General features: G+C 29.7%; 2 protein-coding genes and 1 pseudogene across 2 annotated transcripts; 2 read left to right on the forward strand and 1 right to left on the reverse strand.

The window, feature by feature from the left end:
• The first annotated feature begins 2,501 nt into the window (after positions 1-2,501).
• On the forward strand, positions 2,502-6,174 carry LOC139899484 (protein PIN-LIKES 6-like). The gene is made up of 11 exons (XM_071882314.1): positions 2,502-2,634; positions 2,996-3,326; positions 3,785-3,864; positions 3,954-4,078; positions 4,174-4,295; positions 4,646-4,837; positions 4,930-5,004; positions 5,092-5,192; positions 5,290-5,342; positions 5,448-5,636; positions 5,742-6,174. Exons 2-11 carry the CDS (start codon positions 3,144-3,146, stop codon positions 5,861-5,863), a joined length of 1,242 nt encoding a protein of 413 aa, XP_071738415.1. The 5' UTR covers positions 2,502-2,634; positions 2,996-3,143; the 3' UTR covers positions 5,864-6,174.
• A 14,359-nt stretch (positions 6,175-20,533) lies between these two features.
• On the forward strand, positions 20,534-22,545 carry LOC139902716 (short-chain dehydrogenase/reductase 2b-like; annotated as a pseudogene).
• Positions 22,546-22,610: 65 nt separating this feature from the next.
• On the reverse strand, positions 22,611-24,975 carry LOC139899485 (uncharacterized). The gene is made up of 2 exons (XM_071882315.1): positions 24,747-24,975; positions 22,611-24,233 (listed from the first exon to the last, which is right to left on the reverse strand). Exon 2 carries the CDS (start codon positions 24,229-24,231, stop codon positions 22,957-22,959), a length of 1,275 nt encoding a protein of 424 aa, XP_071738416.1. The 5' UTR covers positions 24,232-24,233; positions 24,747-24,975; the 3' UTR covers positions 22,611-22,956.
• Positions 24,976-72,089: the final 47,114 nt, after the last annotated feature.

Consider the following 72,089-nt stretch of genomic DNA (forward strand, 5'->3'; position numbering starts at 1 on the left):
AATGGTACACAACCCTAGACGATAGGCTGATGCCTTACTTATTAAAGAATAATTCAAGGACCAATTTTGTAGTTTACTAAAAACAGACGAAAATACCAAATGAAATTGTCATGTCCATACCAAACTTGAATGCGATGTCAAGTGTATGTGTACTCCGTATTTAGAAAAAACTGAAGACTTATTAGAGATGGGCCACTTCATGTTCATGTTTTTGTGTTGTTAAAATGTTAATGGTGGGGGTCACAATTGTACCGTACAACTAGCTTGGCTTATCAATTTATGTTTATCTTATAATTGACGTTTATCAACATATAGTCGTTGTCTATCTATCATATCATACCAATCAATATTTATATTTATATTCATAACAAATTTGTTTTCGTACATTATTTAACTATACAACTTACTTGAAAAGGGCATTGAATTAGATTAAATGTTTGTACGATTTCTTATGACAAAAGGTTAATAAGTGACAATTTGTATTGACTTACAATTTTATGTATATTCATAAAGTGGGTTCATGAAAAAAATATAATTCCGTACATAGTGAAGGGACTATCAACTTCAAATAAAACAATAAGAATTAAATCAGCAATTTTATATAAACCACAAAGATTATTTGTAAATTGTAGTCAGTTTGGTGTATTGACCTTTGTATTTCTTTACCTTTTAAATCATTGTATTCTTGGTTAAACTGTTAATATTAAAATATTAAAATATTATAATAATTAAATTATTTTTATTTATAGTTATATTATATAATATACATATATATACATATATTATAATAATAATATAATAATTATTAATTATTAATTATTATTTATTATATAATAATAATAATAATCTTATATATAAAATGAAACTCACTATTGTTTTGTTATAACGATTACCATTAAAATAGAAATCTTCATCGAAGAATAAATGATCCTAAATCGATATGACAAACCAAAACATGAAATGCTGGAGAAAGAAAGCATTACTAAGCCAACCTAACACTAACTAAATTCGAGCTTAAATGGAGCCAATTGCGCCAACCAAAATGAACAATGTCGAGAGAATCTAAAACGCCTAAACATAACATAGAACAAAACCATACACCACATAAAAACCAAAACTATAACGATAAAACAGACAACAAAATGCAAGTTGACTTAAACGTCTTTAGAATGTCATCATTTGCTAAAAGGATGAATATTGACCATTTAAATAACTCAAAACTGTAATGTCAACCATTGATTTGAATAATGATATCATAGTTATCTATATTCTCAAATCAATAATTGATTTGCTTATTTGAATCTCATCCATTATGGATAACAAAGTCAATTATTCCTCTATTCTTATAAATAAGAATATAAATAAAATAAACTCAATTTTTTTATATATCTTTATTATTATATTGTATTACTCCTTCCGTCTCACTATAAATGTTAATAATTGACTTTCAAAGTCTTTTTTTTTTAACTTTGACTATAAACACTTTTATTTGTGTTATATATTATTTAATGAAAATTATATAAGTAAATCGTGTTTGAAACACCCAATCTATTCATATTAATTTTATTAAATATTATGTAACACAAATAAAGATATTTGCGATTTAAAAGTCGAACGTAAATACGTATAGGGGGATGGATTTAGTATTTAATTATAACTATCAATTAATTATCATGTTCTTCAACTAATTATTACGTAGTAATTAATTCCTTAATATCACGAATCTAAGCCAATAATAATATAACTAGTGAAATGATCCGTGGAATTACGGGTTTGTTTAAACGAAACAGTTTAATAATATGTTTTAGGTATTAAGTGAACGTACATGCTAAAGTCATTTAGTTTAATGACCCGTGAAACCACATAGTCCGACTAAGAAACTCGTCAGCTGAACATTTCATCAAACACCTAAAATGCATATTAAGCAATCTACATTCAATCATAACAGATAATATTGGTTGTCATTTTATTTTAAAAGTGTAAATTAAAATATAAATTTAGAATTGGTTTCCTTCTGCTTAGCTTTTATACATTCTTATACTCATTTCAAAATAATTAATTAAAATAATTCAAAATTATTTAATTTTAATAATTAAAATAATTATTAATAAGATCTAATAATAATAATTAATTAATAAAATTTAATTTTAATTCAAAATTATTTAGATCAATGACATCATCCACTATGCTTAGATTTTTTTCATTTGTTTTTTGATTTTCTTTTAAAAAAATTAGCCTAATAATAATGACATCATCATTATAGGATTTTAATAGAAATAGATAATAGATAATAATAATAATATTATTATTATAATAATAATTATTATTATTATATTATAATTATATTATAATAATAATAATAATATTATTATTATTATTATTATTATTATTATTATTATTATTTTAATTAAATTAAATAAATTCTTAAAATTAAAATTAAATTTAACCAAAATACTCCGTATAAAACAACTAAATATAAACAGTTATGATTACGGAAGCATCTACTTAATTCGATTCAAAATCAAACCCCGTAGTTTCTTAGGTTTATATATATTCTCTAAAGTGGCGACACTATTTATCATCAATAATTTCAACAAGCATCAATCAAAAGCATCCAATTCAATTGGAGTATTGGTAACGATTTCTTCCCCTTTTTTGTTCCATCTTTTTCGCGTCTTATTTCTTACCCATTGTGAATCTTGTAACTGGGTATTGTTTGATTTGCATGTATGATATATAAAGTTTGTATTTTTCCTGTTCTTGAGTATCAATTCTCATCTGGGTTGTTGCTAATTTTTCTTGATTTGTTAGCCTTCTTTACAATTTTCATACGGGTATAATTATTTTTTCTTTTTTGAAAATTTAAGAGATGGAGTAATATTTGGTTTATTAGAAAGTTCTTTAAAGCTTGGTAGATTTTGGAGTGAAATTTACCTTAAAGATTGTCTTTTTGTGTTTGTTTGAATTGAAATTTTTTCTTGAATTTGGACTGCAGAGTTAAGGTTCGAGGTGAATTCTGAAGGTTTGCTTCTAAATTACAACAACCTTTTGTGATTTAGCAAGCTGGAAAAAAAAAATTCAGACTTTTTCAGCTCCTGATCAATAGGGAATTCAGGGTTTGACCAATTTTGACTGAAATCACAATGCATAGATTCTTATCAGATGTTTTAATGGATACCCAAGGGGGTGGAGAGTCGCTTTTGGGTTCGATCAAGATTGCAGTTTTACCAATAGCCAAAGTTTTTACCATGTGCTTTTTGGGGTTTCTTATGGCTTCTAAGTATATCAACATTTTGCCTGCAAGTGGAAGGAAGCTTTTGAATGGGGTAACTTTAATTTACTTTTCTTAATTTGCTTTCATAGATTTTAGTTATCATACACGAATACAATTCTCTTGGTGCATGATCTTGAAATAAAATGATACAATAGTATTGCTTTATATAGAGTGGTTATAACTTTGGGTACAATTAAATGGAATTTCTTTTAAGACATGGTTAATTTATATGCCAATAACGAAATTTGGTCTGTTTTTTGAATTGGGTAACGTGGATTCACGATTTACTCTAAAGATGAAAACTTTTAGTCTTATTTTGAGTAAAACCAAGCTTGTTACTGAAAACAGAAATCAGCCAAAATTGGTTCCTTTTTTAGGTAATTTGTACCGAATACATTGAAATATGATACGGTTGTTTGGGTGAATTAATTTTGATCATACTTGTATCTTTCGTATACATATATATCTAATTTTGTGGCATAATCTGATTATTATATATGTTTAATGCAGTTGGTGTTTTCACTTCTGCTTCCATGTTTGATATTCTCTCAACTTGGACAGGCCATCACTTTTGAGAAAATGATCGAATGGTAAGATAGTGAACAAATATTTTTTAAAATCGAATTTAACTTATCCAATTTTGGTTATAAATGTTTAACACAATTTTACTGCATTACAGGTGGTTCATTCCGTTTAACGTCGTGTTGGCTACTATATCTGGTTCACTTATAGGGTTACTTGTTGCGTTAATTGTCCGTCCACCGTACCCGTACTTTAAGTTTACCATAATTCACATCGGCATAGGTAAGTTTAACTATCCGTCACTAGTTACTTTCATGTATTGGGCGATTTTCGGTTTTTTGTTCTTAACTGATTTTAATCATAAAAATTATTTGCAGGAAATATTGGGAATGTACCACTTGTCCTGATTTCAGCTTTATGCCGAGACAAATCAAACCCTTTTGGTGATTCGGTTAAATGTGCTCAAGATGGAAATGCGTACATCTCATTTGGGCAATGGGTAAGTTTTTTGTTTTTTAAAAATTTTGACTGCGTTAGTAAAAGGATAATCACATCTATTTTACTGTTCAGGTCAACAGTTTCCCATTGTATACTATTTTTATAATAATGTGTCTAACCTCCTAAATTATTTAACTAAAATAGTTAGGTTATTGAACTAATATGCTTTCTATAATCATTGTTTGGCACACTAATGATTCATTAAATTATATATATCAGGAATATATTAGGTCAACCCGACCCTACTTATTTTTCCAGATTTCTAACAACCATGAGATACTTTTGGTATTTTAAATATGTCTACGAAAGACATTAATTATACTAACACGTTAAAATGATTGATGTAATTAGGTAGGCGCAATTATTCTATACACGTATGTATTTCAAATGCTTGCACCTCCACCCGAAGGTTCGTTCGATATTGAAGATAGTAACAATCTTCCCGTAAAAACCCCTCAAAAAAGTAACAATCTTCCCGAAGAAGTCCCTTTAATAACTAACGAGCCTGAACCGATACACGAGGATTCTTCTAAAGACGGAAAGGTAAAAGTTAATAACTTTATATTTATTCTGTAAACGAATGTCAATTCACAAGGTTTTTAATAATATAAGTTGTTTTTTTAACTTCCTGACAGATAAAGCAAATTTGGAAGTTTATTTTTGATAAGTTGAAGTTAAAGCAAATACTCCAACCTCCTATTATTGCCTCGGTATGATATTTTCTTATTTTCATTCATAACAAAACATAATACTTTTATTATAATGTCCTTTATTGACAAATTATTGCTTTGTTTTAGATACTGGCTATTGTTATCGGATGCATACCATTTCTGAAAAGGTTGATCTTTACACCAGATGCACCTTTATACTTCTTTACTGATAGCTGCTTGATTCTTGGGTATGGATACTTCTATTCTTGTTTGAATATATTATACAATTTAAACCGACTATTTTGCTTATTTTTATTTATTTATTTATTTATTTTTTTGTATCAGGGATGCTATGATCCCTTGCATTTTGTTGGCGTTAGGTGGCAACTTGACAGATGGTAAGTTTTCTTATTGATATCTGATATAAGTTGGTCATGATAAGTTTTGGTAAATTTTATTTGTTTATTTATTTTAACTATTTTTATATGGAACAATAAATATAGGACCCGGGAGTTCAAAACTTGGATTGAAGACTACTGCTGCAATTATTTTCGGTCGACTAGTTTTGGTTCCACCAGCAGGATTAGCAATCGTAACATTAGCCGACAAACTTGGATTCCTACCACCCGGTGATAAAATGTTCAAATTCATCCTTCTTTTACAACATTCAATGCCCACATCTGTTTTATCAGGTACCCACCAAAAATCTTGATGATTTTTTCACACATTGACCAAAAAAAGTCAAACTTGATTCTTATGTTTATACTTTATACACAAATACATGTACATATATGCAGGTGCTGTTGCAAGTTTAAGAGGTTGTGGAAGGGAAGCTGCAGCCATCTTGTTTTGGGTTCATATCTTTGCAATCATCTCAATGGGGGGTTGGATTGTTTTGTATTTAAACATCCTTTTTTAGAGTCGGTTTTTAGAGCCAGGAACTTAACCATTGTTAAACAAGAACAATCGACTTTGGTGGTATTTTAAGAATCAAATGACGCACAACATAGATACATGAAGTTGGGATGATTCGTAATGTTTAGAGAGTCGTTCATATTAATACAATGAGTGAAAGGGAAATGAATGAAGAGTGTATGTAAAGCTTTTCGACATTCATGGTTTATCGTTTGGCCATGGATGTTATTAGAAATGAAATGTCTAATTAGAAAGCCACATACCTTTGTGACTTAACTAATATATTTTCACTTTGAAAATCTAAAATTGTTCTTCCCAATGTCTCATTTTAATTTTGTTTACATTCAATATGGTAAAATCTTATCTAATCAGATCCATTCATCCAAATCCATTTTATTATATTTGTGATTTCTTTCTCTGCAATTTAATCCTAGAAAACAACCGTTTTGTCTTGTTTTTCCACAGGTTGATTTGTAGGAGATTCCTGTTTTACTCAGATTTTTAATGTATTTGTCTTCAGAATCAACCAGCCCACATGTTAATCCGTTTGGCTCACGGAATCTAATGGGATTCCGGCAGAATTGGAATTGAATCTAGACACGATGCGTGTCTAAATTCAATTCCAATTCCGCCGGAATCCCATTGGAATCCGTGAGCCAAACGGGGTCCGCATCAAATATGTTTACACATTTTGTTACAAAAACTTTTGTTATGTAAATGTGCTCAATTCTGTTCCTAATTGTGGCCTCTGCAGAATTGATAATCTTTTATTTTGTGATTGAAGTTTTTATTATAACTATGTATATTTAACTACTAACTACTAAAATAAGAAAAATAAATAAGTATCTAGGTTGAGTGATGACAAATGGTCCTTTCAATGAGTTTGGTTGGATTGAAACCCTTCATAGTGAAACAACTGTACTGTCTGTTGTTAAATTTTGAATATGACTGGCTTCTTATCCGAGGACGAGTACTTTCTTGTCAACATTGCAAGCGCCTAAAACCCGACCAGATGTCAAGAACGTTCGACACTTGTAAATAATATATGCCTGTAGCACGAGTGGTGGAAGCAGAAATTTTTTTCACCAGGGACGAAATTTTTTTAAAAGCGTACCAACTTTTTTAGGGCAAAATATAGAGGTTTTCAGGCAAAAATATGATGATTTTTGGGCAAAATGTGGAAGGTTTTGGGCATAATATGAAAGTTTTAGAGCAAAATATGAAAACTGGAAGAAAAAAAAAGGATAGTGATACCTCCATTCATAAATTTGATAGATCCATTCATATAATGGGCCGGTTACTTGTATTGTACCTACATAGTAAGCATGATCATGAGCGGATTTATCAATTTCATTAGTGAAAATATCACTACCTAAACCACTAGAGCCAAAATCGAAAATTCTAAAATTTTTACACTAAAAATTGCAAATCGACTTGGAGCGGGTGCCCCTTGCCCTCAAATATTTTCGCCTGTGTATGTGACAACCCGGAAATTTCCAACCAAATTTAAACTTTAATCTTTATATGTTTCCGACACGATAAGCAATATTTGTTAAGTTAAATTTCAAGAATTTTAAACTATGTTCATACATTCATTCAACCTCGACCAAGTTCCAACGATTCACGAACCATTAAACGAATATGATTATATATGTATATGTGTATATATATTATAACTTGAAACGTAAACAAAATATTAGATTAAATACTTTATATGATTGTATCTGTTTCAAAATGTTTATCAATGGAATTAGAAGATAAGATCAAATGATTGAATTATCAGATATATTGAATTGTGATTACAAGTCTCTGTTGAAAGGCCCACGTTGATTTGAAGAAATTTTTCCATTTTAACAATATTCGGAAAATGGTAAAGTGATTTATAAATAAGAACAAATTGTCAATCATTGAGAACTAGACAAAGGATAGTGGAAGATTGAATCTCATAAAGACTCGATTGATCTATTTAGTTTCAAACATACAAAAACGTTTTCAGTTTAAAAAGAACTTTATTATTAAAACGTATATAACTTTTATAAATATCTAGAACCACTTTTGACAACTCATTACTTAACTTGTATGATAAAGATAACGATATTTATATTTTATTTTATTAAATATATATAACGATTTAAATTAATATTATATATATTTATACGCGTATTATGCGTACATAGTTTTATACTTTTACTATACTTAAACTTTACATTTACTTTATTTTTACTTTACTTTAACTTTAATAATTCACTTTAATAATTCATACTTTAATAATTCACTTTAATAATTCATACTTTAATAATTCACTTTAATAATTCATACTTTAATAATTCACTTTAATAATTCAAAAATTTATTATAAATAGAATTCAATAGGTTTCATTATTTCATAGAAACTTGAAAATATTTTTCTCTAAACTCTCTCAATCGATTTACATATATATATTTACTCCGTATTATTTCAAGATATTATTAGTATACATCAAATATTATGACGGAGTGTTGTCCGAGTGATTTCGAAATTGTTTTTCGAGTAGGATAGGATTAAGAAAATTATGAGTTATTGCTATGGAGGTGATTGAGTATGGTTCATGGGTATGCTAGTGAGGTCAATATAGTGTTTATCATTTCCGTTGCGTCTACGTACCTTTCCTGCAATATTGAATCTCAATATTGATACGTGAGTACTCATAATTTAACTTTTACATATTAATAGTGTATCCCTGACTAGTGCTCGAGTATTTAGGATTATGCATGCTTGTACTTTTGATATTTCCCTTAGACAGGTTAGGTTGAATCTTGAATTAGTTACACTTGCGGTTGAGATAAGGTATAAGATATGCATGTCCTTGGAAAGCTAGCGAAAAATTAAGAACTTTTCCTTTAGATATCGAATGGTTTCGATGAACAGATTAGAAGTTAAAATCAATTGAATTTTCGATATTTTTATTAAAAATGATTATTATTATCGTCGTTTTTATCGTCGTTCTAGTTTTATCTTATTATTATCATTATTATTAACTTTATCAATAAAAGGGATTTATCATTAAAAATTGTTATATTTTTTTTATTATTACTATCGTTATTATCGTTAAAGTTATAATTAGTATTATTATTATTATCCAATTATTATTATTATTATTATTATTATTATTATTATTATTATTATTATTATTATTATTATTATTATTATTATTATTATCATTATTAATATATATATCATTATTTAAAAATAGTTATTGTTATTGTTATTATTATTATTACTATATTATCATTAAGATAATTATTAGTATTATCGTTAATAATGTTATAGTAACTATCATTATTAATATTAGTGTAATTAAAACAAATATTTGTAACACCTAATTATTTTGATTACTATTATTATCATTATTATGAACACGATATAAAAGACGATTAAAAGCTATTAAACGAAACGATTAGGAAATAATGAGTAAGAGTATCATGATGAAATTAAAATATTATAAGATATTGATTTAGATAAAATTATAGTTCTTATTATTTTTATCATTATTATTATTATTAAAAGTATCGTTAGTATTAAAACTATCATTTTAACAAAAATTATCATTTTAATAGAAATGTCATTGTTACTGTAAAATATCATTATTATTATCATTTTTAAATAGAATTATTATTTTAAAGATAATATTAAAAATTATCGTAAATATTAAAGTTATCATAATTAGAATTATCGTTTTATCATAATGTCATCTTAGTAATTATAAATATTGATATTTTTATAATAATAATTATTATTACAAAATAATACAACTTTTACTTACTATCATTATAGATATTATTTTATCAAATAAATATGTGATACAAACATATTTTACTACGTGTAATAACTTACTTTAATAATACCTATCATATTATCTTTATGATATTAAATGAACCCTATAAATTTTATTACTTAATATATATAAAAGTATATTTTATTATATAAATTTAATATAAAATTTTATTTATTAATAAATAAATTATATTATTTACTCTAATAAATCTTTTAAAAATATTTAAAAATATAAAACGACGATATTTAAACTATATATTAATCATGTATAGATTTTTGGAAATTATTTTGAGTCAAATTTACTTTTGTTGACTTTTGCATATTAGTCTCGAGCATTAGGATTGTGGTACACTATGACTTGACCTAATTTGTTAGACAAATATTGACCAACACATAAATATATATAATTAATTTAGGTTCGTGAATTCGAGGCCAACCTTGCACTTGTTCAATGACGTTATATGTATTTTTACTACGAAATACAGTATGGTGAGTTTCATTTGCCTTTTTACCCTTTATATTTTTGGGACTGAGAATACATGCGCTTTTATAATTGTTTGACGAAATAAACACAAGTAATTGAAACTACATTCTATGGTTGAATTATCGAAATCGAACATGCCCCTTTTAATTAAAGTCTGGTAATCTAAGAATTAGGGAACAGACACCCTAATTGACGCGAATCCTAAAGATATATCTATTGGGCCTAACAAACCCCTTCCAAAGTACCGGATGCTTTAGTACTTCGAAATTTATATCATGTCCGAAGGAGGATCCCGGAATGATAGGGGATATTCTTATATGTATTTAGTTAATGTCGGTTACCAGGTGTTCACCATATGAATGATTATTTTTGTCTCTATGCATGGGACGTATATTTATGAGAACTGAAAATGAAATTCTTGTGGTCTATTAAAATGATGGAAATAAATGAATATGATAAACTAATGAACTCACCAACCTTTTGGTTGACACTTTAAAGCATGTTTATTCTCAGGTGTTAAAGGAATCTTCCGCTGTGCATTTGCTCATTTTAAAGATATTACTTGGAGTCATTCATGGCATATTTCAAAAGACGTTGCATTCAAGTCGTTGAGTTCAATAGAGATTATTATTAAGTAAATGACATATTAGGTCATTTATAGTTGAATCTTATGAAATGGTATGCATGTCTGTCAATTTTCGATGTAAAGAGAGTTTATCTTAAAAAAACGAATGCAATGTCTGAAAAATGTATCATATAGAGGTCAAATACCTCGCGATGTAATCAACTATTGAGAATCGTTTATAATGTATATGAACGGGTCCTTTCAGTTGGTATCAGAGCGGTGGTCTTAGCGAACCAGGTCTGCAATAGTGTGTCTAACTGATAAGTCGTTAGGATGCATTAGTGAGTCTGGACTTCGACCGTGTCTGCATGTCAATAGTTTTGCTTATCATTTTATGTCGGAAATCATCTACTTATCATCCGTAGAAAATTACCTACTTATCATTCTTAAGTCTAGATACATCTTGCTGCATTGATTGCATGAATAGTGTACAGACAAAATTCATATCTTAGCATATCTGCTAAATCATATCTTTTCGTATCTATTACTGTAAACTTTGCCTGATATATTCCGCAAATTCCTCCGTAATCTACGAAATCTTTTACTCTATATATATGGATATGCTATGTAATTAGAATACCATCCGATAGCCGGAAAATCATTTTTATATCGAAAAATCCTTTATCCAATTGTACGAAATGGAATTCGTCGTTAGTTCAAGTCACTCGGATTCCGAAATGGAATCTCACTCAAGCTCCGAAAGCAGTGTGACCGGAATGGATCAACCAATCAGTCATCACCTATTCTGGATGAATTGGAGATGGGTTCGTAACCTCCTCAATTATTGGAGACAAGAAGAAGGCGATCCTTTCCATCCACCACATTGCCCTCTTGACGAAGAACCTGAAGCACTTACCGGCGAACCTGTCCGAAACACCATTTTCTCTCTCATTTCCAGAGTATCTCGTCACGATTATATATTACATCAAATTTTAAATTTTATTTATCCGCTCGTCCAAACCGACAATCACCCTGGTGTAATAGAAGAAGTCAACGAGCTTCGCGCTCGGGTAGTGGCTTTGGAGAATATGGTGCAAAGGTTACAAACACCAGCAGCAGCACCAGCAGCATAACCAGTACCACCATCAACAAACGCCAACAGTACCATCACCACCACAACAGCAACATCCACATCTCACACCTTAACATCACAATCGGTACCTCGAGCATCAACGTCATACGCACCATAGATACCAAGGAGTACCAACAACAATAACTGACAAAGTATTAATTCATAACTTCATTGGAGAAACATTCCATTATGTAATCTCTAAAGTCTTAGAGATTATCTAATCTAGCCCTAACCATAAATCAGTTAAGCGAACCAAAATGATAGAAGGAAGAGTAGAAACCCTGACAAAAATGGTGTGTGATTAACAAGCTAAACTTGCTTTACCAACAGCATCAACAGTACCGTCAGCGTTACCAGCATCGTCAGTACAGTCAACATCCGAATCAACAACACCGATAACATCACAAACTCCGTCAGTTCAAGAATCACTGTGGACATCATTACGAATCAATAACGTGTATATTATATCAACAAGTTATGAAGAATTAACTCATTCCCTCTGAAGAAATTATATGTGTATATATATATATATATATATATGTATATATATATATATATATATATATATATATATATATATATATATATATATGTATATATATATATATATATATATATATATATATATATTGAAATAAATCTTTCCGTACTAAGCTATTATGTGTGAATCTTAACTACTCGGTTGATTCATATTATTAATATGCAATTATGTATATCCTTCGTCAGCAACTTAACCATCGTTAACTACAATCTCTGTTTCAATTCAATGAATTCCATTTCATAATAAATCAAGTGTATTATTCAAATATATGTTTGATTTTACACCTTCATGATCGATGTACTCGAAACTTTTCAAACAAGATCATTCGTACCTTGCGAAGTTCACAAGAATTCCACGAACACTAACACCATTCACCGAAGAAATATCAATAAAAATGAATAATGAAGTAATGATTCATTATTTCATTTACGTTGAAGAAATAATCCGCGAATATTACGTAATTTCTAAAGTTTTAGGAATTATTCAATTCTAGTTTCAACCGTAAATCGAATGAGTTTAATATATTAACTCATTAAATCTATGTTACATCTGAAGAAAATATACACATATATATTTTCATAAAGACTGTAATAAAATTCTTTTGTATAAAATATTAATGGTGAAATTTTTTTTAACGGGTAGGTAATACCCGAGAATATATATATATATATATATATATATATATATATATATATATATATATATATATATATATATATATATATATATATATATATATTCACAATTAATATGTTACATTCTTCGAATCTGATTAAGCAAATTATCAACTATACTTCCTACTTTCACAATAATATGCATTCTTTCATAGCAATCAAAACAACAATACTCATTCAAACCCAATTACATATTCTGATTTTGAAACCTCAGAATTCAATACGAAATATAACCAGTACCATCACTTTTAGATTCTTACATCTTTCAAAGGTATACTTTGACTTCAAAACTGTGTTAGAACATCAAATGTATATTAACAATTACAATCTGTGTTCAAACCCTTCGAAAATTTCTGAAGGCACTTCGAATAATGAGCAATCGAGATGATGATGATTCAACCACATATTACCCACAGTTATGTACTTAAAAAGCTCTCTCAAACCCAAAGTCATGATTCAACACAGATCTGTGTCAGATCCTTTGGCAATTATTAGCAAAAATAACTTTGCAATTCCTTTTCAAAGTAGCAAATTCTATCACAGCTCCAGCAAGACAACTTCGATTTTTCATTCGGAGTAGCCTTATCATAATATTGATATATATGATTACCCTTTTGTTACCGGAGAACCTTTCATGTTTCACCACATTAGCAATAAACTTAATCACAACTTCACTGATCTTTGACCTTCCGAAGAATCAGTATAATTACTGAAACCCCATCATTTACTCATTCGCATCTTGTAACGAGAATTGCCATACGAATCATCGGGAATTAGCAATCAGTATTTTGAAATCTCGCAGCATGTCTACGCCAACAGTTATATGTGTATATATAACGTCTATCTTCTGGACTTGATTTGAATGTGAAGTTTCTGAAAAACACTCCGAACTACGAATTCGTTCTCCGAAAATAGAAAAGTGCGGATGAAGCAGCAAAAACTATAAATGACTTTAACAGTAAAAGTTTGATGATAATGAATAAGTGTGCTGGCAAAGCGCAGAAAAAGAGAAGTCTTGGAACTGAAAACCGGATTGAGCAAAGTATGAAGGAGGCTGTGGACAAATCACAAAGACTGAACCTGACTTCAAAGAATTCAAATGATTCAGTATCTGCTGAAGTCATTAACGAATACCTTGCTCCTGACTCTAAACCCATGCGGACAATATTATTCATCGTCCTCTGATATTAGAAATTCTAAGATATCATCGTATCTTTCATCATAAATATCCTCCATATTTCTGAAGTTAATTTCTTAATTATTCTTATTTGAAATCATTTACCTCTTCACGCTATCTGTATTACATCATAAAAGAAACTATTTTAGTTTTCTAAATTCTGAAATATTCGAGTTTAAAATAGAAATATTTTTGAAGCAGTGTTGGGAGCTGAAGCATGAGTTAGTATAATATAATGACACTTGATCAACGTGATTATATTACAGTAAGCCATGCTGAGTTTCTAAATGGAATGTGATGATTCATAGATCATAACATCATCATGTGCCATGTTATACGACTCTTGTATTCTATTTAACCTCTAAAATATCAAGAAAATATTTCTTGATGATTCGACTTTTTTCAATGTATTCTGGTAATTTGACAAGTCAAGATCGTGCCTTTATAATTTCCTTCCTAGAACATTAACAATGTTCATTCCGAAATTCATATCTGCGAATTCTGGACCATTACAAGCGGTGCTTAATCGCAAGAAGAAGAAATGAAAGGACAAAATTTCGAAATAGAAATTAGGGTATAAATCGCAGCAAATAAAAGAGAGCATTAACTGGAGATGACAATGATTATGGGAGACAGAAGTAGAGACATCGAAATATAAGAGAAGATATAAAATCCAACAACCACCCAGAAATTATAAACCGTATATATCGATGCATATAACAATATAAAGACACGGGAGAACTAGAAACACTATAAACCCAAGAGTATAGTAGAAGTAAATAGATTCTTCCGGCAGTAGATGAAAAAGAAGAATGACCGATATGAAAGTTAGAAGTATATCGAGAATCAGAACTGGATGGAGCATATTGATGAATACTTTAAAATATGAGTTGAGGGGGAAAGAATAGAAGGTGATGAAACATGACTAGGAACTTAGAAATCAACAGATTTAACTCACACAATGGCGGAACAAGTAAATCAAACCCTCTAGTGAATAGGTTAAGTTTTTTTGATTAATTTAGTTAAACCACAACTAAATCAAGTGTGATTAAATTAACACCTAGAGCTATTATTCACCACCTGGGTGATTTGGACTGAGAGAGAATCGGAGGAGCTCACTAGATCTGAGTATGTGTAACAAATGAGAGGCTTAACCTAAAATGAAGAACATAAGACTTTATATACCCCTGCTGTTGACTCACCCATACGATTCATTCATCACACGTACGAGTTGGCTTCATCAGCCGTACGGGTGATCACTTACTCGTGTCTTCTCATTTAGGTTGTAATTGTGACATAGCTCAGCATCAACCGTGCGTATGAGCCTGTCAGCCGTACTAGTGAGGCTTCACTTGTATGTCTGACTAAGTCTAACATAGTCAAACATCTAAATCTCGTTCCTGCAGTTCATGTAACCACATACAAACACGGATATGATAATAAAGAGCAATCATGGTGGCCTGTAAACTGTTGTACCTGCAATGGACGTGGGTAGATGTCTAGGGACTTGCATAAAATGCATCAACAGAAGGTGTGAGTTGTAAGGAAACGAAGGAGGTGAATTTATAAGAAAATCTCCGACAGAACAATTAAAATGGACGATCGCATTTAAAGCGGATCCTAATTCCCTTGATTACCGGAGAGTCAAATCTTATTAAGAAGATTTTCTTCAAATCCCTTGAAATCTGGGAATTAATCATATCTACGTCAAATGATAAGATGAATCTACACTTACTCATTTCACTATTCTATGTTAGCTTCATTCGTACTCTTCATATAAATGGATTGTTTATCCAAATTATTCGCTGATGATAAAACTCTAATTTTTAGCCCGTATGCATCATGAAAACATACTTATTATCATTCACGACCTTTCCACTCAAATTTCGGGACGAAATTTCTTTAACGGGTAGGTACTGTGACAACCCGGAAATTTCCAACCAAATTTAAACTTTAATCTTTATATGTTTCCGACACGATAAGCAATATTTGTTAAGTTAAATTTCAAGAATTTTAAACTATGTTCATACATTCATTCAACCTCGACCAAGTTCCAACGATTCACGAACCATTAAACGAATATGATTATATATGTATATGTGTATATATATTATAACTTGAAACGTAAACAAAATATTAGATTAAATACTTTATATGATTGTATCTGTTTCAAAATGTTTATCAATGGAATTAGAAGATAAGATCAAATGATTGAATTATCAGATATATTGAATTATGATTACAAGTCTCCGTTGAAAGACCCACGTTGATTTGAAGAAATTTTTCCATTTTAACAATATTCGGAAAATGGTAAAGTGATTTATAAATAAGAACAAATTATCAATCATTGAGAACTAGACAAAGGATAGTGGAAGATTGAATCTCATAAAGACTCGATTGATCTATTTAGTTTCAAACGTACAAAAACGTTTTCAGTTTAAAAAGAACTTTATTATTAAAACGTATATAACTTTTATAAATATCTAGAACCACTTTTGACAACTCATTATTTAACTAGTATGATAAAGATAACGATATTTATATTTTATTTTATTAAATATATATAACGATTTAAATTAATATTATATATATTTATACGCGTATTATGCGTACATAGTTTTATACTTTTACTATACTTAAACTTTATATTTACTTTATTTTTACTTTACTTTAACTTTAATAATTCACTTTAATAATTCATACTTTAATAATTCACTTTAATAATTCATACTTTAATAATTCACTTTAATAATTCATACTTTAATAATTCACTTTAATAATTCATACTTTAATAATTCACTTTAATAATTCATACTTTAATAATTCACTTTAATAATTTAAAAATTTATTATAAATAGAATTCAATAGGTTTAATTATTTCATAGAAACTTGAAAATATTTTTCTCTAAACTCTCTCAATCGATTTACATATATATATTTACTCCGTATTATTTCAAGATATTATTAGTATACATAAAATATTACGACGGAGTGCTGTCCGAGTGATTTCGAAATTGTTTTTCGAGTAGGATAGGATTAAGAAAATTATGGGTTATAGCTATGGAGGTGATTGAGTATGGTTCATGGGTATGCTAGTGCGGTCAATATAGTATTTATCATTTCCGTTGCGTCTACGTACCTTTCCTGCAATATTGAATCTCAATATTGATACGTGAGTACTCATAATTTAAGTTTTACATATTAATAGTGTATCCCTGACTAGTGCTCGAGTATTTAGGATTATGCATGCTTGTACTTTTGATATTGCCCTTAGACAGGTTAGGTTGAATCTTGAATTAGTTACACTTGCGGTTGAGATAAGGTATAAGAAGAGCATGTCCTTGGAAAGCTAGCGAAAAATTAAGAACTTTTCCTTTATATATCGAATGGTTTCGATGAACAGATTAGAAGTTATAATCAATTGAATTTTTGATATTTTTATTAAAAATGATTATTATTATCGTCGTTTTTATCGTCGTTCTAGTTTTATCTTATTATTATCATTATTATTAACTTTATCAATAAAAGGGATTTATCATTAAAAATTGTTATATTTTTTTTTTATTATTACTATCGTTATTATCGTTAAAGTTATAATTAGTATTATTATTATTATCCAATTATTATTATTATTATTATTATTATTATTATTATTATTATTATTATTATTATTATTATTATTATTATTATTATTATCATTATTAATATATATATATCATTATTTAAAAATGGTTATTGTTATTGTTAGTATTATTAATTATTATTACTATATTATCATTAAGATAATTATTAGTATTATCGTTAATAATGTTATAGTAACTATCATTATTAATATTAGTGTAATTAAAACAAATATTTGTAACACCTAATTATTTTGATTACTATTATTATCATTATTATGAACACGATATAAAAGATGATTAAAAGCTATTAAACGAAACGATTAGGAAATAATGAGTAAGAGTATCATGATGAAATTAAAATATTATAAGATATTGATTTAGATAAAATTATAGTTCTTATTATTTTTATCATTACTATTATTATTAAAAGTATCGTTAGTATTAAAACTATCATTTTAACAAAAATTATCATTTTAATAGAAATGTCATTGTTACTGTAAAATATCATTATTATTATCATTTTTAAATAGAATTATTATTTTAAAGATAATATTAAAAATTATCGTAAATATTAAAGTTATCATAATTAGAATTATCGTTTTATCATAATGTCATCTTAGTAATTATAAATATTGATATTTTATAATAATAATTATTATTACAAAATAATACAACTTTTACTTACTATCATTATAGATATTATTTTATCAAATAAATATGTGATACAAACATATTTTACTACGTGTAATAACTTACTTTAATAATACCTATCATATTATCTTTATGATATTAAATGAACCCTATAAATTTTATTACTTAATATATATATAAGTATATTTTATTATATAAATTTAATATAAAATTTTATTTATTAATAAATAAATTATATTATTTACTCTAATAAATCTTTTAAAAATATTTAAAAATATAAAACGACGATATTTAAACTATATATTAATCATGTATAGATTTTTGGAAATTATTTTGAGTCAAATTTACTTTTGTTGACTTTTGCATATTAGTCTCGAGCATTAGGATTGTGGTACACTATGACTTGACCTAATTTGTTAGACAAATATTGACCAACACATAAATATATATAATTAATTTAGGTTCGTGAATTCGAGGCCAACCTTGCACTTGTTCAATGACGTTATATGTATTTTTACTACGAAATACAGTATGGTGAGTTTCATTTGCCTTTTTACCCTTTATATTTTTGGGACTGAGAATACATGCGCTTTTATAATTGTTTGACGAAATAGACACAAGTAATTGAAACTACATTCTATGGTTGAATTATCGAAATCGAATATGCCCCGTTTAATTAAAGTCTGGTAATCTAAGAATTAGGGAACAGACACCCTAATTGACACGAATCCTAAAGATAGATCTATTGGGCCTAACAAACCCCATCCAAAGTACCGGATGCTTTAGTACTTCAAAATTTATATCATGTCCGAAGGAGGATCCCGGAATGATAGGGGATATTCTTATATGTATTTAGTTAATGTCGGTTACCAGGTGTTCACCATATGAATGATTATTTTTGTCTCTATGCATGGGACATATATTTATGAGAACTGGAAATGAAATTCTTGTGATCTATTAAAATGATGGAAATAAATGATTATGATAAACTAATGAACTCACCAACCTTTTGGTTGACACTTTAAAGCATGTTTATTCTCAGGTGTTAAAGAAATCTTCCGCTGTGCATTTGCTCATTTTAAAGATATTACTTGGAGTCATTCATGGCATATTTCAAAAGACGTTGCATTCAAGTCGTTGAGTTCAATAGAGATTATTATTAAGTAAATGACAGATTAGGTCATTTATAGTTGAATCTTATGAAATGGTATGCATGTCTGTCAATTTTTGATGTAAAGAGAGTTTATCTTTTAAAAACGAATGCAATGTCTGAAAAATGTATCATATAGAGGTCAAATACCTCGCGATGTAATCAACTATTGAGAATCGTTTATAATGTATATGAACGGGTCCTTTCAGTGTAGCACCTTGTTATAACATCATGTCATCAACAACTGGATCATGGGTGTTAAAGATTCTGTTACTAGTTTCAATATTGTATGTTATGTTATTGTGTATTTGTGTTGCAACTCTTCACAAGATTACAAGAACACAATTTTCTCATATTAAAGTTAATATTGACATGATTTAATTTGGGGTATGGGGTGGGATCTAATTTGGGGTACTGCCAACCCAGGTTCGATTCTCACTCCAAGCAGAAAGTTTTCAACTTTTGATGGTACTGTCAACGTCAATACGATTTGAGAAGGTCTCTTGGTATTTTTCTCAACCTTCGATAGTACTGCCAACATCGTCATGAACTGGGTTTCCTCCTAACGCATGCGTGGTTGACAAATGAGAGCATTTGATGTCGATATTGTCGTTAAAAAAAATATCCACATGATTTAAGATCACATGCAGCCAAAATTTTGGTTTTTTGTTTCAGAGTTTATATTTATTGTATATAGTACTATAAAAAATATCAGCTATTCTCTTTGGTACTAAAAAAAACTTAACTAAAGCAGGAATCTAGAGATATTCTGACAAATTCCAGATAAAAACAATAGTAATATTTTTATAATAATAATGATATTAAAATAAAGCATCATTTAGTTTAACTATTAGTAGGAACAAATCCAAATACATGGTGGCCATTCAAACTAAAAGAGCTTATTATCTTTCTTTATTCTTTGCTCTAATCAAGTTTTATTGTTTCTTTTTATGGTCAAGAATACACCTAAACTACCAGCTGAAATTCTGTTATATGTTTGTTTTTTGTAAGTAACTTAGATATAGAAACATATAAGTTATATTAGTAATATTCTTGATCATTAAAATAGTGCTTAACATTGTGTGTTTTAAACCCAGTTCATATATAGATGGAGAAGACTAATATTGTGTCAAGTGAGAAAAGGTATATTAAATGGTTATTGCTTATAAATATTAATTTCGACATAATCTACGAGCTTGATATTGTTTGTTTCAATACTAGAGTTGCAGTTGTCACAGGAGGAAACAAAGGTATTGGGTTCGAGATATGTCGTCAGTTGGCAACAAACGACATCAGAGTCATATTAACTGCTAGAAATGGAAGTCAAGGTGTGGAAGCTGTAAACAAACTTAACGGTTTTGGTCTCGCTGAGGTTGTTTTTCATGAGCTTGAAGTTAAAGATCCGATGAGTGTTGATCAATTAGCTAAATACGTTGAATCCCAGTTCAAAAAACTCATATCTTGGTGAGCAAGAATATTTATGGCCACATATTTTTCTGAAGTTACAAAAAGTAATATAATGTTGAAATTTTCTAATGACAACCCTAAGGGTTGTCTTTAAGAGAAAATTGATGCATAAAGTTCTTGTATATTTGTTGATTTGGTGGTGGTTATTTCCAGAAAATGGGTGATTATATTGATTGTACAAACAAAATTAGCATGTCTAAATATCTTAATGACAACCCTTAGGGTTGTCATTAGAAAATTTCTATAATGTTACATCTTTTTATACTGGTATGTATATGCATGTATTTAGTTATCTATCTCTAAAATTGGGAAATTTGATTAGGTAAATAATGCTGGAGTAAATGGAACAATCATGCATGTTGATGAATTTAAAGCCTTCAAAGAAAAAGGATATGTAAGTAATGCTGATTTCTTTAATTAAGCAAATTACATGATTCTTCAAAATTTTGCAGTAATTGAAACAAAAAGTGGTGAAAAGATACCAAATTTCTATATTTGAACAACTTAGTTGGCAATTTTTATAGAGTATGTGATCTAATTTGATGTAATAAACATGGTATTGTGTATCATTTTATGAGCAGCAAGTGTGTGATGAAAATGCACATCTTTTGAGCGCAATATTTGAAGACCCTTACGATTTGGGAAAAATTGTATAGAAACAAATTACTACGGAACCAAACGGGTCACAAATGCGTTTCTTCCTCTTCTCCAACTCTCGAAATCGCCAAGAATAGTCAACCTTACATCATTTTATGGACAGTTACATGTAAGTAACATATTCACTTCTACTCAAAACCTAATGATATCATTTCTCTAAAAGCAAACATACACAAACATTATTTTACTTTTTGTTTTTGTGTTTTTTAGTGGATTCGCAATGAAAAAGTGAAAGATGTGCTTCAAGATATTGAAAACCTTACCGAAGAGAGAATCGACGAGATCATCAAAAAGTTTTTGAACGATTTTGAAGCGAATAAGTTGTCAGAGAACGGTTGGCCTTGTATAATTACTTGCTTATAAAGTTTCAAAAGTTGCGATTAATGCTTACACGAGAGTTTTGGCACGAAAGTTTCCAAAAACTCTAGTCAACTGTGTCTATCCGGGTTATGTGAATACGGATATAACGTCTCATATGGGAAATATGACCCCTGAAGAAGGTGCTAGAGCTCCTGTAATGGTTGCTTTGTTGCCTGACGATGGTCCTTCTGGAGTTTACTTTAACGAGATGCAAGCAGCAACGTTTTGATTAATGTTACTACTACGAGTAAAGGATTGATCATACGAAAAACAGTAACAGATTACGAATGATGACGAACTGATGTTATCATTGAATGAATGTATTTGCTGTTACAAGAAACTTTTTTTTAGCTGTCTAAACCATATTAAGCATATATACACAATTTAGGCTCCATATTTATTAGCTTCATATAAAGCATTTTATTATCACATGATTATTTTGAACAAATAATATAAAAGTTTACATTTGTTTTGCGACAGAGAGAAGTAAGTTACAAAAAGTGTCCATTGAAACAAATGGGTCAAATCATCCATTTGAGATCAACCCATTTACAAACAAATGGGTCAAATTATACCATTGAAACATAATAAGCATGTTACAAGAAGTGTCCCAAAAGCAACAATACCAATCATTAAGATTGAAGATCCATTCAAGAAGCAAATTATGTACAGATGCTACTCTCAATCCTCTCAACCATTCATTCATCTTAGACAGTTACATCAAAACAACCATGAAATCAAAAACAACTAAAACCAAGAAACCAACTCCACTCTCTCATTATTAGTCCCCCAACTTTTGTTAATTAAAAAAGACCCCACCATTTCCTGCTTCTATTCCCCCTTTGACTAGTCCCACATGAAACTGAACCACTAACCACTCTGCGGTTGCCCAACCACAACGCAAGACCAATCCCTACTAGGCTCACTAGCGGTGCAGCCACAAACAACCACCTTCCTCTTCCACCGTTATCATTCACAATTTCTAGACTTTCAAGTTCTACAAATGAACCATCTTCCACTTGCGGTTCGATCTCTCGAACCACATCTCCTTCCCTAATAGTTTGCTTCTGGTTCTCATACTCCACGTCATCGGTTGGAAGCTCAAACCGACACAGTGGACAAGAGTTTCGAGTACTTATCCATGGTTTAATGCACGATGGGTGGTAAAGATGAAGGCAAGGAAGTCGGTTCACCATTGTCCCAACAGTCAACGAGTCCTTACAAATGGCACACGCTAACCCATTATGGTCCATATCATTAACCACCACACATTCAAGATTATTCACAAACGTAATAGACGTAGGTGGTGCACCGCGCCTGGAGTTATCCGTCTCGGCTAACCGTTCCAAAAATTCTTCAAAGCTTCTTTCATCAAGATAATCACCCGAATGGTCATTGTCTGTGTTACCAAACGGGTTTGATCCATGAACTCGTCTTCCTTCACTGATTCTTACACGAATTGCACCTTCGATTTCGGGTAATTGACCATATTGACCATATCGTTGAAGTTGAACTCTTGCAATCAATGATCCAAGTGTATTATCATGATCTTCAAGCTCTTCATATTCATCTTCCTCATCTGAACTCCACTGATTCAGACCAGCTTGCATAGGGTCAATATCAGTATCCGAATCAACACCATAAAAACTATGAACATCCACAGAAGCATCCGAATCATCTCCATAAGCTTCATTCGAAATGACATCACTTTCTGCATAAACAGAATCAAAACCATCACTTTCTGTATCAGAAACAACCCCCCGCCGCCGCCATCTTCTTGAACCACTGATAGCCCTGCGAGAACTTGTATCAGAAACAACAGAGGGGTTGGGCCCACCAAGATTATTCATGGTGGAAAACTGTTGTGAAAAGATGTCTTCGATTGATTCAAAACTGTTGCTGTATCTTGTTCGTCTTATTCTAGGAGCAATACGTGGAACATTTGATGACGGGGTGCCGTTTTCTTCTAAATACAAGAACTTACAATCCCCGCATATACTTATTGATTCAAGATCAGCAGGTTCATTCTCAGATGAAAGTGTTCTATGGCATAATGCACATATCCCTGGTGGATCCATGTCTGCAAATTACAAGAATGGCATCTGTTAGCAACATAATCCTTCTCACTCTTTTATCTAGTCTGTTACTAAGGGTGTGCTTGTCCTATAAGCTGATTGAAAACTAAAATTTGAAAGAGCTAACAAGTTCAATTATTACTGGCTTGAGCTAACCAACTTAAGCATATGAGTCGAGCGTTTAAGGCTTTTCAAAGTTATATAAGTCACCAAGCTGTCAAAATATGCAATTAAGCTATTAAGCTAAGAGTATCAATCTGTAAAGTACTACTGAAAGCTGATCACTTTTAACAGCAATGTTCTATCACTAGGTACTAGTATAATGTCAAAACAGATTTAAATTAAAGGACAACATTAACCTAATAAATCAAAGATACAAACTTTTATAACCTAACCCTAATCCTATTTCCTATGGTCAGATAGGGATCCAAATAATAACATTCGTCAACAAACCATCAGCAAATAAATTCATACGGAAATGAAACATCGAAGAACCCTAATATTTATAAGAAGTATACCTCGGAGTAAAATTAAAAGAAAGGCAAATGATTTATGATCGCATTTGATTACGAAATGGAAAAAGCACAATAATTTGGGATTTCCGCTGATCAAAAGTAGAAAGGGAAATGATTATGGAATCTATTTTGGAATTAATAAAGGAAACTGGATAAATTTAACATTGGATACGGTAATTGAATTGAAATTTGTGTAATCCACAGATGATGGGTGTTTATGTTGTTGTGATTGTGCCCTAGATTTAGTGATGGAATGAATATACGTGTGTTCTGTGTTCTTGAAACCCCAGTAGAGAAAAATAAAGACAAAATTACATGGTTGGTCCTGATGTTTGCTCAAAAGTGCACAATAGCTACTTATATTTATCTTTTAACGTGATTGATCACCTTTGTTTGCACTAACTACGCGATTGGTCCCTGAATCTAACAGTCATTATATAAATCCGTTAAAACTATCATGTGCAATGCACATGAAGGTATATTGGTCATTTTCCTTCTATTTCAATTTAACCCTTCTACCTACAAAGGGTGCAATCTTCAAATAAAAAACCCTGGTACAAAGTAGAGATCATTTAAAATCTAGTTCTCTTTTTTTCAAAACCATCGCATTCCCCTCTCACTAGCAACCGTCGCCACCAAAATCTTCTACTACTGTCGGAAAACCGTTCCTCCACCCACACCTCCTCCGACGAAGTCGATGCCGCTTACACCTTAAATTCGTCCTCGAAGTTATTTTATTCTTCACAAACTGTAAGGTTTGACCTTCTTCGGAGTGATGACGGCGAATCTGATCGGTCTAACAACGGAGCTGATCGGTCTGATGATGGAGCTGATGGTGTCGATCGGTGTTTGGATTTTGTTATTAAGCAATTGAATCTCAACAGATCACGATCACATGTTTTATTTGGTCTTTTAAACGATTTAACCTTTTACACACTAAAATCGTTCCAGTTTCATGGAAATCTAAAGCACCAATTTCGATATAGTTAACTGACTGCGGATTCTTTAGTGGTTGCAACATTCAGAGGGTAGAAGACGGAGGAAGGCATCGGAAATTTCGGTCCAAAGAAGGTGGAAGATGGCAAGACCATCAAAGGCGGTGGGTTTTGACTATATATAACTGCCATATAATTGTGATATTCGGATACAGAGTATATAATTATAATATAATAATAATTGTGGGTTTGACGGTAGCTCCTTTTTGTGATGGAAGATGATGTTCTTATGGGTAGGTATATCCGAATAGTGTGTATAACTTATATACGAATGAGTTAATTATTTTGTTTTGTTTAATGTTTAAGCTTCCAACTTCTAATTGTAATTATACTTTTGTTTAGAATTTTTAAAGGTAAGAATGTAGGGTTTGTGAATTTTGTTAAGGATGAAATTGAAGGTGGTGAAGGGAAATTATGAACTGACAAAAATACCTTCACATGCACATGATATCACTTAACGGAACATTACTAATGACAGTTAGGTTGAGGGATCAAACGTGTAACTAGTGCAAATGTGGGTGACCAAACACGTCAAAAAAGATATAAAGGGTTATCATGCAGTTTTAGGCAAACGTCAGGTACAAACACTATAATTTTGTCAAAAATAAAGTGGTAGATATGATGCACCTTTTTCTTAATACTTTTTCTCCGAAAAACGTAATTATATATAAATTGCGGGATCATTTCATCTAAATAATACGTAGTAATGAAATGCCCGATCAAAGCAAAAGAGATGGTTGAAAGTTATAAATTAAATCATTGACAAATACATCTATAATGTTACGTAAAGAGACTATATCAACACAGAGTAGTCATTAGCTAAGCGCCTTGGATCAAAATCTCCATTTAGTTAAATGTGAAGTTGATGATCGACAAAGCTTTTGAGTTTGAAGCCCTTAAAAAACCTTGAACTTTATCAATCTTATCACAAATTTCCAACATGTAAATTCCCCATTGATTATAGCCTTATCGCGTGAGATCAAAAGACCTAAACATTTAACCCTAGAGTGAGGTGGTTAATAAAAGTAATTAATTACATTGACGCATTGATACTTTTTCCAAAGAGCAAATTCGAAGTGAATTGAGGTTAGAGGAATGTCACAGTCATAAGCAATTCACAAAAAAAATATCCATAGAGTGAGGTGGTTAATAAAAGTAATTAATTACAATCTATGTTAGTTTCTCTTTCTACATTCTCTTTTCTTTTAGTGTTGGTTCAATGTCTTCTGTGAATATCTTTTTTGTAAAAACTGTGTGGCTCAATTATTACTCATTGAGATAAAGATGATGGAATAGTCCACGAAACCTTCCGCCATCTAAACAAGAATCCCAAATAAGATGTGAACGAGGACAATGCAATAATAGGTGGTCCACCGATTCAATTGGAGCTGAGCACTACATGCAACAAGTATCTTCTTCATTTAAGTGAAGTTTGGCGATGCAATAGAAATTCTTTCATCAGAATGACCCTTGAATAATATAGTCAATGGAAAATAACAATCTTCAATGTTGGTTTTGTAGTTATAACCATGGAATTGAGTTAAGTACGTTAAAGCGTTATAATCTTAATGTTAAATAATATTTGAGTTTGTTTGTTTTATTTTTTTATAAAAAATTGATAGTTTAAGGATGTTGGTGAAAGATGTAGTTGAGACATGGTTCAAAGACTACGAGTGCAAATTTTCAAGTAATTAGATTTATTACTACACAAATAAAATAAAGTTTGAGGGTTTATCTACTTAATGAAATGTAAATAAAAAAATTTAGTTACATGATAACTTTGTAAGACCATTCACACTGCAGCGTGATAGTCTCAAAATCTCCACCATCACGTCCCTATCACACTACTATGGGGCGTGATGGGATGAAAAAATGATTGGCGTGATGGGAGCATCACATGACAGGAAAATTGCGTGAACAAAGGATCAGCCAATCAGAATTTAGATAAATGCATTTACATTATAATTAAATCAATAAAAATAATAAAATAACTCTATCACACAATCATCACCTCATACCACTACAAACTCTATCACTTCATCACGTCATCACCTTTGCCAAATCATCACTATACCCCACAAACAGTGGCGGGTCCAATGTATTAGAGGGGGGCGTCCGCTCCCGGTGGATTTCGAAATTTTAGTGCAAATTTTTTCCGTTTTCGATTTTGCTCCCGGTGGAAATTTTTTTGCCCTAAACACTTCATATTTTGCCCTAAAACCTCCATATTTTGTCCCAAAACCTTCGTATTTTGCTTAAAAACCTCTAAATTTTGCTCAAAAAATTCGATATTTTGCCTCAAAACCTCTATATTTTGTCAAAAAAAAAAATCCTTACGCTTTAAAAAAAAACTCGCCGCTGGTGAAAATTTTTCCTGAATCCGCCACTGCCCACAAAAACACCCATCACAACCCATAACGCCGGTGGTCTAAATACATATATGAGATAATGAGAATATATTCCGACAATCTTTAGAGATCGTGGCATCCAACTAATATCATGCCAGCTTTGCTTAGCAATCTGAATAACCAGGAACAAATAAAATTAATTAGTATAATAATTTTCTCATTCCTTTCTGTTGAGATCAAGTGTAGTACAGTATATATGTTCTTATCTACTTAAATATCACATAGAAAATAGAAATAGGATTATTTTTTCTTTAAAATAGCAATGGATATATAATTTTAAAAACCGAAACTGATATAACATAATGGCACCGTATGAGGGATTAGACCAACGCATGCCAGTTGTGACGACCCGAAAATTTCCGATCAAATTTAAACTTAATCTTTATATGTTTCCGACACGATAAGCAAAGTCTGTAATGTGAGTCTCAAAAATTTTGAACTGTTTACATGGAATCAATTACCCTTTGATTATTCCCGACGATTCACGAACATAGATGTATATATAAATATGTAATTATATATACATGAAATCTATACATAAGTACTATTGTAATATAAATATATATAATTAATAAATATTAAAGATTCAATAAACTATATAATCGGTAAATATTATATAATAAATAGTAATATATTAAACTTAACTTACAAGTTGAATATAATTATTATATTAATACTATTATCAATATCAGTATTATTATTAAGCAATATTATCAACAATATTAAATAGATTGTTATTATTATAATTAGTGTCCATATTGTAATGTATAAATATTAAATATTAATTGTATGATTACATAATTAATGAAGTATAGTATCAAATGTAATTACAAGTTAAAAACATAAATGTTATATTAATAATGTTATTATCACCTTCATTATAACTATTAAAAGTAACATTTATATTTGTACTATTATTTTTGATATAAAAATATATATAAATATATAGAATTTGATACATTTGATTTGGTAATATATTTACTAATATTATTGTTATCATCATTAATAACATTACTATTAGTAAAAAATTATGATCTTAGTTATTATTATGATTATTATTATATAAAATTATTATTATCATTATAGTATTTATCATTAGGTATTATTTGGATATTATTATCAGCAATATAATTATTACTTCTATTATTAATATTAGTAGTATTTATTATTATTATTAGTATTTATTAATATTATTATAACATTATCAATATTATTATTATTAATAATTATTAATTATTAACTTTAATTGAAAATAAAATTGGCAAAGTCAAATTAATTAGGAGAGTTGTTGAATATCGAATCTTTCATGCCTTACAAGTCAAAAATCGAATTTCACATACAGCCAATTCATATCATTATCATTAGTACATATTAGGTAATAAACAGATTCGATATCTTCTATCCTTTATTTAATTTTCTGATTTACTTTGTCTGATTAGGAAATTGAGCCCACGCTTTATATTTAAATGATCAATTCAATTGGTATGTAAATCATTTAACCTGCTACGATCCTTATCAATCACAAACAACCATCAAATACCATCACCATTCTCATACACCAACGGTCACCTTTATGATTCGTTTTTTTTCCCTTTTCAACTCCGGTTACAACCATCACCAACCTTCACCATATCAAACCCATTTAGAACACCACCCAAGACAGTTTTCTTATGATATCACTATTTCTGTTTCAAACCCACAACAATCTGCAACCACTGCTCGATATCTTTTCGTTTTAATCACCATACCCGCCACCCATTCATCTCTCCTTTTTCTTTCTTAAATATGATCGGGAACCACCTTCTCCTTCAAACACCAACTACCTACATCACCCAACACCACCCTCGGATTTTCACCCATCAACACCATCAGGTTACTTGTTTTCTTATTTTGGTTCGACAAGCCTCAACACACCTGTAACCTTCTATTTCCTGTTTGATCATAACCAAACCAATAACCACCCTAAACTGCAGCCTGGTGCAACTGTGAACCGCCACCTCAAAACCACCTTCTCTCTTTTCTCTCTCTTTTTCCTTTTCCTTCGAGATCCAAAACCACACCCATGCGTCGCCTTTCTATTTTCCCTACTACAACCATATTTTTTTTCCCTGTGTTGCTCCTTACTACAGCTCACGTTCCTGGTTGCGAAACTGTGAACAAATGGGAACGAAGGTGAAATAAAGAAGAAATAAGATTAAAGATTAGTTTGAATAAATTTATGCAAACAAGGTATCGGTCACATGCCTTTTTCCCTTGGTTGGTCGACAAAGTTAAAACACAACAAACCCACTTGCAATACTTTAGGTTATATTAATCCACCGAAAATCCATGAATCTGTGTTGAGTCGTGTTAAATTGGACTGCAATTCCACTTCTTGTTTCCTGTTGGGCCGATTTAGTTTACCTCTTGATTAGGTTATAGGCTTGTTTATTTGCTATATGGACTTCTATATATTGGGCCATATTAAATCTGCGTTTTATAAAGCACGATAGTGAGAGGTGATGATGTTGTACGTATCATGATAATGATTATGATGAGAACTGTGACGATAATATGATGATTAAATTAGGAAAATTGAAAACAGACAGTATAACGGGTTAAGTATATTCGGGGGTTGAATAATTTCAGAGAAATAGGAATTAGATGGATGGTTGAGGGTGTTGTCACGAAGCGAAAGGTCGAGGGTTCGAGTCCCGGCGGTGACATTTTTTTTTGCCTATTTACTTGAGGTAGTATTTTATTATTATTATTATTATTATTATTATTATTATTATTATTATTATTATTATTATTACTACTAATATATGTGTTATTATTATTATTTTTATGAGTAATATCATTATTATTATTAACGTCACGAGACTAATTATTAATAATATCATTTTTATTATTACTAGTATTATTGTTATTAAACTTATTATCATTATTCTCATTAGTAGTAAAATGTATACTTTATGATTATTATTAATATAGGTATTACTATTAAGATTACCATTCGTAAAAAGATTTTTATAACTATTAATATTAATAGGCATTAAGTATTAACATCAAAATTATTATCATCATTATTATTAAATTATTCATTATATTAAAAATTACTGATATGATCAATATTAATATAATAATTATTATTATTACTATGATTATTTTTACCAAAATTATTACTATTTTGCTAAAACTATCATTATTATTATTATCATCATTATCTATATCAATATTAATAAAAATAATTACGTTTATGAAAATAAAAGTTTTAAGAATATTATTAAGGTTGTAAGTATGTTTTTAATCAAATGAACAAAGTTTATATAAATACTCATTTATATAACATGTTAGGTATTTTTTATTAAAATACTAATCAAATATATATCAATATAACTATATAAATATTAAACATTTTGAATATATACACAAACTAGATAAGTATAATATATAATTTAAGATATAATATATGTATATGTTTGATTACGATTATGTGTATTAATAAATATACAAATGATATAGGTTCGTGAATCCGAGGCCAACCCTGCATTGTTCAGTTGTTCAATGTTGTCATATGTATTTTTACTACAAAATACATTAGGTGAGTTTCATTTGCTACCTTTTTACTCATTACATTTTTGGGCTGAGAATACATGCAAATGCTTTATTAACTGTTTTACAATATTTATACGTGTGAGTTTCATTTGCCCTTTTTACTCTTTACGTTTTTGGGCTGAGAATACATGCAAATGCTTTATTAACTATTTTACAATATTTACATGCGTGAGTTTCATTACTCCCTTTTTAAATGTTTTCGCAATATATATTTTTGGGACTGAGAATACATGCGCTGTTTTTATAACTGTTTTACGAAATAGACACAAGTAATTGAAACTACATTATATGGTTGAATGATCGAAATCGAATATGCCCCTTTTAGTCTGGTAATCTAAGAATTAGGGAACAGACACCCTAATTGATGCGAATCCTAAAGATAGATCTATCGGGCCCAACAAGCCCCATCCAAAGTACCGGATGCTTTAGTACTTCAAAATTTATATCATGTCCGAAGGAGGATCCCGGAATGATGGGGATATTCTTATATGTATATTGTGAATGTCGATTACCAGGTGTTCAATCCATATGAATGATATTTTTGTCTCTATGCATGGGACGTATGTTATGAGAAATGGAAATATGAAATCTTGTGGTCTATTAAAATGATGAAATGATTATTTATGTTAAACTAATGAACTCACCAACCTTTTGGTTGACACTTTAAAGCATGTTTATTCTCAGGTACGAAAGAAATCTTCCGCTGTGTATTTGCTCATTCTAGAAATATTACTTGGAGTCATTTATGGCATCTTTCAACAGACGTTGCATTCGAGTCATTGAGTTCATCAAGATTATTATTAAGTCAATTAGAGTGGATATATTATAAAATGGTTTGCATGTTGTCAACCTTCGATGTAATGAAAGATTGTCTTTTAAAAACGAATGCAATGTTTGTAAAATGTATCATATAGAGGTCAAGTATCTCGCGATGTAATCAACTGTTGTGAATCGTTTATAATCGATATGGACTTCGTCCGGATGGATTAGGACGGGTCTTCACAGTTGGTATCAGAGCGGTGGTCTTAGCGAACCAGGTCTTGCATTAGTGAGTCTAACTGATAGTCGTTAGGATGCATCAGTAAGTCTGGACTTCGACCGTGTCTGCATGTCAAAAGTTTTGCTTATCATTTTTGTCAAAAATCATCTGTTTATCATCCTTAGGAAGTTACCTGCTTATCATTCTTAGTCAAGACACATTTTACTGCATTGACTGCAGGAATAGTGTATAGACAAAATTCATATCTTAGCATATCTACTAATCCATATCTTAGCGTATCTGTCACTGTAGACTTTATCTGACACGTTTCCTTAATTTTCTCCGTAATTCACGGGATCTTTGGGAGTATGTATAGATATTCTATATATAATTAGAATATCATTCGATATTCGAAAATCACTTCATATCAAAACCCTTTAACTGATCATGAGCGATGGATCCTACACCTAGCTTGGATTCCATTAGTTCCGGAAGTGATTTTGAGATGTATATTGAAGCAGACTCCGAAGCCAATGAATCAGAAGTGCCTCAACCATTTAGTTATTTTTCCTTCTGGAGGAGATGGGGGTGGGTCCAAGACTTACTCACTCGATGGAGAAATGAAGAAGGCGAGCCCTACCGTGAACCAAACTTACCTCCTAACATTGGAGAAAATGATGTACTCACTGGTGAACCTATGCGCAACACAGTATTCACCCTTCTTGCTAAAATATTCCACCTCGAAGGTCGCATTACTGCAATCTCAGAAAATATTCAACCTCTACTTCCAAATACCAATCGAAGGGGAATATTAGAAGAAGTTAGGGAACTTCGAATTGATAATCAAGATCTATCGAATCAGATGAGTGGATGGATAGAAATGATAGATGGTAGGATAGAAACCCTGACAAGAATGGTGCGTGATCTACAAACTATACTTACTACACCAACATCATCACCAACCTCAGCACCAACAACACTTGTAGCACCGATAGCAACAGTACCACCATCAGCAGCACCAGCAGCATAACCAGTACCAACAACAACAACATCATCACACGTCTCAACCTCGCAATCTATACCTCAAGCATAATCATCGTTCTACGAATCGTTATACATAAACTATCTTCGTCCTTCGTGATGATTATGTAATCTCTAATGTTTTAGAGATTATGTACTCTAGTTCTAGCCGTAAATCTGATGAGTTTAATATCACATTGACTCATTAAATCCATGATTACGTCTGAAGAAAATATATATGTATATATGTTTTCATAAAGATTGTAATTAAAAATTATTTTGTACAAACTGTTAATGGTGAAAATATTTTAACGGGTAGGTAATACCCGAGGAATATTTAGATTTCACATTGAAAAGTTACACTGTACATTCTTCGAATCTGATTCCAACAGTCAATTTACTATCCTACTTACATCCACGGATATACGTATCCGATCACCGCAGAATAACCATTTTCATTTAATTTCATATTTGGATTTTGACCTATCAGAATCCAACAAGTGGCATAATGAAGAAAACATTTGACAAAATAAAATTTGTTAGAAACAGACTAATTAACTATGAGAAATTTTGATAAGAATCCACGCTGACAAAATTCTAGCTAACTGTTAATTTCGTATTACCTTTTATTTATCGCAATTTATTTATCGCATTTAATTTATCGCAATTTTAATTCTCGCAATTTTATTTATCGTCATTTAATTTCTGTTATTTTTTTTACTCACTTTAAATATCGGGACACGTATACAAGGTTTTGACATATCATATCGACGCATCTATATATATATATATATATTTTTTTTTAGAATCACCATAGACACTCTATATGCAGTAATGATCGAGTTCTCTATACAGGGTTGAGGTTGATTCTACAATAATATATATAGTTTGAGTTGTGATCGAGTCTGAGACACGTACACGGGTCACGATACATATTAATTAATTCGAATGTTATATATTAAACTATATATGAATTATTGAATTGCTAATTGTGGATTTTGAACTATGGATTACCAACTTTAGACAATTAAAATGAATTAAAATATTGATTATAACATATGAAATTAAATAATTCTTCAAGTTTGCCACTTGATTTCATCTTAAATCTCATTTGTATCGTGACAAATACAATCTGCGTTCAAACTTTTCATGATTCTTGGAAACACCTCATTGGAGAGGATGAACCAACCTCACTCTATCTATGGAAGAAGAGATTGATGCATATAGTTATGCACCTGAAAACACTCGGAACCTATGTAAACGTTTAACGCGTAGCTGTGCTAATTCCTTTAGCGTTGTTATTACCGAAAATAACTTTACAATCCCTCTCCAAAATTAGCCAAATTTGTCACAGCTCCAACAAATCAACTTCGACTCTCATTTGGATCAGCTTTACGTTGCCTTTTCATTATTGTTACCGGAGAATCATTTACCTTCCACCACATTAACAGTAAATTTACCAACAACTGTGTTGATCTTTGATTTTCAGAAAAATCTTTATATTCGTTGAAACCCTATCATATACTCATCCGCATCTTGTAACGAGAACTGCCATACCAATTACCGGGAATCAATAATCAGTACTTTGAAAACTCACAGTATGTCTACATCAACAGTTATATGTATAACATTCATCTCTTAGAATTATGATCTTTCATTCTGAAATTCTGAAAAACACCCTGTGAGGACCCGTCCTTATCCACCTGGACAAAGTCATCAATATTTGGTCCCATAGCGTTGATCGACTCCAAGTAATGTCCTTAACATGAGCTAATGCACAGCGGAAGACTTAATTCGTACCTGAGAATAACATGCTTTAAAACGTCAACATAAAGTTGGTGAGATATATAGGTTTGATGCTAGCAGCGTTATAACTATGGACCACAAGATTTCATATACATACATAATACACTCGCAAGTGTATGGAAAAGTCGTTGAGCACTTGGTAACCATACTTAACATTTAAATCACAGCAGCATATTCTTAAATAAACCCTACACCGTACCAAGTGTAGTAACGAAACGAAGTACTGTGCAACCGTTTAAAACTGGTCGTCCAGCCCGGTTGGGGTTGTCAGGCCCGATAGATCTATCAACAGGATTCGCGTTTACGCTCCTCACGTAAATATTAGCTACCAAGTATAAAGAAATATGCCATGGTACAACTCAACGTAGAATTTATTTTTGATCACTTGTGTCCATTACGTAAATCATTTATAAAAAAACAGCGCATGTATTCTCAGCCCAAAAATATTTAGAGTTTAAAAGGGACTATATACTCACCTAATGTATTTTGTAGTAAAAATACATATAACATCATTGAACACGTATAAAGTTGGCATCGGATTCACGAACCTATATCATTTGTTTCCTTATTAATACACATAATCGTAATTGAACAATATATATATATATATATATATATATATATATATATATATATATATATATATATATATATATATATATATATTATAAAGTTATTAGTTATATCATTTTTATATCAAAATATATATATATATTTAATATATTTATAAATTTTGTTATGTTATATGCATATTAAATATAAATGTATAGTTTGTTTGTTAAAATATAGTAACTATAATAATACCCAAATGATATTTGTAATGGTAAAATAATAATAATGATAATACTAGTAGTTTTTGATAAAATGAATAATTTATGGAAATAATAATTTTTGATATTAGTACTTAACAATCAATAATAATTATAACATTTTTATTACTAAAAATTTTAATAATAATAATAATCCTAAATATTAATACTTTGTTAGTAATAATGATTTTAATAACAATTCAATTAGTATAAACATAATAATAATAATAATAATAATAATAATAATAATAATAATAATAATTATACCTTTGTATCATTAAAAAGAATTAAACTGCCAGAGACGGGACTCGAACCCGCGACCTCCCGGAAACCCACTAAGTTCCTAACCATTCAGGCTGTTGCCTGTTATCCGTTTTTATACTATATTTGAAAATATATAACACGTATATTATTCCTCCTTTCTCCTTCATCCTTAATACATCGACCAGAAAAGTCCCAGACTCAAAAATAAATTAATCAACGATTTGGTTTTTATAATAAATCAGTACTCTTATTGAAATAAGTGAATTGATTAAAACAGATAAACGAAATAAAAAAAAAATATAAACGAATGGCAGTAGCTGTATCTTTGAAGAACCCTACATGAACTCAAGATCCAAATTCGAATTTAAGGATGTTTTAAACAAAACTCATAACACGAAATCGGTTTTAAATGATTCATATAAACTTTCTGGATCGTCAATTCATTCCAAAACATCAAGAATTTATCAAATTTTAGGATGAACAACTTCTTTGACTTTTTGAGACAAATCTTTGATTTCAAAAATTGGTAATCGTTTGAAAGGTTTGAAAGTTATGATTTTGCAAATAGTTTGAATATGTAAATCCTAACCTATCTTCATTTATCAATTTTGAGAACTCAATCAAATTCGTGGGTTTAGAAATTTTAACCAAGAACAGGGACGAAGTGCTTTGTTCTTCAAATAGGAATTCAGTTTTTGTTGTATCTGCTCGAATTTCAGTTAGTGGGGTATTATATAGAGGTTAACAGAGGTCCATAAACTCAATCAAACTTTATTATCGTTGTTTGCTAGCAAAAATGATTTGACAAAATTATTCCCTCAGTACGCATAAAAGAATAAAAAAAATAAAAAATGATTAAGACTCCTAACCAAATTTGGATGTTAATGTAATCTACTGGAATCAATCGTACCAATTAACAGACAAATTAAACAGTTTGGAGAATGACAGGGATTTGAACTCGTTCATATCTGTGTCTAAATGTTTAAATACAATAACCGTATTTATGAGTATACATCTATATATTTATAACTCTATATTTTGTATTTATCTATATAATAGTAATTGTATTTTATTATATATCTGATCTTATATATCTGTATATATATATATGTAAATATGTATATATATCATATTAACTTTTGTAATATTACTTAACAACATAACTTCATTATTAATTTTAAGAATATCATTTATTTTTAATAAAAATACTAATATTGATAATAATAATAATAATAATAATAATAATAATAATAATAATAATAATAATAATAATAATAATAATAATAATAATAATAATAAGAGTAATAATAAGTCTCAATAATATTAATTTTAGTGAATTTGATAATAATTGTATTACTAATGATATTTATAATAATAATAATAATAATTTTATTAATATTGATAATAATAATTATATATATATCAATCTCATGTATATGTTTAACATAATATTATTAATAATATTTAACAATAATAGTGATAAGCATAATAATAAGAATTACATTTTTAAAGATAATAATAACCAACATTTTATTTAAATCATAATTAATTTCTACTACTTACATTTATAATTATATATATAGATTTATACATATATTTAGTTATTTACAAGTAATTGTTCGTGAATCGTCAGGCTTGGTCAAAGGGTAACTAGTTATCCGAATACAGATTTCAAACTTTCTAGACTCAACATTAAGTTTTTTTTTTTATCGTGTCGGAAACATATAGAGTTTAAGGTTTAAATTTGGTCGGAAATTTCCGGGTCGTTACAGTACCCACCCGTTAAAGAAATTTCGTCCCCGAAATTTGATAGAGGTCGTCATAGATAACAATAGGAATGTTTTCATGACGAACATGAGGTAATAATGGAGTTTTATCAGTATTGAGAGATATAGATAAAACGATTCGATCATGTGAAGCGTACAAGTGAAGCTATCACAAAAGAGTGAAATGAGTAAATAAATATTTTCGTTTCAACCGATGACGTAATTACTATTGATTTCCGGAATTTAAGGGATTTAAAGAAAATCTTACGTAATAATATTTGGATTCTTCGGCGATCAGGATCTTCTTTGATTTAATATGGCAATCTGTTTCGATTTCTCTGTCAGATATTTCACTATAAATCTACCCCTTCGTTTCCTTATTTTCCACAACTCACATCTTCTACTCTTTCTCCCTCTACTCATTCCTTAATATGCTCCATCCGATCCTGATTCTTGATATACTCTTAATCTTCACATCTGTCATCCTTCTCTTTCATCTACCACCAGAAGAATCTATTTACTTCTATTATACTCTTGGGTTAATTGTGTTTCTAATTCTCCCGTGTCTTTATATTGCTATATGCATTGATATACACGGTTTGTAATTTCTGAGTGGTTGTTGGGTTTTATATCTTCCCTTATACTTCGATGTTCCTGCTTCTGTCTTCTATAATCATTGTCATCCACAGTTAATGTTCTTCCCTATTTGCTGCGATTTTTTACTACAATTTTTATTTCGGAGCTTCATTCTTTTTCTTTTCCTCCTTTTTAACTAAGCATCTCTTGTAATGGTCCGGAATTCACACCTATGCATTTTGGAATGAACATTGTTAATGCTCTAAGATAGAAATGGTAATGGAACAAATTTTGATTTGTCAAATTACCAGAATATCCTGGAAAAGACCGAATCATTAAGAAATATTTTCTTGATATCTTTAGGAATTGAATATAATGTAAGAGTCGTGTAACATGATACATGATGATGGTACTGTGAATCATCACATTTCATTAGAAATTCAACATGACTTACTGTAATATAATAACGTTGACAAAGTGTCATTATATTATACTAATTCATGTATCAGTTCCCAACACTACTTCAAAACATTCGTATTTTAAACTCGGAGGTTTCAGATTTTAGAAACTAACACAGTTTCTTTTATATTGTAATGCAGATATTACGGAGAGATAAATGATCCCAGATAAGAATAGTTTTGAAAATATCTCCAGAAATATGGAGAATTTGTATAACAGAAGATTTGAAGATATCTTATAATATCTAAGATAAGATGATGATGAAGAATATCAGCTGGAAAGGTTTAGAATAAGGAGTAGCGTTCTTACTAACGGTTTCAGCAGGCACTGAATCATTTGAATTCTTTGAAAGCAGGTTCAGTCCTTGTATTTGTTCTTTGTTTCCTTCACGGTTAACTCAATCCATTTTTCAGTACCAAATTTTCTATCGAGCGTTCCTAACACTCCCTTCTTTATCATCAAACTTTTGGCCATTTAGGACATCTACAATTTTACTGTTTCCTCTGCATTTAATGCAGCCATATCTGAATCGTCGGTTATCAATCCAAGGTGTTTTCGGGCGAATTGTGTTTTTAGATGATTAAACGCTTATGATAGTATGGTGGAATATAAAAGGTTTTCCGATAACGACGGCGCAAGGACAAGGTGTATATATCGAGGTTATAATAAGACTGGTCTTACTGAGAAGTCGAAGTTAATTTGCTGGAGCTGTGACAAAATTGGCTAATTTGGAAAGGGATTGTAAAGTTATTTTGGGTAATAATAACACTAAAGGAATTAACACTGCTACGTTGACTCAGTTTCCGAGAGTTTTTAGGTGCATAACTATATGCAAAAATCTTTTCTTCCGTAGATGAAGTGCGATTAGTTCAATTTCTCGATTGAGGGATTTTCAAAAATCATGAAAGATTTAAACGCAAATTGTAACTGTCGAGGTATAAATGAGATTTAAGATGAAATCAAGTGGCAAACTTGAAGAATTGTTTAGTTTCATATGTTATAATCAATATTTTAATTCATTTTAATTGTCCAAAGTTTGCAGTCCAATAGTCCAGTTGTCCACTAGTCCAATATATTCATATATAATTTAATATATAATATTCGAATTAATTAATACGTATCGTGACCCGTGTACCGGTCTCAGTATTGATCACAACTCAAACCATATATATATTTTGAAATCAACCTCAACCCTGTATAGCCAACTCCAACATTCACATATAGAGTGTCTATGGTTGTTCCGAAATATGTATATAGATGGGTCGATATGATAGATCGAAACCTTGTATACGTGTCCCGTTATTTAAAGTGCGTAAAATAAATAACAGAACTTAAATGACAATAAATTAAATTGCGTTAAAATGTAATACGGAATTAGCAGTTAGCTGGGAACAGTTAACTAGGAACAGTTAGCGTGGATTCCTAACAGAATTTCTCATAATTAATTTGTTTGTTTCTAACACTTTTTATTTTGTCCAATGTTTTCTTCATTATGCCACTTGTTGGATTCTGATAGATAAAAATCCAAATATGAAATTTGAATAAAAATGGTTATTCGGTGGTGAACAGATACGAATATCGGTGGTTGTAAGTAGAATAGCAAATGACCGTTGAATCAGATTCGAAGAATATACACTGTAACTTATTAATGTGAGATCTAAATATTCCTCGGGTACTACCTACCCGTTAAAATATTTTCATCATTAACAGTTTGTACGAAAGAATTTTTAATTACAATCTTTATGAAAATATACTTGTATATATATTTTCTTCAGATGTAATCATGGATCTAATGAGTCAATAAGATATTAAATTTTTTTGATTTATCGTTAATACTTGATTACATGATCTCTAAAACATTAAATATTACATAATTACCATGTCGAACGAAGATAAATGAGATAGAACGATAAGTAAAGCGAAGATCATACTCGAAGTACAGATAGTGATATTGAGGTGTGTGATGTTAATATCCGAGGTACAAATTGTGATGTTGAGGTTTACGACGCGGTTGTGGTTGAGGGTGATATGGGTACTGTCGGTGTTGATGATGGTGGTACGGATTATGCTGCTGGTGCTGCTGCTGGTGTTTGTAACCTTCGCACCATATTCTCCAAAGCCGTCACGCGAGCGCGAAGTTCGTTAACCTCTGCTAGTACACCGGGATGATTGGTGGTTGGAGTGAGCGAATGAACAAGATCTGAAATATGGGATAGTATATAATCGTGACGAGATACTCTAGAAATGAGAGAGAAAATGGTTTCTCGAACAGGTTCGCCGGTAAGTGCTTCAGGTTCATCGCCAAGAGGGCAATTTGGTGGATGGAAGGGATCACCCTCTTCATGTCTCCAGTGACTTAGTATATTACGAACCCACCCCCAATTCATCCAGAATAGATGATGGGAGATTGGTTGATCCATTCCGGTGACGCTGCCTTCGGAGCTTGAATGAAAATCCATATCGGTATAGCTGTCATAATCTGAGGAATTCGAACTAGATGCGGAATCCATCTTGTATAATCGGAAAAAAATGAATTTTTGGTATGAAATAGATTATAGAAGTTAGATTTGGTACTCTTCAATACATACTTTACATATGTATATATAATACCAAAATCCCGTAAATTACGGAGAATCTTTGAAAACATGTCAACTAAAGTCCAAAGTAACAGATATGCTAAGATATGAATTTTGTCTATACACTATCGATGCACTAAATGCAGTAAGACGTGTCTAGACTTATGAATGATAAGCAGGCAATTCCCTAAGGATGATAAGCAAATAATTTACGACTAGAAATGATAAGCAAAACTTTTGACATGCAGGCACGGTCGAAGTCCAGACTCATTAATGTATCCTAACAGCTACTAGTTAGACATACTAATACAAGACCTGGTTCACTAAGACCACCGCTCTGATACCACCTGTGAGGACCCGTCCTTATCCACCTGGACAAAGTCATCAATATTTGGTCCCATAGCGTTGATCGACTCCAAGTAATGTCCTTAACATGAGCTAATGCACAGCGGAAGACTTAATTCGTACCTGAGAATAACATGCTTTAAAACGTCAACATAAAGTTGGTGAGATATATAGGTTTGATGCTAGCAGCGTTATAACTATGGACCACAAGATTTCATATACATACATAATACACTCGCAAGTGTATGGAAAAGTCGTTGAGCACTTGGTAACCATACTTAACATTTAAATCACAGCAGCATATTCTTAAATAAACCCTACACCGTACCAAGTGTAGTAACGAAACGAAGTACTGTGCAACCGTTTAAAACTGGTCGTCCAGCCCGGTTGGGGTTGTCAGGCCCGATAGATCTATCAACAGGATTCGCGTTTACGCTCCTCACGTAAATATTAGCTACCAAGTATAAAGAAATATGCCATGGTACAACTCAACGTAGAATTTATTTTTGATCACTTGTGTCCATTACGTAAATCATTTATAAAAAAACAGCGCATGTATTCTCAGCCAAAAATATTTAGAGTTTAAAAGGGACTATATACTCACCTAATGTATTTTGTAGTAAAAATACATATAACATCATTGAACACGTATAAAGTTGGCATCGGATTCACGAACCTATATCATTTGTTTCCTTATTAATACACATAATCGTAATTGAACTATATATATATATATATATATATATATATATATATATATATATATATAAAGTTATTAGTTATATCATTTTTATATCAAAATATATATATATTTAATATATTTATAAATTTTGTTATGTTATATGCATATTAAATATAAATGTATCGTTTGTTTGTTAAAATATAGTAACTATAATAATACCCAAATGATATTTGTAATGGTAAAATAATAATAATGATAATACTAGTAGTTTTTGATAAAATGAATAATTTATGGAAATAATAATTTTTGATATTAGTACTTAACAATCAATAATAATTATAACATTTTTATTACTAACAATTTTAATAATAATAATAATCCTAAATATTAATACTTTGTTAGTAATAATGATTTTAATAACAATTCAATTAGTATAAACATAATAATAATAATAATAATTATACCTTTGTATCATTAAAAAGAATTAAACTGCCAGAGACGGGACTCGAACCCGCGACCTCCCGGAAACCCACTAAGTCCCTAACCATTCAGGCTGTTGCCTGTTATCCATTTTTATACTATATTTGAAAATATATAACACGTATATTATTCCTCCTTTCTCCTTCATCCTTAATACATCGACCAGAAAAGTCCCAGACTCAAAAATAAATTAATCAACGATTTGGTTTTTATAATAAATCAGTACTCTTATTGAAATAAGTGAATTGATTAAAACAGATAAACGAAATAAAAAAAAAATATAAACGAATGGCAGTAGCTGTATCTTCGAAGAACCCTACATGAACTCAAGATCCAAATTCGAATTTAAGGATGTTTTAAACAAAACTCATAACACGAAATCGGTTTTAAATGATTCATATAAACTTTCTGGATCGTCAATTCATTCCAAAACATCAAGAATTTATCAAATTTTAGGATGAACAACTTCTTTGACTTTTTGAGACAAATCTTTGATTTCAAAAATTGGTAATCGTTTGAAAGGTTTGAAAGTTATGATTTTGCAAATAGTTTGAATATGTAAATCCTAACCTATCTTCATTTATCAATTTTGAGAACTCAATCAAATTCGTGGGTTTAGAAATTTTAACCAAGAACAGGGACGAAGTGCTTTGTTCTTCAAATAGGAATTCAGTTTTTGTTGTATCTGCTCGAATTTCAGTTAGTGGGGTATTATATAGAGGTTAACAGAGGTCCATAAACTCAATCAAACTTTATTATCGTTGTTTGCTAGCAAAAATGATTTGACAAAATTATTCCCTCAGTACGCATAAAAGAATAAAAAAAATAAAAAATGATTAAGACTCCTAACCAAATTTGGATGTTAATGTAATCTACTGGAATCAATCGTACCAATTAACAGACAAATTAAACAGTTTGGAGAATGACAGGGATTTGAACTCGTTCATATCTGTGTCTAAATGTTTAAATACAATAACCGTATTTATGAGTATACATCTATATATTTATAACTCTATATTTTGTATTTATCTATATAATAGTAATTGTATTTTATTATATATCTGATCTTATATATCTGTATATATATATATGTAAATATGTATATATATCATATTAACTTTTGTAATATTACTTAACAACATAACTTCATTATTAATTTTAAGAATATCATTTATTTTTAATAAAAATACTAATATTGATAATAATAATAATAATAATAATAATAATAATAATAATAATAATAATAAGAGTAATAATAAGTCTCAATAATATTAATTTTAGCGAATTTGATAATAATTGTATTACTAATGATATTTATAATAATAATAATAATAATTTTATTAATATTGATAATAATAATTATATATATATCAATCTCATGTATATGTTTAACATAATATTATTAATAATATTTAACAATAATAGTGATAAGCATAATAATAAGAATTACATTTTTAAAGATAATAATAACCAACATTTTATTTAAATCATAATTAATTTCTACTACTTACATTTATAATTATATATATAGATTTATACATATATTTAGTTATTTACAAGTAATTGTTCGTGAATCGTCAGGCTTGGTCAAAGGGTAACTAGTTATCCGAATACAGATTTCAAACTTTCTAGACTCAACATTAAGTTTTTTTTTTTTTTATCGTGTCGGAAACATATAGAGTTTAAGGTTTAAATTTGGTCGGAAATTTCCGGGTCGTTACACACCCAGTCTACGAATCAATACTCCGAGCATTGGAAAAGTTGAAGGAAGCAACAAAAACTGTAAACGACCTTAACCGTTGAAGGTATGATAATAAAGAATGGATGGTTAAAAAAAAACTCTCAATAGAAAATTTAGTACCGAAAAATGGATTATGCGAAACTATGAAGGAAGTCGTGGACAAATCACAAAGACTAAACTTGCCTTCAAAGAATCCAAATGATTCAAGGCCTGCTGAAGTCTTTAGCGAATATCTTGCTCCTTACTCTAAACCCTTGTGGACAATATTCTTCATCATCCTCTGATCTTAGATATTCCAAGATATCATCGTATCTTTTATTATAAATATCCTTCATATTTCTGAAGATATTTTTATAACTATTCTTATCTGAAATCATTAATCTCTTCGTGCTATCAGTGTTACATCATATAGAAACTGTTAGTTTCTATATTCTGTAAACTTTCGAGCTTGAAATATGAATGTCATTGAAGTAATGTTGGAAATTGATGCATGAGTTAGTATAATATAATGACACTTGATCAACGTGATTATATTACAGTAATTCATGCTGAGTTTCTAATGAAACGTGATGATTCACAGTACCATCATCATGTGCCATGTTACACGACTCTGACATTCTACCCAATCTCCAAACATATTAAGAACATAACTTCTTGATAGTTCTATTTTTCAGGGTATTCTGGTAATTTAACAAATCAAAATCGTGCCATTACGATTTTCTTCTTAGAACAATTACTAGGTTCATTCTGAAACCCATACCTACGAAATTCTGGACCATTACATACGATGCTAAATCGAAAGAAGAGGAAATGAAAGAATGAAGTTTCAAAGTGTAAATAAGGGTATAAACCGCAGCAAATGGGAGAGAGCATTAATTGTGAATGACAATGATTATGGGAAACAGAAGCATGGGCTTCGAAATATAAGGGAAGATATAAAACCCAACAACAACCCCGAAATTTACAAACCGTATATATCGATTGTGACGATCGCTCTAAATCCATATGGACGAACACGTCATTCATTGATTTCATTGCGAGGTATTTGACTCCTATATGATACGTTTTGTGAACATTGCATTCTTTTGAAAAGGCACACCATAAATGAATATTTAAATTAAAGGTTTTCGACATCTGATGATTTCTACATATAGAAAATCACCATAAATAATAGTTTACAACAGTACTTTCATTGACAATGCAGTCAAAATAAGATACATTGTGATGATTTGGTGAATGCAACGTTTCCTTGAAAAATATGTCATGTAAGACTCCATGCACATAGCTTGTCTAACATCTAAGCAAACAGCGGAAGACTTCTAGGAAACCTGAGAATAAACATGCTAACAAGTGTCAACACAAAGGTTAGTGAGTTCATAGTTTTAATGTTTCGTATAATCTGTATATAAAGGTGGATCACAAGATTTCAGTTGTTTCATCCGAAATGTTTATCAAAATATTCTACGAAATTGAGCACCCTGGTAACTAAACTTTAACGTATATATAATTTGTACCCTTTGTATAATCATCTTAATAATACACGCAAACCAACCTGTACGCTTCTCAAATAGCATACATCCGTTAAAAGGCTAGTGCTCTAGCTCGGACGAGGATATCAAGCCCTATGGATCCATATACTACTACTCGCGCCCACCAGTTCTTATAACTGGCAGTTAACAGTTACCAAAGCTAAGGGATTTTCGGTTCAAACTCGGTGTAGAATTTAGTATGTACTTGTATCCATTGTGTTTAAAATAAAGTGCATGTATTCTCAGCCCAAAAATATAGATTGCAAAAGCATTTAAAAAGGGAGCAAATGAAACTCACCTTAGCAGCACATACAGTTATTCATCGTAATGTGACTGAAACTCGGTATATCAAAGAATCGTAGATCTCAACCTAGAGAACATATGTTGGTCAATAAATGTCTATCAAGCTAGGTCAGGTCATAGTGTATCACAATCCTAATACTCGAGATCGACATACAAAAGTTATCCAAAGTCGTTTCAAAAAGTCAATTTTGACAATAGTTTAATAAAATGAGACTTGCCTTATATAAAGATTCATTTACTCGGTTGGTAATATTTAAAAATTCACTTTATCAATCTCGTAAACAAGTTGTTTAAATCTTAATTGTAGATTCAAAAGCAATTTCAATTAACGTCAATCATAATTCAGTTGATCATATCTTTTAATCCGTTCATCGAAACTATTCGGTGTCTAAATGAAAAGTTATCGATTTTTCGCCAGCTTTCCAAAAACATGTATATCATATACCTTTTACCAGTAATATATGGATTTAATTCGTGATTCATTATAAACTGTTTAACGACGAAATTTAGCATACAAGCATGTATAAATATATATACTCGAGTACTAGACATGGATACACTATTAATATATAATAGATAAAATATAAGTATTTACGTATTAATATTGAGATTCAATGTTGTAGGAAAGTACGTAGACGTAACGGAGATGATAAACACTAGGTTTGATTCATAAATATATCCCCGAACATTACCCATAACCTCCTTGGCAATAGCCCATAATTTCCTTAGCTCTATCCCGCTCGTAAAAATCATTTTTAAAAGTGACATACTCATAACCTCGTCGTAATATTTTATGTATAATATTACTAAAAATATTAAGATTAATAATAATTTAATAATATAATAATAATAATAATAATAATAATAATAATAATAATAATAATAATAATAATAATAATTTAAATAAAATAAATACGGAGTAATAAGTGTGTAAACTGAGCAAAAACGAATTCAATTTATAGACCTTTCCTGAAATCTGACCCCATGCGATCGCATGGGTTTTATGCCTATTTTTCATGCGATCGCATGGCCCCAAAATCCAGCTCACATTTTTTTGTATTTTTTTTTGTCGACATAATAATTAATAATATATATAATATATTTAATTTATATAATTAATTATATATTATATTAAATTCACATGCATAGTTAACTTGTAATTTTTGTTCCGATAAGTCGTACGTTGTTACGCGACTTATGTCCCGGTTCCGGTTTTTCGAGTGTCCCTTCGTACGCTGAGAAAACTTGTACATTACATTTTGGGACACGTACCTTAGTCAAAATATTGTGACAACCCGGAAATTTTCAACCAAATTTAAACTTTATCTTTATATTATTCTGACACGATAAGCAAAGTTTGTTAAGTTAAATCTCAAGAATTTTAAATTGTGTTCATACATTCATTATAACCTCGACCAAATTCCGACGATTTACGAACCGTTATATATAAATAAATATGTATGTGTATATATATATATATATATATATATATATATATATATATATATATATATATATATATATATATATATATATATATATATATATATATATATATATTATAACTTGAGAATATTAATAAAGTATTAAACGTATAATACTTTACATGAACGTATTGTTTCAATATGTTTATCGATGGAATTAGAAGATAATATCAAATGATTGATTTATCAGATACATTGTGATATGATTACGGGTCTATGTTATGAGGTCCACTGTGATTTAAGAAATCTATTCTTTTTGACAACATTCAAAAAATGGTAAAGTGATTTATAAGTAAGAACGTGAAGTGTAACTAACTTAGATGTTGGATATCGACAAGTTAAGTAACTCGACATTTTTCATTAAGATGATTTCATACGTTTATTTAACCTTTGAACTTTATCCCATGCTTCACCAACAGACTGTAATTTAAAAACTTGAAACCTATTATGAATATATATGATTCTACTTTTCTAAAACGTTTTATGATATAACGATTTCCATTATTTTAACCTTTAAACAAAATGATTCTTAAAAATATATTTGGTTTTGGAAAACAAAATTATTATATTTATTTGATTTAGTTTCAAACGTACAAAAACGTTTTCAGTTTAAAAAGAACTTTATTATTAAAACGTATATAACTTTTATAAATATCTAGAACCACTTTTGACAACTCATTACTTAACCAGTATGATAAAGATAACGATATTTATATTTTATTTTATTAAATATATATAACGATTTAAATTAATATTATATATATTTATACGCGTATTATACGTACATAGTTTTATACTTTTACTATACTTAAACTTTACCTTTACTTTATTTTTACTTTAACTTTAATAATTCACTTTAATAATTCATACTTTAATAATTCACTTTAATAATTCATACTTTAATAATTCACTTTAATAATTCATACTTTAATAATTCACTTTAATAATTCATACTTTAATCATTCACTTTAATAATTCATACTTTAATAATTCACTTTAATAATTCAAAAATCTATTATAAATAGAATTCAATAGGTTTCATTATTTCATAGAAACTTGAAAATATTTTTCTCTAAACTCTCTCAATCGATTTACATATATATATTTACTCCGTATTATTTCAAGATATTATTAGTATACATAAAATATTACGTCGGAGTGCTGTCCGAGTGATTTCAAAATTGTTTTTCGAGTGGGATTGGATTAAGGAAATTATGGGTTATAGCTATGGAGGTGATTGGTTATGGTTCATGGGTATGCTCGTGAGGTCAATATAGTGTTTATCATCTCCGTTGCATCTACGTACCGTTCCTACAATATTGAATCTCAATATTGATACGTAAGTACTCATAATTTAACTTTTACATACTAATTGTGTATCCCTGACTAGTGCTCGAGTATATAAGATTATGCATGTTTGTACTTATGATATTGCCTTTAGTTAGGTTATGTTGAATCCTGAATTAGTTATATATGCGACTGAGATAAGGTATAAGATATGCATGTCGTTGGAAAGCTAGCGAAAAATTAAGAACTTTTCATTTAGATATCGAATGATTTCGATGAACGTATTTGAAGTTATAGTCCATCGAATGTTTGTATTATTATTAAAAATGATTATTATTATCGTCGTTATTATCGTCGTTCTAGTTTTATCTTATTATTATTATTATTATTATTATTATTATTATTATTATTATTATTATTACTATTATTATTATTATTATTATTATTATTATTATCTTTATCAATAAAAGGATTTATCATTAAAAATTGTTATTTTTATTATTATTACTATCGTTATTATCATTAAAGTTATAATTAGTATTATTATTATTATTATTATCTAATTATTATTATTATTATCTAATTATTATTATTATTATTATTATTATCATTATTATTATTATCATTATTAATATTAATATATATATCATTATTTAAAAATGGTTATTGTTATTATTATTATTATTATTATATTATCATTATCGTTAATAATGTCATAGTAATTATCATTATTAGTATTATTGTAATTAAAACTAATATTAGTAACACCTAATTATTTTGATTACTATTATTATCATTATTATGAACACGATATAAAAGACGATTAAAAGCTATTAAACGAAACGATTAGGAAATAATGAATAAGAGCATCATGAAAAAAATTAAAATATTATAAGATATTGATTTAGATAAAATTATCGTTCTTATTATTTTTATCATTACTATTATTATTAAAAGTATCGTTAGTATCAAAACTATCATTTTAACAAAAATTATCATTTTAACAAAAATTATCATTTTAATAGAAATGTCATTGTTACTATAAAATATCATTTTTATTATCATTTTAAATAGAATTATTATTTTAAAGATAATATTAAAAATTATCGTAAATATTAAAGTTATCATAATTAGAATTATCGTTTTATCATAATAGCATCTTAGTAATTATAAATATTGATATTTTTATAATAATAATTATTATTACAAAATAATACAACTTTTACTTACTAACATTATAGATATTATTTTATCAAATAAATATGTAATACAAATATATTTTACTACGTGTAATAAATTACTTTAATAATACCTATCATATTATCTTTATGATATTAAATGAACCCTATAAATTTTATTACTTAATATATATAAAAGTATATTTTATTATATAAATTTTAATATAAAAATTTTATTTATTAATAAATGAATTATATTATTTACTCTAATAAATCTTTTAAAAATATTTAAAAATATAAAACGACGATATTTAAAATATATTATAATCATGTATAAATTTTGGAAATCATTTTGAGTCAAACTGACTTTTGTTGACTTTTGCATATTAGTCTCGAGCATTAGGATTGTGGTACACTATGACCTGACCTAATTGTTAGACAAATATTGACCAACATATAATTATATATAATTAATTTAGGTTCGTGAATCCGAGGTCAACCTTGCACTAGTTCAATGACGTTATATGTATTTTCACTACGAAATACAGTATGGTGAGTTTCATTTGCCTTTTTACCCTTTATATTTTTGGGCTGAGAATACATGCGCAATATTTATAAATGTTTTACAAAATAGACACAAGTACGTGAAACTACATTCTATGGTTGAATTATCAAAATCGAATATGCCCCTTTTTATTAAGTCTGGTAATCTAAGAATTAGGGAACAGACACCCTAATTGACGCGAATCCTAAAGATAGATCTATTGGGCCCAACAAGCCCTATCCAAAGTACCGGATGCTTTAGTACTTCGAAATTTATATCATGTCCGAAGGAGGATCCCGGAATGATGGGGATATTCTTATATGCATATTGTGAATGTCGGTTACCAGGTGTTCAATCCATATGAATGATTTTTGTCTCTATGCATGGGACGTATATTTATGAGAACTGGAAATGAAATTCTTGTGGTCTATTAAAATGATGAAAATGAATGATTATGATAAACTAATGAACTCACCAACCTTTTGGTTGACACTTTAAAGCATGTTTATTCTCAGGTATTAAAGAAATCTTCCGCTGTGCATTTACTCATTTTAAAGATATTAATTGGAGTCTTTCATGGCATATTTTGAAGAACGTTGCATTCAAGTCATTGAGTTCATTAAAGATTATTATTATTAAGTCAAGTTATAGTTGGATAGTGGATATTATGAAATGGTATGCATGCCTGTCAATTTTCGACGTAAAGAAAGTTTGTCTTTTAAAAACAAATGCAATGTTTGTAAAATGTATCATATAGAGGTCAAATACCTCGCGATGTAATCAACTATTGTGAATCGTTTATAATGTATATGAACGGGTCCTTTCAGTTGGTATCAGAGCGGTGGTCTTAGCGAACCAGGTCTGCATTAGTGTGTCTAACTGATAAGTTGTTAGGATGCATTAGTGAGCCTGGACTTCGACCGTGTCTGCATGTCAAAAGTTTTGCTTATCATTTCTAGTCGGAAATCATCTGCTTATCATCCATAGGAAATTACCTGCTTATCATTATTAGTCTAGACACGTCTTGCTACATTAATTGCATGAGTAGTGTATAGATAAAATTCATATCTTAGCGTATCTACTAAATCATATCTTATCGTATCTGTTACTTTAAACTTTGCCTGACATATCCCGAAAATTCCTCCGTAATCTATGAAATCTTTTGATCTCTATATATAGATATCCTATGTAAATAGAATACCACCTGATAGCCGAAAAATCATTTTATATCGAAAAATCCTTTATCCAATCGTACGAAATGGAATTTGTCATCAGTTCAAGTCACTCGGATTCCGAAATGGAATCTCACTCAAGCTCCGAAAGCAGTGTGACCGGAATGGATCAACCAATCAGTCATCACCTATTCTGGATGAATTGGGGATGGGTTCGTAGCCTCTTCAATCATTGGAAACAAAAAGAAGGCGATCCTTTCCATCCACCACATTGCCCTCTTGGCGAAGAACCTGAAGCACTTACCGGCGAACCTGTTCGAGACACCATTTTCTCTCTCATTTCCAGGGTATCTCGTCACGATTATATACTACATCAAATTCTAGATTTTATTTATCCGCTCGTTCCGACCGACAATCATCCTGGAATAATAAAAGAAGTCAACGAACTTCGCGCTCGGGTAGTGGCTTTGGAGAATATGGTGCAGAGATTACAAACACCAGCAGCAGCACCAACAGCATAACCAGTACCACCATCATCAATGCCAACAGTACCATTACCGCCTCCAACCACAACCGCATTGTAAACCTCAACTTCACAATCTGTCCCACGAGCATCAACGTCATACGCACCATAGATACCAAGGAGTACCAACAACAATAACTGACGAAGTATTAATTCATAACTTCATTGGAGAAACATTCCGCGGCGATTATATAATCTCTAAAGTCTTAGAGATTATCTAATCTAGCCCCAACCATAAATCAGTTAAGCGAACCAAAATGATAGAAGGAAGAGTAGAAACCCTGACAAAAATGGTGTGTGATTAACAAGTTAAACTTGTTTTACCAACAGCATCAACAGTACCATCAACGTCACCAGCATCGTCAGTACAGTCAACATCAGAATCAACAACACTTATAACATCACAAACTCCGTCAGTTCAAGAATCACTGTGGACATCATTACGAATCAATAACGTGTATATTGTATCAACAAGTTATGAAGAATTAACTCATTCCCTCTCAAGAAATTATATATATATTATATATATATATATATATATATATATATATATATATATATATATATATATATATATATTGAAATAAAAAAAATAAATCTTTCCGTGCTAAGCTATTGTGTGTGAATCTTAACTACTCGGTTAATTCATATTACAAATATGCAATAATGTACATCCCTCGCCCGCGACTTAACCATCATTAACTACAATCTCTGTCTCAATTCAACAAATTCCAATTCCTAATAAATCAAGTATATATTTGATTTTACACTTCATCATTGATGTAACCGAAACTTTTCAGATAACATCATTCGTACTTTGCGAAGTTCACAAGAATTTAACGAAAACCAACATCACATCTCAACAATAATGAAGTATTGATTCATAATTTCAATATTATTGAAGAAATACTTATGTAACCTCTAAAGCCTTCAAGGAATTATTCAATTCTAGTTCCAACCGTAAATCGAATGAGTTTAATTTAGTATTAACTCATTAAAATCTATGTTACATCTGAGGAGAATATATACATATATATTTTCATAAAGACTGTAATAAAATTCTTATGTACAAAATATTAATTGTGAAATTTTTTTTTAACGGGTAGGTAATACCCGAGAGATATATAAAAATTCACAATTAATATGTTACATTCTTCGAATCAGATTAAGCAAATTATCAATTATAATTCCTACTTTCATAATAATATACATTCTTTCATAGAAATCAAAACAACCATAATCATTCAAACCCAATTACATATTCTGATTTTAAAATCTCAGAATTCAATTTGAGATATAACCGGTACCATCACTTTTAGATTCCTATATCTTTCAAAGCTATACTTTGACTTCAAAAGTGTGTTAGAACATCAAATGTATACAAACGATTACAATCTGTGTTCAAACCCTTCAAAAATCTCTGAAGACACTTCAAATAATGAGCAATCGAGATGATGATCCAACCACATATTACCCACAGTTATGTACTTAAAAAGCTCTCGAAACCAAAGTCATAATTCAACACATATATGTGTCAGATCTTTTGGCATTTATTAGCAAAAATAACCTTGCAATTCCTTTGCAAAGTAGCAAATTATATCACTGCTCCAGCAAGACAACTTTGATTTTTTCATTCGGAGTAGCCTTATCATAATTTTGATATATGTGATTACCCTTTTATTACCGGAGAACCTTTCATATTCCACCACATTAGCAATAAACTTACCAACAACTTCACTGATCTTGGGCATTCCGAAGAATCATTATATTTATCGAAACCTCATCTGCCTCTTGTAACGAGAATTGCCATACGAATCATTGGGAATTAGCAATCAGTATTTTGAAATCTCACAGCATGTTGACGCCAATAGTTATACACAACGTCTATTTCCAAGGCTTACATACTTCGAATGTGAAGTTTCTGAAAAACACTCTGAACCGCGAACTAGTTCTCGAAATGCTGATGAAGCAACAAAAACTGTAAACGACCTTAGCAGTAAAAAGTTTGATGATAAAGATTAGTGTATTAGCAAAGCTCAGAAATAGAGAAGTTTTGGAACTGGAAAACGGATTGAGCAAAGTATGAAGGAGGCTGTGGACAAATCACAAAGACTGAACCTGCCTTCAAAGAATCCAAATGACTCAGTGTCTGCTGAAGTCATTAACGAATACCTTGCTCCTGACACTAAACCCTTACAGACAATATACTTCATCATCCTCTGATATTAGAAATTCTAAGATATCATCGTATCTTTCATTATAAATATCCTCCATATTTCTGAAGATATTTTCATAACTATTCTTATCTGGAATCATTTATCTCTTTGCGCTATCTGTATTACATAAAAAGGAAACTGTTTAGTTCCTATACTCTGTAAACCTTTGAGTTTAAAATATGAATGTTTTTGAAGTAGTGTTGGAAACTGAAGCATGAGTTAGTATAATATAATGACACTTGATCAACGTGATTATATTACAGTAATTCATGCTGAGTTTCTAAATGGAACGTGATGATTCACAGATCATAACATCATCATGTGCATGTTATATGACTCTTGTATTCTATTTAACCTCTAAAATATCAAGAAAATATTTCTTGATGATTCGGCTTTTTCTGAGGTATTCTGGTAATTTGACAAGTCAAGATCGTGCCATTACAATTTTCTTCCTAGAACATTAACAATGTTCATTCTAAAATTCATATCTGCAAATTCTGGACCATTACAAGCGGTGCTTAATCGCAAGAAGAAGAAACAAAAGGACAAAACTCCGAAATAGAAATTGGGGTATAAATTGCAGCAAATAAAAGAGAGCATTAACTATGGATGAAAATGATTATAGAAGATAGAAACAGAGACTTTGAAATATAAGGGAAGATATAAAGCCCAACGACAAACCAAAAGTTATAAACCATATATATCAATGCATATAGCAATATAAAGACACGGGATAACTAGAAAGACTATAAACCCAAGAGTATAGTAGAAGTAAATAGATTCTTCCGGCGGTAGATGAAAAAGAAGAATGATCGATATGAAAGTTAGAAGTATATCGAGAATCAGAACTGGATGGAGCATATTGATGAATACTTTAAAATATGAGTTGAGGGGGAAAGAATAGAAGGTGATGAAACATGAATAGGAACTTAGAAATCAACAGATTTAACTCACACAATGACGGAATAAGTGAATCAAAACCTCTAGTGAATAGGTTAAGCTTTTTGGGATTAATTTAGTCATACCACAACTAAATCAAGTGTGATTAGATCAGCACCTAGAGCTATTATTCACCACCTGGGTGATTTGGGTTGAGAGAGAATCAGAGGAGCTCACCAGATCTGAGTGTGTGTAACAAATGAGAGGCTTAACCTAAAATGAAGAACATAAGACTTTATATACCCCTGCTGTTGACTCACCCGTACGATTCATCCATCACACATACGAGTTGGCTTCATCAGCCGTACGGGTGATCACTCACTAGTGTCTTCTCATTTAGGTTGTAATTGTGATTTAGCTCAGCATCAACCGTGCGTATGAGCCTGTCAGCCGTACGAGTGAGGCTTCACTCGGACGTCTGACTAAGTTTAACATAGTCAAACATCCAAATCTCATTCCTGCAGTTCCTGTAACCACATACAAACACAGATAGGATAATAACGAATGATCATGGTGGCCTGTAAACTGTTGTACCTGCAATGGACGTGGGTAGATGTCTAGGGACTTGCATAAAATGCATCAACAGAAGGTGTGAGTTGTAAGAAAATGAAGGAGGTGAATTTATAAGAAAATCTCCGACAGAACAATTAAAATGGACGATCGCATTTAAAGCGGATCCTAATTCCCTTTGTTACAGGAGAATCAAATCTTATTACAAAGATTTTCTTCAAATCCCTTGAAATCTGGAAATCAACCATATCTACGTCAAATGATAAGATGAATCTACACTTACTCATTTCACTCTTCTATGTTAGCTTCATTCGTACTCTTCATATAAATGGATTGGTTATCCAAATTATTCGCTGATGATAAAACTCTAATTTTCAGCCTGTATGCATCATGAAAACATACTTATTATCATTCACGACCTTTCCACTCAAATTTCGGGACGAAATTTCTTTAACGGGTAGGTACTGTGACAACCCGGAAATTTCCAACTAAATTTAAACTTTATCTTTATATTATTCTGACACGATAAGCAAAGTTTGTTAAGTTAATTCTCAAGAATTTTAAATTGTGTTCATACATTCATTATAACCTCGACCAAATTCCGACGATTCAAAAACCGTTATATATAAATAAATATGTATATATATATATATATATATATATATATATATATATATATATATATATATATATATATATATTATAACTTGAGAATATTAATAAAGTATTAAACGTATAATACTTTACATGAACGTATTGTTTCAATATGTTTATCGATGGAATTAGAAGATAATATCAAATGATTGATTTATCAGATACATTGTGATATGATTACGGGTCTATGTTATGAAATTAAATAATTCTTCAAGTTTGCCACTTGATTTCATCTTAAATCTCATTTGTATCGTGACAAATACAATCTGCGTTCAAACTTTTCATGATTCTTGGAAATACCTCATTGGAGAGGATGAACCAACCTCACTCCATCTATGGAAGAAGAGATTGATGCATATAGTTATGCACCTAAAAACACTCGAAACCTGTGTAAACGTTTAACGCGTAGCTGTGCTAATTCCTTTAGCGTTGTTATTACCGAAAATAACTTTACAATCCCTCTCCAAAATTAGCCAAATTTGTCACAGCTCCAACAAATCAACTTCGACTCTCATTTGGATCAGCTTTACGTTGCCTTTTCATCATTGTTACCGGAGAATCATTTACCTTCCACCACATTAACAGTAAATTTACCAACAACTGTGTTGATCTTTGATTTTCAGAAAAATCTTTATATTCGTTGAAACCCTATCATATACTCATCTGCATCTTGTAACGAGAACTGCCATACCAATTACCGAGAATCAATAATCAGTACTTTGAAAACTCACAGTATGTCTACATCAACAGTTATATGTATAACATTCATCTCTTAGAATTATGATCTTCCATTCTGAAATTCTGAAAAACACCCAGTCTACAAATCAATACTCCGAGCATTGGAAAAGTTGAAGGAAGCAACAAAAACTGTAAACAACCTTAACCGTTGAAGGTATGATAATAAAGAATGGATGGTTAAAAAAAACACTCAATAGAAAATTTAGTACCGAAAAATGGATTATGCGAAACTATGAAGGAAGTCGTGGACAAATCACAAAGACTAAACTTGCCTTCAAAGAATCCAAATGATTCAAGGCCTGCTGAAGTCTTTAGCGAATATCTTGCTCCTTACTCTAAACCCTTGTGGACAATATTCTTCATCATCCTCTGATCTTAGATATTCCAAGATATCATCGTATCTTTTATTATAAATATCCTTCATATTTCTGAAGATATTTTTATAACTATTCTTATCTGAAATCATTAATCTCTTCGTGCTATCAGTGTTACATCATATAGAAACTGTTAGTTTCAATATTCTGTAAACTTTCGAGCTTGAAATATGAATGTCATTGAAGTAATGTTGGAAATTGATGCATGAGTTAGTATAATATAATGACACTTGATCAACGTGATTATATTACAGTAATTCATGCTGAGTTTCTAATGAAACGTGATGATTCACAGTACCATCATCATGTGCCATGTTACACGACTCTTACATTCTACCCAATCTCCAAACATATTAAGAACATAACTTCTTGATAGTTCTATTTTCCAGGGTATTCTGGTAATTTAACAAATCAAAATCGTGCCATTACGATTTCCTTCTTAGAACAATTACTAGGTTCATTCTGAAACCCATACCTACGAAATTCTGGACCATTACATACGATGCTAAATCGAAAGAAGAGGAAATGAAAGAATGAAGTTTCAAAGTGTAAATAAGGGTATAAACCGCAGCAAATGGGAGAGAGCATTAATTGTGAATGACAATGATTATGGGAAACAGAAGCATGGGCTTCGAAATATAAGGGAAGATATAAAACCCAACAACAACCCCGAAATTTACAAACCGTATATATCGATTGTGACGATCGCTCCAAATCCATATGGACGAACACGTCATTCATTGATTTCATTGCGAGGTATTTGACTCCTATATGATACGTTTTGTGAACATTGCATTCTTTTGAAAAGGCACACCATAAATGAATATTTAAATTAAAGGTTTTCGACATCTGATGATTTCTACATATAGACAATCACCATAAATAATAGTTTACAACAGTACTTTCATTGACAATGCAGTCAAAATAAGATACATGGTGATGATTTGGTGAATGCAACGTTTCCTTGAAAAATATGTCATGTAAGACTCCATGCACATAGCTTGTCTAACATCTAAGCAAACAGCGGAAGACTTCTAGGAAACCTAAGAATAAACATGCTAACAAGTGTCAACACAAAGGTTGGTGAGTTCATAGTTTTAATGTTTCGTATAATCTGTATATAAAGGTGGATCACAAGATTTCAGTTGTTTCATCCGAAATGTTTATCAAAATATTCTACGAAATTGAGCACCCTGGTAACTAAACTTTAACGTATATATAATTTGTACCCTTTGTATAATCATCTTAATAATACACGCAAACCAACGTGTACGCTTCTCAAATAGCATACATCCGTTAAAAGGCTAGTGCTCTAGCTCGGACGGGGATATCAAGCCCTATGGATCCATATACTACTACTCGCGCCCACCAGTTCTTATAACTGGCAGTTAACAGTTACCAAAGCTAAGGGATTTTCGGTTCAAACTCAGTGTAGAATTTAGTATGTACTTGTATCCATTGTGTTTAAAATAAAGTGCATGTATTCTCAGTCCAAAAATATAGATTGCAAAAGCATTTAAAAAGGGAGCAAATGAAACTCACCTTAGCAGCACATACAGTTATTCATCATAATGTGACTGAAACTCGGTATATCAAAGAATCGTAGATCTCAACCTAGAGAATATATGTTGGTCAATAAATGTCTATCAAGCTAGGTCAGGTCATAGTGTATCACAATCCTAATGCTCGAGATCGACATACAAAAGTTATCCAAAGTCGTTTCAAAAAGTCAATTTTGACAATAGTTTAAGAAAATGAGACTTGCCTTATATAAAGATTCATTTACTCGGTTGGTAATATTTAAAAATTCACTTTATCAATCTCTTAAACAAGTTGTTTAAATCTTAATTGTAGATTCAAAAGCAATTTCAATTAACGTCAATCATAATTCAGTTGATCATATCTTTTAATCCGTTCATCGAAACTATTCGGTGTCTAAATGAAAAGTTATCGATTTTTCGCCAGCTTTCCAAAAACATGTATATCATATACCTTTTACCAGTAATATATGGATTTAATTCGTGATTCATTATAAACTGTTTAAAGACGAAATTTAGCATACAAGCATGTATAAATATATATACTCGAGTACTAGACATGGATACACTATTAATATATAATAGATAAAATATAAGTACTTACGTATTAATATTGAGATTCAATGTTGTAGGAAAGTACGTAGACGTAACGGAGATGATAAACACTAGGTTTGATTCATAAATATATCCCCGAACATTACCCATAACCTCAATAGCCCATAATTTCCTTAGCTCTATCCCGCTCGTAAAACTCATTTTTAAAAGTGACATGCTCATAACCTCGTCGTAATATTTTATGTATAATATTACTAAAAATATTAAGATTAATAATAATTTAATAATATAATAATAATAATAATAATAATAATAATAATAATAATTTAAATAAAATAAATACGGAGTAATAAGTGTGTAAACTGAGCAAAAACGAATTCAATTTATAGACCTTTCCTGAAATCTGACCCCATGCGATCGCATGGGTTTTATGCCTATTTTCCATGCGATTGCATGGCCCCAAAATCCAGCTCACATTTTTTTGTATTTTTGTTTGTCGACATAATAATTAATAATATATTTAATATATTTAATTTATATAATTAATTATATATTATATTAAATTCACATGCATAGTTAACTTGTAATTTTTGTTCCGATAAGTCGTACGTTGTTACGCGACTTATGTCCCGGTTCCGGTTTTTCGAGTGTCCCTTCGTACGCTGAGAAAACTTGTACATTACATTTTGGGACACGTACCTTAGTCAAAATATTGTGACAACCCGGAAATTTCCAACCAAATTTAAACTTTATCTTTATATTATTCTGACACGATAAGCAAAGTTTGTTAAGTTAAATCTCAAGAATTTTAAATTGTGTTCATACATTCATTATAACCTCGACCAAATTCTGACGATTCACGAACCGTTATATATAAATAAATATGTATATATATATATATATATTTTATAACTTGAGAATATTAATAAAGTATTAAACGTATAATACTTTACATGAACGTATTGTTTCAATATGTTTATCGATGGAATTAGAAGATAATATCAAATGATTGATTTATCAGATACATTATGATATGATTACGGGTCTATGTTATGAGGTCCACTGTGATTTAAGAAATCTATTCTTTTTGACAACATTCGAAAAATGGTAAAGTGATTTATAAGTAAGAACGTGAAGTGTAACTAACTTAGATGTTGGATATCGACAAGTTAAGTAACTCGACATTTTTCATTAAGATGATTTCATATGTTTATTTAACCTTTGAACTTTATCTCATGCTTCACCAACAGACTGTAATTTAAAAACTTGAAACCTATTATGAATATATATGATTCTACTTTTCTAAAACGTTTTATGATATAACGATTTCCATTATTTTAACCTTTAAACAAAATGATTCTTAAAAATATATTTGGTTTTGGAAAACAAAATTATTATATTTATTTGATTTAGTTTCAAACGTACAAAAACGTTTTCAGTTTAAAAAGAACTTTATTATTAAAACGTATATAACTTTTATAAATATCTAGAACCACTTTTGACAACTCATTACTTAACCAGTATGATAAAGATAACGATATTTATATTTTATTTTATTAAATATATATAACGATTTAAATTAATATTATATATATTTATACGCGTATTATACGTACATAGTTTTATACTTTTACTATACTTAAACTTTACCTTTACTTTATTTTTACTTTAACTTTAATAATTCACTTTAATAATTCATACTTTAATAATTCACTTTAATAATTCATACTTTAATAATTCACTTTAATAATTCATACTTTAATAATTCACTTTAATAATTCATACTTTAATAATTCACTTTAATAATTCAAAAATCTATTATAAATAGAATTCAATAGGTTTCATTATTTCATAGAAACTTGAAAATATTTTTCTCTAAACTCTCTCAATCGATTTACATATATATATTTACTCCGTATTATTTCAAGATATTATTAGTATACATAAAATATTACGTCAGAGTGCTGTCCGAGTGATTTCGAAATTGTTTTTCGAGTGGGATTGGATTAAGGAAATTATGGGTTATAGCTATGGAGGTGATTGGTTATGGTTCATGGGTATGCTCGTGAGGTCAATATAGTGTTTATCATCTCCGTTGCGTCTACGTACCGTTCCTGCAATATTGAATCTCAATATTGATACGTGAGTACTCATAATTTAACTTTTACATACTAATAGTGTATCCCTGACTAGTGCTCGAGTATATAGGATTATGCATGTTTGTACTTTTGATATTGCCTTTAGTTAGGTTATGTTGAATCCTGAATTAGTTATATATGCGACTGAGATAAGGTATAAAATATGCATGTCGTTGGAAAGCTAGCGAAAAATTAAGAACTTTTCATTTAGATATTGAATGATTTCGATGAACGTATTTGAAGTTATAGTCCATCGAATGTTTGTATTATTATTAAAAATGATTATTATTATCGTCGTTATTATCGTCGTTCTAGTTTTATCTTATTATTATTATATTATTATTATTATTATTATTATTATTATTATTATTATTATTATTATTATCAATAAAAGGATTTATCATTAAAAATTGTTATTTTTATTATTATTACTATCGTTATTATCATTAAAGTTATAATTAGTATTATTATTATTATTATTATCTAATAATTATTATTATCTAATTATTATTATTATTATTATTATTATTATCATTATTATTATTATCATTATTAATATTAATATATATATCATTATTTAAAAATGGTTATTGTTATTATTATTATTATTATATTATCATTATCGTTAATAATGTCATAGTAATTATCATTATTAGTATTATTGTAATTAAAACTAATATTAGTAACACCTAATTATTTTGATTACTATTATTATCATTATTATGAACACGATATAAAAGACGATTAAAAGCTATTAAACGAAACGATTAGGAAATAATGAGTAAGAGTATCATGAAAAAAATTAAAATATTATAAGATATTGATTTAGATAAAATTATCGTTCTTATTATTTTTTTCATTACTATTATTATTAAAAGTATCGTTAGTATCAAAACTATCATTTTAACAAAAATTATCATTTTAACAAAAATTATCATTTTAATAGAAATGTCATTGTTACTATAAAATATCATTTTTATTATCATTTTAAATAGAATTATTATTTTAAAGATAATATTAAAAATTATCGTAAATATTAAAGTTATCATAATTAGAATTATCGTTTTATCATAATAGCATCTTAGTAATTATAAATATTGATATTTTTATAATAATAATTATTATTACAAAATAATACAACTTTTACTTACTAACATTATAGATATTATTTTATCAAATAAATATGTAATACAAACATATTTTACTACGTGTAATAAATTACTTTAATAATACCTATCATATTATCTTTATGATATTAAATGAACCCTATAAATTTTATTACTTAATATATATAAAAGTATATTTTATTATATAAATTTTAATATAAAAATTTTATTTATTAATAAATGAATTATATTATTTACTCTAATAAATCTTTTAAAAATATTTAAAAATATAAAACGACGATATTTAAAATATATTATAATCATGTATAAATTTTGGAAATCATTTTGAGTCAAACTGACTTTTGTTGACTTTTGCATATTAGTCTCGAGCATTAGGATTGTGGTACACTATGACCTGACCTAATTGTTAGACAAATATTGACCAACATATAATTATATATAATTAATTTAGGTTCGTGAATCCGAGGTCAACCTTGCACTAGTTCAATGACGTTATATGTATTTTCACTACGAAATACAGTATGGTGAGTTTCATTTGCCGTTTTACCCTTTATATTTTTGGGCTGAGAATACATGCGCAATATTTATAAATGTTTTACAAAATAGACACAAGTACGTGAAACTACATTCTATGGTTGAATTATCGAAATCGAATATGCCCCTTTTTATTAAGTCTGGTAATCTAAGAATTAGGGAACAGACACCCTAATTGTCGCGAATCCTAAAGATAGATCTATTGGGCCCAACAAGCCCCATCCAAAGTACCGGATGCTTTAGTACTTCAAAATTTATATCATGTCCGAAGGAGGATCCCGGAATGATGGGGATATTTTTATATGCATATTGAGAATGTCGGTTACCAGGTGTTCAATCCATATGAATGATTTTTGTCTCTATGCATGGGACGTATATTTATGAGAACTGGAAATGAAATTCTTGTGGTCTATTAAAATGATGAAAATGAATGATTATGATAAACTAATGAACTCACCAACCTTTTGGTTGACACTTTAAAGCATGTTTATTCTCAGGTATTAAAGAAATCTTCCGCTGTGCATTTACTCATTTTAAAGATATTAATTGGAGTCTTTCATGGCATATTTTGAAGAACGTTGCATTCAAGTCATTGAGTTCATTAAAGATTATTATTATTAAGTCAAGTTATAGTTGGATAGTGGATATTATGAAATGGTATGCATGCCTGTCAATTTTCGATGTAAAGAAAGTTTGTCTTTTAAAAACAAATGCAATGTTTGTAAAATGTATCATATAGAGGTCAAATACATCGCGATGTAATCAACTATTGTGAATCGTTTATAATGTATATGAACGGGTCCTTTCAGTTGGTATCAGAGCGGTGGTCTTAGCGAACCAGGTCTGCATTAGTGTGTCTAACTGATAAGTTGTTAGGATGCATTAGTGAGCCTGGACTTCGACCGTGTCTGCATGTCAAAAGTTTTGCTTATCATTTCTAGTCGGAAATCATCTGCTTATCATCCATAGGAAATTACCTGCTTATCATTATTAGTCTAGACACGTCTTGCTACATTAATTGCATGAGTAGTGTATAGATAAAATTCATATCTTAGCGTATCTACTAAATCATATCTTATCGTATCTGTTACTTTAAACTTTGCCTGACATATCCCGCAAATTCCTCCGTAATCTATGAAATCTTTTGATCTCTATATATAGATATCCTATGTAAATAGAATACCACCTGATAGCCGAAAAATCATTTTATATCGAAAAATCCTTTATCCAATCGTACGAAATGGAATTTGTCATCAGTTCAAGTTACTCAGATTCCGAAATGGAATCTCACTCAAGCTCCGAAAGCAGTGTGACCGGAATGGATCAACCAATCAGTCATCACCTATTCTGGATGAATTGGGGATGGGTTCGTAGCCTCCTCAATCATTGGAAACAAGAAGAAGGCGATCCTTTCCATCCACCACATTGCCCTCTTGGCGAAGAACCTGAAGCACTTACCGGCGAACCTGTTCGAGACACCATTTTCTCTCTCATTTCCAGGGTATCTCGTCACGATTATATACTACATCAAATTCTAGATTTTATTTATCCGCTCGTTCCGACCGACAATCATCCTGGAATAATAAAAGAAGTCAACGAACTTCGAACTCGGGTAGTGGCTTTGGAGAATATGGTGCAGAGATTACAAAGCAGCACCAACAGCATAACCAGTACCACCATCATCAACGCCAACAGTACCATTACCGCCTCCAACCACAACCGCATTGTAAACCTCAACTTCACAATCTGTCCCACGAGCATCAACGTCATACGCACCATAGATACCAAGGAGTACCAACAACAATAACTGACGAAGTATTAATTCATAACTTCATTGGAGAAACATTCCGCGGCGATTATATAATCTCTAAAGTCTTAGAGATTATCTAATCTAGCCCTAACCATAAATCAGTTAAGCGAACCAAAATGATAGAAGGAAGAGTAGAAACCCTGACAAAAATGGTGTGTGATTAACAAGTTAAACTTGTTTTACCAACAGCATCAACAGTACCGTCAACGTCACCAGCATCGTCAGTACAGTCAACATCAGAATCAACAACACTTATAACATCACAAACTCCGTCAGTTCAAGAATCACTGTGGACATCATTACGAATCAATAACGTGTATATTGTATCAACAAGTTATGAAGAATTAACTCATTCCCTCTCAAGAAATTATATATATTATATATATATATATATATATATATATATTGAAATAAAAAATTAAATCTTTCCGTGCTAAGCTATTGTGTGTGAATCTTAACTACTCGGTTAATTCATATTATAAATATGCAATAATGTACATCCCTCGCCCGCGACTTAACCATCGTTAACTACAATCTCTGTCTCAATTCAACAAATTTCAATTCCTAATAAATCAAGTATATATTTGATTTTACACTTCATCATTGATGTAACCGAAACTTTTCAGATAACATCATTCGTACTTTGCGAAGTTCACAAGAATTTAACAAAAACCAACATCACATCTCAACAATAATGAAGTATTGATTCATAATTTCAATATTATTGAAGAAATACTTATGTAACCTCTAAAGCCTTCAAGGAATTATTCAATTCTAGTTCCAACCGTAAATCGAATGAGTTTAATTTAGTATTAACTCATTAAAATCTATGTTACATCTGAGGAGAATATATACATATATATTTTCATAAAGACTGTAATAAAATTCTTATGTACAAAATATTAATTATGAAAATTTTTTTAACGGGTAGGTAATGCCCGAGAGATATATAAAAATTCACAATCAATAGGGCTTTACTGTAGCAAAGTTACTGTAGCAAAGTCAATTTTTACTGCAGCAACTCACTGTAGCAAATACAATTTCTACTGTAACAATTCACTGTAGCAAATAGTGATTTTCGAAAACACTGTAGCATTTTGGGCACTGTAGCAATTTGAAAATACTGTAGCAAATTAGTGTTTTACCGGTTTATCTTAAACGCTTTAGTTAACTTATCTAAATATCAATCGAATCAATAAATGAATGTTACTATCGTTTACTAAATAACTTGAAATTATATATATGTATATATCTTTTTAATATACATAAATCAGTTTTTAAATACACATTGGAAGTTATTTATAAATAAATTTTAATAATAAATATATATATATATATATATATATATATATATATATATATTCATATATATTCAAATAGATATTTAAACCAATAAGTTTAATGTACGGTATCAAACAATTAATACATTGTTACCTCTTCAAGTTATAGTATATATGTATCTATTTACATATAATTGTTCGCGAATCGTCGAAAACAACCGAAGGGTATTTAAATATATAAAAGTAGTTCAAAAATTTTGAGATTCAGTTTTACAGACTTTGCTTATCGTGTCGGAAATGTTAATCATACAAAGATTAAGTTTAAATTTGGTCAGAAATTTCCGGGTCATCACATCGATGCATATAGCAACATAAAAATACGGGAGAACTAAAAACACTATACACCCAAGGGTATAGTAGAAGTAAATAGATTCCTCCGGTGGCAGATAAAAAAAATGACAGATATGGAAGTTAAGAGGATATTAAGGGTCAGAATGGGATGGAGCATATTAACGAATGTTTTAAAGTATGAGTTGAGGAGAAAGAATAAAAGGTGTGAGTTGTAGAGAATAAAGAAACGAAGAGGATGGATTTATAGTGAAATATCCGACAGAGCAATCGAAACAGATTATCGCATTTAATCAAAGAAAATCCTGATTTCCTTAATCGCCGAAGAACCAAATCTTATTACGAAGATTTTCTTTAAATCCCTTGAATTCCGAAAGTCAATCATAACTACGTCATCGGTTAAAGCGAATATACATTTACTCATTTCACACTCTTGCGATAGCTTCACTTATGCTCCTTGCGTAATCAAATCGTTTTATCTATATTACTCAATAATGATAAAACTCTATTTACCAACCCATATTCATCACGAAAACATTCTTATTGTTAGCCATGACAACCTCAATCAAATTTCGGGACGAAATTTCTTTAACGGGTAGGTACTGTGACGACCCGGAAATTTCCGACCAAATTTAAACTTAATCTTTATATGTTTCCGACACGATAAGCAAAGTCTGTAATGTGAGTCTCAAAAATTTTGAACTGTTTACATGGAATCAATTACCCTTTGATTATTTCCGACGATTCACGAACATATATGTATAAATAAATATGTAATTATATATACATGAAATCTATACATAAGTACTATTGTAATATAAATATATATAATTAATAAATATTAAAGATTCAATAAACTATATAATCGGTAAATATTATATAATAAATAGTAATATATTAAACTTAACCTACAAGTTGAATATAATTATTATATTAATACTATTATCAATATCAGTATTATTATTAAGCAATATTATCAACAATATTAAATAGATTGTTATTATTATAATTAGTGTCCATATTGTAATGTATAAATATTAAATATTAATTGTATGATTACATAATTAATGAAGTATAGTATCAAATGTAATTACAAGTTAAAAACATAAATGTTATATTAATAATGTTATTATCACCTTCATTATAACTATTAAAAGTAACATTTATATTTGTACTATTATTTTTGATATAAAAATATATATAAATATATAGAATTTGATACATTTGATTTGGTAATATATTTACTAATATTATTGTTATCATTATTAATAACATTACTATTAGTAAAAAATTATGATCTTAGTTATTATTATGATTATTATTATATAAAATTATTATTATTATTATCATTATAGTATTTATCATTAGGTATTATTTGGATATTATTATCAGCAATATAATTATTACTTCTATTATTAATATTAGTAGTATTTATTATTATTATTAGTATTTATTAATATTATTATAACATTATCAATATTATTATTATTAATAATTATTAATTATTAACTTTAATTGAAAATAAAATTGGCAAAGTCAAATTAATTAGGAGAGTTGTTGAATATCGAATCTTTCATGCCTTACAAGTCAAAAATCGAATTTCACATACAGCCAATTCATATCATTATCATTAGTACATATTAGGTAATAAACAGATTCGATATCTTCTATCCTTTATTTAATTTTCTGATTTACTTTGTCTGATTAGGAAATTGAGCCCACGCTTTATATTTAAATGATCAATTCAATTGGTATGTAAATCATTTAACCTGCTACGATCCTTATTAATCACAAACAACCATCAAATACTGAAATGTCCCGTTCTTCTTGATTAAAAACTTTCCATATTAATTGATTTCGTTGCGAGGTTTTGACCTCTATATGAGACGTTTTTCAAAGACTGCATTCATTTTTAAAACAAACCATAACCTTTATTTCATAAATAAAGGTTTAAAAAGCTTTACATAGATTATCAAATAATGATAATCTAAAATATCCTGTTTACACATGACCATTACATAATGGTTTACAATACAAATATGTTACATCGAAATCAGTTTCTTGAATGAAGTTTTTACACAATATCATACAAACATGGACTCCAAATCTTGTCCTTATTTTAGTATGCAACAGCAGAAGCTCTTAATATTAACCTGAGAATAAACATGCTTTAAACGTCAATAAAAATGTTGGTGAGTTATAGGTTTAACCTATATATATCAAATCGTAACAATAGACCACAAGATTTCATATTTCAATACACATCCCATACATAGAGATAAAAATCATTCATATGGTGAACACCTGGTAACCGACATTAACAAGATGCATATATAAGAATATCCCCATCATTCCGGGACACCCTTCGAATATGATATAAATTTCGAAGTACTAAAGCATCCGGTACTTTGGATGGGGTTTGTTAGGCCCAATAGATCTATCTTTAGGATTCGCGTCAATTAGGGTGTCTGTTCCCTAATTCTTAGATTACCAGACTTAATAAAAAGGGGCATATTCCATTTCGATAATTCAACCATAGAATGTAGTTTCACGTACTTGTGTCTATTTTGTAAATCATTTATAAAACCTGCATGTATTCTCATCCCAAAAATATTAGATTTTAAAAGTGGGACTATAACTCACTTTCACAGATTTTTACTTCGTCGTGAAGTAAGACTTGGCCACTGTTGATTCACGAACCTATAACAATATATACATGTATATTAAAGTATGTTCAAAATATATTTACAACACTTTTAATATATTTTGATGTTTTAAGTTTATTAAGTCAGCTGTCCTCGTTAGTAACCTACAACTAGTTGTCCACAGTTAGATGTACAGAAATAAATCGATAAATATTATCTTGAATCAATCCACGACCCAGTGTATACGTATCTCAGTATTGATCACAACTCAAACTATATATATTTTGGAATCAACCTCAACCCTGTATAGCTAACTCCAACATTCACATATAGAGTGTCTATGGTTGTTCCGAAATATATATAGATGTGTCGACATGATAGGTTGAAACATTGTATACGTGTCTATGGTATCTCAAGATTACATATTATACAATACAAGTTGATTAAGTTATGGTTGGAATAGATTTGTTACCAATTTTCACGTAGCTAAAATGAGAAAAATTATCCAATCTTGTTTTACCCATAACTTCTTCATTTTAAATCCGTTTTGAGTGAATCAAATTGCTATGGTTTCATATTGAACTCTATTTTATGAATCTAAACAGAAAAAGTATAGGTTTATAGTCGGAAAAGTAAGTTACAAGTCGTTTTTGTAAAGGTAGTCATTTCAGTCGAAAGAGCGACGTCTAGATGACCATTTTAGAAAACATACTTCCACTTTGAGTTTAACCATAATTTTTGGATATAGTTTCATGTTCATAATAAAAATAATTTTCTCAGAATAACAACTTTTAAATCAAAGTTTATCATAGTTTTTAATTAACTAACCCAAAACAGCCCGCGGTGTTACTACGACAGCGTAAATCCGATTTTACGGTGTTTTTCGTGTTTCCGGGTTTTAAATCATTAAGTTAGCATATCATATAGATATAGAACATGTGTTTAGTTAATTTTAAAAGTCAAGTTAGAAGGATTAACTTTTGTTTGCGAACAAGTTTAGAATTAACTAAACTATGTTCTAGTGATTACGAGTTTAAACCTTCGAATAAGATAGTTTTATATATATGAATCGAATGATGTTATGAACATAATTACTACCTCAAGTTTAGTAGGTAAACCTACTGGAAGTGAAAAGAAATGATCTAGCTTCAAAGGATCTTGGATGGCTTGAAAGTTCTTGAAGTAGGATCATGACACAAAAACAAGTTCAAGTAAGATTTTTACATTAATTAAGATAGTTTATAGTTATAGAAATTGAATCAAAGTTTGAATATGAATATTACCTTGAATAAGAAAGATAACCTACTGTATATAACAAAGGTTTCTTGGTCTTAGATGATTACTTGGAATGGATTAGAAAGCTTGGAAGTAAATTAGTAAACTTGAAGGGATTTTTGAAGTGTTCTTGAAGTGTTCT

This window comes from Rutidosis leptorrhynchoides, chromosome 3, assembly GCF_046630445.1.
Source record: "Rutidosis leptorrhynchoides isolate AG116_Rl617_1_P2 chromosome 3, CSIRO_AGI_Rlap_v1, whole genome shotgun sequence".
NCBI lineage: Eukaryota > Viridiplantae > Streptophyta > Magnoliopsida > Asterales > Asteraceae > Rutidosis > Rutidosis leptorrhynchoides.

Bases quoted from the DNA above. Each gene is read 5' to 3' on its own strand.
- LOC139899484 (XM_071882314.1), top strand. From the start codon at position 3,144: ATGCATAGATTCTTATCAGATGTTTTAATGGATACCCAAGGGGGTGGA. The intron at 3,327-3,784 runs GTAACTTTAATT...TGTTTAATGCAG, and splicing joins GAAGGAAGCTTTTGAATGGG to TTGGTGTTTTCACTTCTGCT. The intron at 3,865-3,953 runs GTAAGATAGTGA...ACTGCATTACAG, and splicing joins TTTGAGAAAATGATCGAATG to GTGGTTCATTCCGTTTAACG.
- LOC139899485 (XM_071882315.1), bottom strand. From the start codon at position 24,231: ATGGATCCACCAGGGATATGTGCATTATGCCATAGAACACTTTCATCT.